The sequence below is a fragment of the Chiloscyllium punctatum genome, chromosome 21 (assembly GCF_047496795.1).
Source record: "Chiloscyllium punctatum isolate Juve2018m chromosome 21, sChiPun1.3, whole genome shotgun sequence".
Classification (NCBI taxonomy): Eukaryota; Metazoa; Chordata; class Chondrichthyes; order Orectolobiformes; family Hemiscylliidae; genus Chiloscyllium; species Chiloscyllium punctatum.
This window is the reverse complement of record NC_092759.1, coordinates 73,831,046-73,903,134: the sequence shown is the minus strand read 5'-3', so window position 1 is coordinate 73,903,134 and position 72,089 is coordinate 73,831,046.

Below are 72,089 nucleotides of genomic sequence, written 5' to 3'. Positions count from 1 at the left end.
ACAATTAACTCACCTGGGTTTTGTTATCATGGGCATTGTTTACATTTATTGGTGAACATTCAATTGTTGTCAAAACAGCAACCAGAAATTGGGTATCCATTTAACAGCCAATTGTTACATCTAACTATTTTAGAACTGCCCCTCTCCCAGTACTCTGTATACTAGCAACTGAAAGTATTCTATTCACGTGACATGGTAACTGCTGTGCCCAGTACAATAAGAAACTACACGCGGTTGTGTGCACAATCCAGACCATCACGGAAGACAACCTTCCGTCCATTTGTACTTGTCATTGTCGCCAAAAGGCTGATAATGAAAAAGAAGACCTCTCCCAAACCGGTATTGATCTCCTACAGCCTCTTCCAACAGGGAGAAGGTAGAGAGGCTTGAAAACATGGACCAGCATACTCAGGAACACCTTCTTCCCTACCGTAATTAGACTGACGAATTGACATCTCTCACTTTTCACATAATACTAGTCTGGCAAATAGCGATCTTGCTTTGCAAATCACCTGTGCAGCTTTAGCCTTATATGCCTCACTCTGTCGAAGTACCCCATGAGTTGCGTTTTCATGTTTACTATCACGTTCCTGCACTACTCACAAAACAAATATTTCCATTGTATATTTGATTAAAATAAATCAAATCAAATTAGATCGAACACGTGGACTACAGTGACTCACTGTCTTCTCAAGATCAGCTAGAAAAGTGAAATAATGCTGGTCCAGCCAGTGATACATATTCAATTCAGGAATATAAGAAAATGACCATACTCACGGTAGAGAGACAGGGAGATCAAATCGATTTAAACATAGTCTTAGACATATACAGGTTTCGCTCGCTACCTGAAAGTACAGTGTTCCTTTTGTAAGCTGATATGGTGTAAAGTGAAGAAGCATTAATTTGTTTGGGAAAATAAGTCAGCTTCCTTCGTGAAAGTGAAAGTCTTCTTTGGATTTCTTTTGATTAGCGAAAACAGGTACTAATGTAGGTCACTTGGAAAGGGAGGTGGCGAAAAGTAAACTTTTGAAAATCCGGGGAGACCTGTATTTATATGGGCAAGATATTTTGGAAGATAAGAAGGGCGAAAAATAAATGAGGTGAATCTCACATCTGATTTCCATGCCAGCTGATCATCATTCCATTTGTTTGTTGTTTTTCTTCTATCTCTCTCTTTCTCTATCGATTCAACTCAGTCCTCTACCCCTGCAAAGCTCACGACCCTGCTACCAACATTATTCACACTATTTCCCAACTAATTTAAGTTCTGAAAAGCACTTTCTATTTTTTGCTTTTTTAAAATATAATTTCAGGTCAGTAACACACCCTCCACTCGCCCAGAAAAGTCATCAGCACTGCTGATTTCGATATGGTAGAAGTTCCCAATGGTGGAAATCATAACAAGAACCAAGGAAAACCTCCTCTCCATTGTTGTAATGTTCAAGTCCATTATTCTAAGAATCAGAACTGTGCTATCCATGTCTACGCAGCTGCTGATCTCTGTTACTGTCGGAGCTGATACACCTGCTTCTACAGTGGGGTAACGCACTGAATGAACTACTGACTAATACGAAAGGGAAACCATCCAGTGACACAATTACAATACATGGAGACTGACATCAATCACACTCACTGAGCAAACAGCTCCAGCTTTCAATACAGCCCATTCAGTTCACAATATAAATGAACTGGACGGAAGGTTGACATTGCCAGCTATTGGTCATATCTCCCATCACCAATTGCTCGAGTGAAGTCAGTTGTGAGGGTTGAAAATAATCTGAATCATAATCTCATTGTAACGCCCTGATTACATTGGGGTGACACTCAACCAGCAAGGTCCGACGTTTCTGAGAATTTGGACCAAACTGTGAAAACGCAACATATGTTGATCTTATTAACAGGACAAATTTATCTATGGTTTTGGAAGACACTTGAAGGGCTGAGTTTATTTGGCATTCTCAAAGGCTCTGAGAAAGGTGACATTGTTCATTGTGGAAATCACCAGGACAGAATATCCTCCGATTCCCATTGAACACAATTTACTCAGGGGCCGTGATGCCACATGAGTCAAATACTATTTTGATGCAAGGGAAGTTACTCTGATCTCACCTCAAATGTCATTGGAAAATCCTGAAAAAGCAAAATGAGAGAACACAGCTTGTTCAAACAAAGTGCTCACTGTACTCACAACCTTTAAAGAAAAACTTATGCATGGACCTCTGATTCTGAGTAGGGGATAATCCGATTTGTGATGAGGCTGTTTGGTTAAGCATAGTGACAGAGAGACAGAAAGACACTCCACTCTGTACCATGGGGAAAAAAACCAGCCTTTTCATGGTGCATCCGGCAGTGACAGAAACACACTATTTACTGTTCCTGTTGGACATTGATCATACCAATCTCATCATACACGGATGATCAAAAGCAGCACAGAAGCCAGCAGCTCCCATCATCCCATTTAGAAAGCAAAAAGTGAATGCGATGGTCAGATGAAGAGGGAGTAACTGGGAATTTGGTGTAACTTACAGTGGGAGTGGCAGAAGGAGTGTGTAAAGGGAGATCATCATGGAAGAGCATGTGGCAGTAGTAGGCGTAGTGCAAGGGAAGTAGGAGTGTCAGGAAAGAGTTGGATGCAGGAGGAAGAATGGCACAAGAAGTTTGAGTGACAGGGAAAATCTTGCTTTTGGGAAGCGGGATTGGGTGCACAAACGTCACTGTTCAGGAAAGTCGAGATCTGGTTTCCATTCAAAATTAAGAAATTATTTCGTGTACTTTTTTTTCTATTACTTCATACTTGTTCAGATTGCACATGTACTCTATATTTCTGTATCCCCATCAAGTGGAGATGACATGTTATTTTTCTGAACTAGTGTGGTGTTTCACCATTTTTGATTTTATTACAGTATGTATTTGTTTCCAGTTCAAGATAGGAATGAGAATATGAGTTGATCTCCTGCGGTTTGTCCATAACTTAGAATTTAATTAAATATTTATCCTCATCACACTCGCTGATTTAAACTAACAATGAATTAGTCCGTGTCCATCCTGCAGATGAAACATTTCTTCAGCTCTGGCTATTGCAGTGAATGTAACAAAGAACAGGTTTTCCAAAATGCTAATGTTTCAGCGCAAGATAGAAAACCCTAGTTCATCCTTAATTATTCACAAACTTTATAAATAAAACATGCAGGGTGGCAAAGTGTAAAAGGTGAATTCAACTCTGTGTCAAAAATGTTATCTCTGGCTTCCTCATAAAAGATGTAAACCACGTCACTCTGTAAATTGACCAAAATAAGAAAAGCCATCGACTGGAATTCTCAAATCTTCCTCTGAATAACATCTGGAAAACAGGAAGGAACACATGGTTTGTTTGTGAGATTCATAAATGGCGATAGTGAGCATATCAAAGATGGGGGTGGAGGCATTGGAATGATGTGGATGACACAAATCTGAGCTGAGTGGCTCACAGTCGGGAGGAAAGGGTTAGGCTACAGGAGGATATGAATAGATTATTCAGATAGACAGATCAATGGCCGATGAAATTTAATACTGATAAATGTGGGATGATGCACGTCAGAAGTAATATGAAAAGTGAGTACTCGAACTATGAATGGGAGGGCTAAATTTGCTAGTTTTTTTCTTTGCAGCAGGGAATGTCGAAGAGGGAACCTGGTACAGGTGCACAAGAGCATAAGGGGTATGGATAGGATGAACAACCAGAAGCCATTTCCCTGAATCAAAGTGCCAAAAACAAAGGGACACATTTTTAAAGTGCAAGGCAGGGGATTGAGAGAGGATTTGAGGAATGTGTTTTGAGTTGGGAGGGTGGTGTGAATCTGGACGGCATTGCCGAGGAGGGTGGTTGAGGTGGTTGAGGGTGGTTTGTGAGGTAACCTCACAGACTTTTATTAAGCCTTTGGATGTGCACTTGCTGACACAGACGTGATTGGCCTTTTCTTCGTTGCATGATTCTATGCGGTGGCAGCTGTGAACAGTCTGATATATTCTGAAGCAATAAGCAATGGCAGTTGCTGGTTTGTTCCTCTGACTGGACTCAGTGAGTGGCGAGATTACAAACCAGCATCATCCCATCGAACATCAGCACATACCCAACCTCCAGCAACCAAGCCATATCTGGGAGCATCCAGGGTAATTCATATGCTCGGGGTAAGCACTGTCCAACAACAGCACGAGCATTTTTCCAGCTGTTTGCACTATTATTATAACTACAAAAATGTCATCGACACAGATTTTCCTTCAATATAATGCAGACTTCTAACTATGAGGATGCTATTTCTCTGAAGCATAATAAATTCCTTCCCAGGTATTCACTTTGATAAAAAGCAAGTTTTCCTGTGTATTGCTGCCAGTTGTTTATCACAGAATTCCCCACTCCACTCCACCCCAACCTCTTTCCACATTAATATTTTCTTGTGCACTGTCTTCCTGATCTCACACACCTTAATCCCTCAGGTCCCCCAGACTCTCCATCGTCATTTGTGAATCCCTGATAAACCTCAGCCTTACCTCTATCATTTATTCCAACTTCCAACTCACAATGTGAACTCATATGTTTCCTTCCCTCACCATGGTCATTAGACTGGCCATGCCTGAGGTGCTATTCATCTCGACCTTCCACTCAGTTTCTGACCCACTACTTTGGTTACCAAACTCCTGGTTTGCTAGTTTATATCCATTCGAATTGCACTAGCAAAGCTCCCCAAAAAGATGTTGTTGTTCCTCCAGTTAAGATGCAACCTGTCTTTTTTGTACAGGTCCCACCTGTCCTGGAAGAAATCCCAAAGATCCAAAAATCTGAAACTATAAACCCTGAACTAGCTTTTTAACAACGTGTTAAGCTATATTGCGAACTTATCTTTACCTCTTTTCCATATGGCACGGGGAGTAATTCAGAGATTGAAGAGGATTGTTCTGTCTCTCTCTCACACACACATTCGCGCACACAATCAGGCTGAAACCATATTATTTTGCAGAAGAATACCAATAACTTTGTAAATAATTAGAATGACAACTGGAATGAAGTATTTAGTTAAAGAAAGTTTGAGAGAAATTGCGTTTCTTCTGGATGTCAGTTTGCTCGCTGAGTTGAAGAGTTCATTTTCAGATAGTTCATCACTATACTAAGGAACATTATCGGTGAGCTTCCAGTGAAATGCTAGTGTTATGTCCCACTTCATATTTAAGTGTTTAGGTTTCCTTGAGTCCGTGATGTAATTTCCAGGATTGGTGATTTCATGCCTGGTCCTTTTCCTCAGAGTGTGTTAGATGGAATCAAAATCGATGTGTTTGTTGATGGATTTCTGGTTGGAATGCCATGCTTCTAGGAATTCTCATGCGTGTCTGTTTGGCTTGTTCTAGATTGATGAGCAGACCCAGTCAAAATAATATACTTCCTCATCCGTATGTAAGGATCGAGTGAGAGTAGGTCATTTTGTTTTTCTGGCTCGTTATTGTTCATGCATCCAGGTGGCTAGTTTTCTGCTTGTTTTCCGATGTAGCGTTTGTTATAGTCCTTGCAAAGCCACACTCACAGGAATCCGATTCACTAGAGAGGAAGAAAAGGGCAACCAACTCCCATTCCTAGACGTGATGGTACAGAGAACACCGAACGGAGAATTCACCACAAAGGTATACAGGAAAGCCACACACACAGAACAAGTCCTAAGCTACGAAAGCAACCATCCCAACGCACAAAAGATGTTGGATCAAGACACTATTTAAAAGGGCCACAACACACTGCAGTACACCAGAACTGCAAAAAGAGGAAGTAGAAAACCTATACAATGTATTCGCCAAAAACGGATACCCGCGCAATTTCATCAACAGATGCCTAAGGGAAAGACAATGGAACGAGAACATGCCGCAACCCAAAGGACTAGCCACACTAGCATACATCAAGAGCACTTCCGAACTGACAGCCAGACTACTGCGACCACTAGGACACATAACAGCACACAAACTATCAGGCACTCTCAGACAACAAATTACCAGAACGAAAGACCCGATACCCAGCATGAGCAAAACCAATGCAGTGTACAAAATCCCATGCAAGGACTGCACAAAACACTACATAGGACAAACAGGAAGATAGCTAACGATGTGCATCCACGAACACCAATTAGCCCGGAAACGACACGACCAGCTATCCTTAGTAGCCACACACGCAGATTACAAGCAACATGAGTTTGAATGGGACAGCACTACTATTATAGGACAAGCCAAACAGAGAACAGCCAGAGAATTCCTAGAGGCTTGGCACTCATCCACAGATTCAATCAATAAGTACATCGACCTGGACCCAATATACCGACCACTGCAATGGACAGCTCGAACTGACAACCGGAAGTGACACTACAAATGCTGGAGGCAAGATCACAGAAGCGCTTCACAGGAGGCTCCCAAGCACTGAGGATGTCACATAGACAGGGGATGAAACGTCTGCAACACAGCTCGGCGAACTGAACCACAACAATGAGCACCCAAGCTACAAATCTTCTCACAAACTTTGGACACCATGTTCTTTATTCGATATAAAATAAAATGTGCATTCTTTATTTTTGTGTTACAAAAACTTGACAGGAGTTTATACTTTACTCCCATAAATATAGAATCGACCTAATTGTTTTCAGAAATTATAGTTCAGTTGAATAGTCATACTTCACATCTCATTTTTGCCCAATTCACGAAACATAGTTAACAGCTGATTATTGTTCAGGTCAGTAAACTCAACACCTTGCAATGAGCTACGCTAAAAATGGCTTCCAAAAGGTTTGGAATCATTTACAGTGTTACTGGAATTCACAGTTGCCTGTGATGCTGAGTGACACACTGACCTTCTCCTAAATCTGTGCAAAAAGTTTCTAACCTGGGTCAGGGCAGTCAGTCAAACATTTCTTTACAACAAATAATTTGGAATCCACAGTGGGAAAAGTGGGAGCTCGCTAACAGACTATCACTGGTCTCAGTGAAGATACAAGTGATGTCCAAATTAGATATCAATGGCTCACTGGCAACCAGGTTTTTAAAAAAGTCATCTTCAGTCAGAGCCTGGCCCAGTGGGCAGATGTGTCGACATGCAGTGTCAGAATCACACCGCACAACTTACTGATGGTGCTGACACCTGGCCGGCCTCCCAGACTCTATATTTCTGCACCCTGGACCGGATACTGGGAAAAAACTTTTAAAAAGCTGACAGTGTGATGCACTATCTTGAGTCTTACAAAGAAACCTCTGAATCCATTTCCAATAAATGTCACCTTCATTATCACCAGTATCAAAATCAAGTTTTACATCTCCGTGGATGGCCAGAGATTAATACATGGTTCACCCAACAGAATGTATCTGAAGAAGACAGCAGCAAACAGCAGGCCAAGAAGCACGTTAATAACTGAACTTGGCGGATTCTGCCTGGTGTATGTCACCACACACATATTGTACTGGCACTCAGGTGACTGTAACAATGCACACCGTAAATGAAAGTTTTGATCTAACGCCTCGTCAAAGCTTCCTGATCTCACACACGTCACTCCTTCACACACTCAAGAATTGATGAGAATTTACAAGCTTTGTGAAACAAGAATCATAGTACAGGCCCTTCAGCCCTTGACGTCCTGCCGACCTTTTATCCTGTTCTAAGATCAGACTAACCTACATACCTTTCATTATACGATAATTCATGTGCCTATCCACACTCCCACACTCTCTGTGTAAAGAACCTACCTCGGACATCTCCCATAAATATTCCTCCAATTACCTCACAATCATGCCCCCTCATGATAGCCATTTCCGTCCTGGGAGAAAGTCTCTGGCTATCCACTCTATCTATGCCTCTTATCATCTTGTCCACATCTCTCAGGTCAGGCTCCATTCTTCATTCCAATGAGAAAAAAAACTAGTTTCTTGAATTTTCTTGGCAAGACTTGCCCTCCAGTCCAAGCAGCGTCCTGATAAATTTCCTCAGTACAGTCACCAACGCTTCCACATGTTTCCTATAATGAGGCGACCAGTACAGAATACAACATTCTAAGTGTGATCTCACCAGGGTTCTACAGAGCTGCAGCATAACCTCACTACTTAAACTCAATCCCCTGAAATGAAAACATCATCCGGCTTCTTAAGAACCTTATCAATCTGGGTGGCAACTTTGTGGAAGCTATGACATGGGTCATCAGATCCCCCTGTTCTTCCACAATATATGAATCCTTCATTTAACAGTTTATTATGCATTCAAATTCGACCTTTCGAACGGAATCGCTTCACACTTTTCCAGGTTGAACTCGAACTGTCTCTTAGCAGCCCAGTTCTGCATCCTGACAATGTCCTGTGCAAATTACAATAGCCCTCCACACTACCCCAATTCCACCAAGCTTTATTAAATTGAAAAATCTTATTAATCCACCTTCCCTCTTCCACATCGAAATCATTTATAAAAATGACAAACAACAGAGATCCCAGAACCGATCCCAATGGAACACCAATGGTCACCGATCTCCAGCCTGAATACTTCCCATTTACCACCCTCCTTTGTCTTCTATGGGCCAGTCAATTCTGCATCCAGACAGACCGGTTTCCCTGTATCTGGTGAGTCCTTACTTTATGAACGAACCTACCATGGGGGATATTATCAAACGCCTGATTAAAAACCATGTACTCCACATCCACTAATCTCGCTTCTTCAATATGTTTGATAGCATTCTCAAAGAATTCAATAATGTTTGTGAAGCTGACCTGCCGCTCGCAAAGCCATTTTGACTATTTCTTATCAAGTTATGATTTGCAAGTAATCATAAATTCTGTCTCTCAGAATCATTTCCATAACGTTGCCCAATAATGATGTAAAAGGACTGGTCTGTAATTCTCAGGGCTATCCCTATTCCATTTCCTGAACAAGGGAGTAACATTTGCCATCCTCCAATCATCTGGCTATACTCTAGTGGAAAGTGAGGACACAAAGATCGTTTCCAACGGTGCAGAAATATCTTCCCTCTCTTCCTGTAGTAAGCCAGGGTGGATCCCGTCTGGCCTAGGGGATTTAGCTATCCCTATGTTTGTATTGCAATCAGTCTGTACTTCACCTCAACTTGTCTACTCGCTGTCCAGCCATCTGATTGACTGCTTTCCATTTCAGGGCTCTATACAGTGCTGCCCTCCTGAACACATATGGTTCCCAATAACTAGTTAATCATGGAATGGAAAACGTGGGAAGGCACCAATGCCTTTCTGATGAAAGGCTGATGCCCAAACTTTTGACTCTCCTGCTCCTCAAATGCCGCCTGACATGCTGTGCTTTTACAGCACCACACTTTTCAACTCTGATCACCAGCATCTGATGGCCTCACTTTCTCTATTACATACGGCTATCCCCTCTGCACACTGAGCAGGCAATTAATCAGCAGAAACCCGTTGTATTTAGAGCTGACTGTTCAGTTCTGAAAAGATGCATTGGATGAATAAATTTATTAAAAACGAAATTATAATTCAACAAATATTCATTCAGTCCAAGAGTTACAGTTTTAGTTTACGAATTGGGCAGCTTCATAACGAACAATGAATGACTGAAGAACTCCGAAGTACAGAGGATTCTAGGTGATATATTCCAGGCTTGTGCTTTCCCTTCATGTTGGGTATGTTATTGGACAGACAGATGTGATAAGGGAACGAGGTGACACGTGGAATTGTGATATTTTTGCTATTACAGAGATGTGTTTGAGGGAGATCAGGGCTGACAACTCAATATTCTGCGGAACAAGAACTATAGGCAGCACAGGAGAGGGGAAAAGGAGGAGGTGGTGATGCATTATTAGTTATGGAGTCAGTTGCTGCAGTAAGAATGGAATTAAATCGGAAAGAGAAGCTTAAAGCAGGTACAAATTGAACAGATCAATGGAGGCAACTAAAGAACACAGAAGGTGTAGGGCAAAACTTAAAAAGTCAGTAGAAGCGTAAATATGAGACGTGAAATTACATTGGCTTGCAGTAAGAGCGGGTTGAGAGAGATAGGGAGTAATATATGACTTGGGAGGGGTTTAGAGATATAGGGAGGGGTGTAGGGTTTGGAGTGGATTAGAGGGATAGGGATGCGTGAGAGATATGGAGTAGAATCTGGTTTGGAGGAGGTTAAAGAGATAGGGAGGCATGCAGGGTTTGAGAGAGATACGGAGTAGTATAGGGTTTGGAGGAGGTGAGAGAAATAGGGAAGGGGGTAGGGATTGGAGGGGATAAGACAAATAGGGAAAGGGTTTGGAGGAGTTGAGATAAGTAGGGAGAGGCATAGGGTTTGGAGGGGTCAGAGAGATAGGGAGGGGTGCAGGTTTTAGAATGAGTTAAGGAGATAGAGAGTGGCGCAGGGTCGCGAGTAGGTTGAAGAGATAAGGAAGGGAATAGTGTTTGAAGGAGTTTAGAGAGATAGGGAAGAGTGCATCATTTGGAGAGGGTTAAGGAGATAGGGAGGGGCGTCGGGTTTGGAGGAAGTTAGAGAGATATATAAGGGGTATGGTGTCTGGAGGGTGCAATAGAGATAGCGAAGGCTATAGGGGCTGGAGAAAGTTACATAGATGGGGAGGGTGGAAGGTCTGGAGGAGGTTAAAGAGAGAGAGAAGTGTAGGGTTTGGGGAGGAGATAGAGATAGGGAAGGGGTATGTTTGGAGGAGGTTAGAAGCTCATTGTGTCAGATCAAACATTGACACAAAAACCTCCTGCTGTCTCCACTCCCTCAGCCTCACAGTGTCAGATCAAACACTGACATGTAAACCTCCTGCTGACTCCCCTCCCGCAGCCTCACTGTGTCAGATCAAACACTGACACAGAAACCTCCTGCTGACTCCCCTCCCTCAGCCTCACTGTGTCAGATCAAACACTGACACAGAAACCTCCTGCTGACTCCCCTCCCTCAGCCTCACGGTGTCAGATCAAACACTGACACGGAAACCTCCTGCTGACTCCCCTCCCTCAGCCTCACGGGGTCGGATCAAACACTGACACTGAAACCTCCTGCTGTCTCCCCTCCCTCAGCCTCACGGGGTCGGATCAAACACTGACACGAAAACCTCCTGCTGTCTCCCCTCCCTCAGCCTCACGGTGTCAGATCAAACACTGACACGAAAACCTCCTGCTGTCTCCCCTCCCTCAGCCTCACGGTGTCAGATCAAACACTGACACGGAAACCTCCTGCTGACTCCACTCCCTCAGCCTCACATTGTCAGATCAAACACTGACACGGAAACCTCCTGCTGACTCCACTCCCTCAGCCTCACCCTGTCAAATCAAACACTGACACGGAAATCTCCTGCTGACTCCCCTCCCTCAGCCTCACGGGGTCAGATCAAACACTGACACGGAAACCTCCTGCTGACTCCCCTCCCTCAGCCCCACGGTGTCAGAGCAAACACTGACACGGAAACCTCCTGCTGACTCCCCTCCCTCAGCCTCACGGTGTCAGAGCAAACACTGACACGGAAACCTCCTGCTGACTCCCCTGCCTGAGCTCATGTATCAGTGTCCCTCTACATTGAAGAACACTTGGAGGACGCACTGACAGAGGGACAGAGCTGGAGAATGTATACTTTGTGGGCCATTTCAAAACCACCACGAAGAGGGGATCAGCAGCAGCGTTGCTGATCGAGATGGTCGGGACCAAAAGGACACAAATTCTTCACTGCGTCTGCACCGGGTCAGGGGTAAGTACTGACAGGGAGAAACATCCTTGATCTCATCCTCACCAACCTACCGACTGTAGACACTCTGTTCGATGACCGTATTGGGAACGGAGACTACTGCACACAGTATTTCTGGAGACAAAGTTCCACTTTTGCATCGTGAAGACCCCCTGTGTATGTGTGACACTGTCACTATGCTAAACAGGGCAGATTTTCAATCGATTTTGGAATTTTGCACTGGCCTGTGTGAGGTGCTTCGGGTCATTACCAACAGCAGCAGAATTGTACTCCATTATAATTTTCACTATCATTGCCTGGCATATGCTCCACTTTATCCTGATCATCAAGCCAGGGATACAGCCTTGTTAAATGGAGAATACAGGAGGGCCTGCCTATAGTAGCGCCAAATGCACATCAGAATGAGATGAAGTTACTATACTGAGCTACTTACTCACCACACGGTATAAATAGCAAATGATACACAGATCTGACCAATGAAGCAGACCTAACCTCTGCAATTCTCTCACAGTCTGGGTGAGTGGTAGTGGACAATCACACAATTCACTGGAAGGAGGATCCACAAATACCATCTTCCTCAAAGATTGAAGAACCCAGCACAATAATAGAAAAGCTAAGGCTGAGACTTTCACAACAACACTCCCAGACAGAAGTATCGATGGGATGGTCAGATTTAGTCTCCTGCAGATGGCAATCTTCAACTAATTCGATTCACTGTGTGTGGGTATTTACAAACAGCTGGAGGGAATGGAGAATGCAAAGGCTGTGGGCCCTGATAACATTCCATTCAGGCTGTTCCTGCTGGGATACAGCACTGGGACCTACCTGACAATGTGGGAACCTATCCAAGTGTGTCCTGTACACACACAGACAAAACATCAGACAATCAATGACAGCCCCATTGCTCTAATCCGTGTCATTAGGAAAGGGATGGAAGATATCACCTACAGTGGGATCAAGCAGCACTTCGCAGTACCAACCTGCTCACTTAGCTCAGGTTGGGCTCTCATCCCTTGGGTTCATTGAAGCCTTGGTTTGACGATGTACAACAAGAAAATACACAGCTGAATTCTGGAGGTGAGGTGACAGTGACTGCACTTTTAACATCATCCTAACTGCATTTGTATCCAGGATTAACGGCAAAACTGGAGCAAATAAGCATCATCTGCCCTGGCTGAAGTAACACCTGGTACAAAGGAAGGTGGCAGGGGTTGGTGGAAAACAGCGATCTCAGCTCGGCCACAGTTCCCCAGAGTAGGGGAATCTAGACAAACGTGTAGATCAGAAATGGAAAGTTTAGGGACCATACCCCAACAGGATGAAAGGGCTTCTCTGTCATTATTCAGAGACGACTGGCAGTAGTTTAACTGGACAGTCATCATGCCTGAAGTGAGGGAGAGCGTGAGTCAGACAGGTCTTTTCAGACACCTCAGTCAGTACAGGAATTGAACCTACACTGTTAGCATTAATCTGCTTTACAAACCAGCCGTCCAAATGACTCAGCCGTCCAAAGTCCTCACTCAGCGCCTTGGGTTATATATTGTAATATTATCCCAGTCAGATATGTTGTTTGACACCTCTGGAGCAGGTGGAACGAGAAGCCAACTTCAGAGCTCAGAAAGAGGGACAGCATCAGTGAGCTGTAAGAGTGCTCTCTGCCCTATGCCCTATGCCCAATAATTTTCAGCTGCTTCATAAATAACCATCCCTACACTGTAAAGTCACAACTGGGCATGTTTGACAATGATTAGACAATGTTCAACACCATTTGTGATTTACTCAGATACTGAAGCAATCCTTATCCAAATGCAACAAGGACCTGGAAATATGAAGATGTGTGCTTAACAGTGACAAGTACAATTTCCAGTGCACACATGCCAGAAAATAATTACCTCTAACAATTGAAAATGGAACCATATCATCCAATGTTCAATGCCACCACCATCACCAAACTCCCAACGACCAATATCCCGGGGCTTACCATTAACCAGAACTGGACTAACCATATAATTTCATTACCCATTCCTGTAAAGGGCTTATGCTAAAACGTCGACTCTCCTGTACCTCAGATGCTGCCTGACCTGTTGAGATTTTCTAGCGCCACACTTTGACGCATATAAATTAATTGGCTACAAGAGTATCTCAAGGGCTAGGAATCCTGCAGAATTAACATACCTCATGATTTACAAAAGCATGTACACCATCTGTAAGACAAACATTGAATGTGTGTGCGATGAAATACCCGCCCCCTCCCCGTTTGCCTGTGAATGCAGCTTCACCCCTCATCCACTGACACTCAGGAGCAGCAATACCTGCCATCTTCTCGGTGCTCTGCAGAAATTTAACAAGGCTTCTTACAACATTCCTCTGAAACCACGACCGTCAAGAACGACAAGGGAAACAGATACATGGGATCATCACCATGTTCGCTTTCTGTTCCAAGCTATCCACCATCCTGATTGGGAAGCATATTGTCATTCCTTCAGTGGTACTGTTTCAAGTTCTCTCCCTAATGGTATTGTAACTGTAATTACACCACATAGATTGCAGTGGTTCAACGTGGCAGCTCACCCCCACCTTCTCAATGGCTGGACAATAAATACTGGCCCAATCATATTCCATGATTAAATGAAAATGAAAATATTGTCCAGGCCTGCCCAATGTTGGACACTGTGCTTTAGGTTTTGTGAGCTCAGCCTGTTATGATCCAGGCAGTAACCTGTTTGTTGTAAACAGCTGAAGGGATGTGCTGTTTTAAATAATCTGTCAGCCCCTCAGAGGCATGGCCGACATACCGAGCATCTCACAAATGCTGCCATTCACAACCCATATTACTGAGCTCTGAGATAGACAAAAGCAATTCAAAATGTACTCAGAACTTACTGTGACATGTTCAAACACACAGTCATATTGTTGCTATGAAAATGATTATGAGTAAATATTAGCAGGGTCAAAGTGAGGACTGCAGATGCTGGAGATCAGAGTCAAAAAGTGTGGTTCTGATAAAAAAAAACACCGCCGTTCAGGCAGCATCCGAGGAGCAGGAGAGTCGAATACGAGTTCACAATATTAATACAAGGGAAAATAATTGTATATTTTCAAAGTCCTTGTACTGAATCATAATTCGGTCTTGGGCGTGAGAATGAGACTCATCATTTCAATGTTCCTTACTGTCGGTTGGGCACTGTTTCCATCATATTGTTGTTATAAAAGTGAACTGAATGAATGGGTGGATTTTGTGCATATTGGACAATTTAAAATTTGGTATTATGAAACGTTATCGGACCTTCAGTAAGATACTTTGCTGTTAATGGTTAGAACAATGCTGCTAACATTTACACAGAGATTTTCAGCTCAAGTTACAAACAAGGGCGTTGGACTGGGATCATACTGGCCATCAATGGAGCTGCACAATTCTGTTTCGAGACTAACATTGTGGGGCTAAAATACACTGGATATGGTTTATGAGGGATTCAAAGTAAGATGCCTTGTGCTGCAGGAGTCGATCACCTTCATAACACCTTCATTCAGGATCGGGTCCAAGGTACAGAATTACAGAGTTAAGGTGGCACACAAGAAGTGATATACTTGCAAGATATGGCTGTTTACAGGTCATTGTTACAAATGTTGAACTGTGCCATGTGCTCGTCCGTTGACCAGTCTGCACACCGCCACACACATCTCCCCGTTGTTCATGTTTGTCTCTCACCAGTTTATTGTGAGGGATTGTGTGAGTAACTGCCCAGCTCCAGTTTGGAAGCTCTCTGGACAGATTTTGGAGATGGCCATTGTTTTGGAGGTTTTGGTGAGGCCCAGTAACACTGCCTGAATTCAAGCTTTTCCTCAAAGTCATTTCCAACAGTTTTGCTGCCTGCACGATGGTGTGTTCACTGATCTGAACATGAATCAACTGTTTACTACAGTCACTGAATTGTGTAATAGTTAAGTGCGCGCTCTGGCATTTCAATTATTGTTCACTTCAATTGTTTTCAACTGAAAAATATTGATGTTTGGTTTATTTTAAAATATGTAAGACACAAAGTGATATGAACACTTCATTATACAAAATGTAAAAGTGACCTGTTGTATATTTCCCATGAACTAATCAAACAACAGTCAGATATTGCCTGTAGAGAAGGATTCTGTGAACAGGACTATGTCCCTGGCAACTTCGCCACCCTCTCTGGTCGGTTCAGACCTACTGACAAGACACAGCCAGGTCGAGGGTGCAGCTCCTTGGTATATAGTCAATACAGTGCTCAGCTTTGATGATGGATCCTGTGGCTGCTAGAAGGCTTTGCGGCAGGTTATGGCGGAATCAGTAAAAGGGAAACACGTAATTGCCACATTATCACAAATCTGTCTATCGCAGATAGACCTCTCCATTTCATATACCGGTAAGGATGGTCACTGCACAGTCCTTATTGGGAGGAAGGGCTATCTTCACAGTTTGGAGGCGAAAGTGAGGACTGCAGATGCTGGAGATCAGAGCTGAAAATGTGTTGCTGGAAAAGCGCAGCAGGTCAGGCAGCATTGAAGGAGCAGGAGAATAGACGTTTCGGGCATGAGCCCTTCTTCAGGAATGAGGAAAGTCGGGAGATATGTCAGGCCGTGATGGTTAATGTACAGTGGGAGGTATGTCGGGCCGTGATGGTTAATGTACAGTGGGAGGTATGTCGGGCCGTGATGGTTACTGTACAGTGGGCTGTATTTCGGGCTTATACCCGCCTGCTGTATTGTCTCGGTATTAGCAAGAGGTTTTAGGGAGATAGAAGTGATTGGTGCAGCTGTTAATGCTTGGACAGCTGGAGTAAAGGTGGCGACATGTCCTCAATGAGTGAGTAGGCAGCACAGACACCAGGCAGAGTTGGGGAGAGGGACCGAGAAGAAGTTAGAGAGAGACCTAGAGAAGGTGCTGCATTCAGTGAGAGTGGGAGAACATGAGTCTTGGTGGGAGATGGTTGCAGTAACAGAGAAAGAGTAAGGGTGAGGTCACGAAGTGCAGATGGTGGCACTTATCCTGGTGGAGGGGAGAAGGTCACTGATCTCCTTCCTACACTGCTGGGCATTCACCCAGAAGGCTGGCACCTCACTGACCCAGGGGCCCCCCTCGGACCAAGCTGGCAGGGTATAGTGTCATGGCCTCCCCTGCCAGTCCTGGAGGAGAATAACGTCGCTCTCCTACACCATGTCATCCACCAGAACCTCAGGAGCTTGGCCACAAAGTGGGGCCCCAATTTTACCCCCTCTGCCATGTCCAGGGTAGTTTCGGATTGACAAACCAAGAATGTAATGACTTTTTAAAGATGGCCTCCGTAACAGGGAGGTCGGTGCATTCTGGGATAACCAGGCAGTGGGCAGTTGTTATGATGAAGGGGAAAAATCATCGCGTTCGTGTCAGGGGAGGAAGAGCACGCGGGTAGGAAGGATAGTTAATGAGGCAGATTGGGGATGGTATCCTGAGAAAATGCACTTCACCTTGTGGAGAGAAACCCTCCATGAAACTCGCCTAAAGTGGGACTTGACGAAATCATAAGATGGTTTAGGCCTGTCTCTGTCTGAATCAAAATAGGGATGCAGTGTAAAATACTGGGAGCAAAAAACTTGGAGTGGAGAATTATACAGGAGATTCAAGTCCTTAAAAAGGGGCAACACAATGTTCCAGACTGTTAAAAGGAGCCGGGAAAGTCCCCTGCCTTATAGTTATGTACATTATCCAATCCTCACTGGATCCAGGGATGGTGCCGGAGGACAGGAGAATGGCTCATACCACAACTTTGTTTAATGTGGAGCAAGGGACTGACTGAAGAGGTCGCAGCTGGAATTCTGAGGCATGGATAAACGGTCACTGAGGAAGTCCCATGGACTCCAGGACAGTCAGTCTGGGTTTGTTCAAGGAGGATCACATGGGCGGCACGGTGGCACAGTGGTTAGCACTGCTGCCTCACAGCGTCAGAGACCCGGGTTCAGTTCCCGCCTCAGGCGACTGACTGTGTGGAGTTTGCACGTTCTCCACATGTCTGCGTGGGTTTCCTCCGGGTGCTCCGGTTTCCTCCCACAGTCCAAAGATGTGCAGGGTTAGGTGAATTGGCCATTCAAAATTGCCTGTAGTGTTAGGTAAGGGGTAAATGTAGGGGAATGGGTAGGCTGCGCTTCGGCGGGTCGGTGTTGGGCCGAAGGGCCTGTTTCCACACTGTAAATCTAATCTAATCTAATTAATCTAAAAATGTCGGTTTGAGGCAGTAACCTGTAACTGACGAGAGATCCCATGGCAGGCTGTTTAAAAAGAGAAAAAATGGTGTCTAAGTAAATGGAGCAAACAATCCAGAGATGTGCAAGGAAAGGCATTTGGTGACATCAACAATAGAGAGGAATGGACAATAAATGAGACTATGGTCAGTGTGGGCAGAAAAAGGAAGGAAGCTGGAAAAACCAATAATCTCGTTAATGCAGAAATTGGCATTATTTCCTCTGTCTGCCAAAGTGCAGAATTTCAGAGCAGGAAGCTTATACAGGAACTGTATAAATGATGAGTTCAGTCACAGCTTGGGGACTATGTGCATTTCTGGTCACCCCATCACATGGAAGGATGGAATTGTACTGGAGATGGTACAGAGGAGATCCGTTACCCTGTGAAAGTGGAAGTGTGGTTATGGGGAAAGATAGGACCGGAGGATGCTGAGAGGAGATTTGATTGGGGTGCACATATTGTCAGGGGTCTGGGTAGAAAGGGAGCGAACATCTTGCTCCTGTTGTAGAATTGCGTTACCAACGGTGAATATTCATTGCAGTTGGTTGAAATACTATCGCAGTGCTGAGGAACGTTGTTATTTCACCTAGAGTATGGTCGGATCTGGGAGTCACACATGGAAGTGGAGTAGAGGCAGAATCACTGAAACCATTTAAAAAAGGTGCTGGGATCTTCACCTGAAGTCCGATCGTCTCTGGGGAGACAGAACTAGGGCTTTAAAAATAACATTACATCTTGTCCACTGTGGAGAGTGTGCAAAGTGATTTCCTCTATACTGTGCTATTTTCTGAAGTTTTCAAGGGTTACCAATATCTGATAGGATCAATACGTAGGAATGAGGGGAGAAAGGTGGGAGGAGCAGTGTGTGAATTGATTAGCATCACAATGATACTGATCCCAATCTTTATACACAGTGTACTTCACTGTGTTAGCCTTTTTTATCCTTGCTGTGTAAATGCTAATCCTCTTTGTTATGTCCAGTACTGAGTCGTTTTCATACTGCAGCCACATCTTCATAATGACAGCTCCATTCGACCTGGTTTATGTTATTTAAAGCTACCATTTCACTGGGCTTGTTGAAACGTTAGGAAGGAATTCAGGGATGGCAGCAAGTGCAAAGTCCAGGATAGCCGTAGGGTCCAGAGGCGGTTACAGAGATAGGAAGGTGTGTGAAGGTTATGGGATATTACAGGGATATGCGTTGTTCTAGGGCGGGAAGGAGATCACAAAAACAAGAATAGTTTTCGGTTTTGGTTGAAGTGAAAATGGAGCTGGACCAGTCAGATCAATATTCCGGCTACAAGAGCCTTGTAGAGAGAAACCCTCCCCGACATCTGATGAAAATGTTACCTGGACAATTTAGCACATGATTTATTTCTCTTTATCTCTTTGCTTCAGAAATCAAAATTCTGTCCACTGTGCCTACAAACTGCCAGTCTCTGAAACATCCTTCATGTTCCATCGCCCTTCCCACTTCTGTAAACCCACTAGTTTCTAATAAACATTCCTATTTGTGTAAAGGTCTCCATGCCCAATGAAGCTCTCTGCTTCGAATACCCCTTCCTCCTTATGCATAAGGTCATACACAAACGCGGATCGAGTTTTCGGAACCAGTTAGTGATTAGTAAGAGACGTTCTGGGTGGAGATCATCGAGACTGAGAGTGTGTAGAAAACAGGAAAAAAAAGAGTGTGTTGGTCCTGCAGGAGATTGATAACAGGAGGGTAGACTGAAAGGTACAGGACTGCCGTTGGGGAAATTTACAGAGACACTATTGGCGGCATTGGAGGAGGTTTCAGAGACTCGGGGATTTGTCGGTGTTAATGAACGTTAGAGATACGTGGACCGTTTTTATAGTGATTGCAACGAGGATGTCAAGTAACCCTCATTAATAAAAGTTCCCTGATTGGGAATGTTAACCTGCTCTAATCAGGGAATCCTGGCTCATAAATAAACAGAAGCATCAGGGGCTCTGTTCACTATCGGAGCCGGCTCTGAGCTAGCATGGGTCAGTGCCATGGATCATGCATGGAAAAATAAAAGGGGATTTGGTAACAGGATACCAGCCTCCGTGGAGTTATTGCAGTTTTAACATGTGGTAGATATTTCAGAGAGAGGGAGGGCTGAAGGAGTTTCCACAGATCGGGATGGATTTGGAATCTGGAGGTTGAAGAGACAGTGAGCTCTGTCGGGGCAGAAGGTTGATACAGATCAGGAGCATGGTTGGGACGAGATGATGTTACACAGCTGGTTAGGCATGGGAGTAGGTTACACAACAGGGACAATTGTAGGGACTGGACCAAAGAAATGAGATGGACAGGGTTGTCAGTGCTGGAGAAAGTTTCAGATATAATGAACACTGTAGTGGCTGGGGTTTATGGAGATACTGCGATCTGTCAGGGCATGAGGGGGTTAGTAACACTGATTATTGTATGGACTGGAGGAGATTGCAAAGATTAGATTTCTATGGATCAGAGTAGATGCAGAGAAGGGGAGAGCCGTAAAGTCTTGAGAAATATTTTACACAGGGGAAAGGTTATCCAGATAAAGAAGGATTATATGGCCTGTATGTGTTACAGAGATAAGGAGGGCTACATTGGCTGATTGAGGTTGCAGAGATTAGAATGTATCAAACAGGATAAATGAGGTTACAAAGACGGGATATTTATTGATTTGGAGAACTTTCAAGACATCACACTGAATGACACAGACGCCTTATGGCGCAGAAAGGTATTATTTGGTCAATAATGGTTACACCAGCTCTTCAACTGAACTCTGCTGCGTAATGATCTCCTCCTTCACTTACATCCTCACATTTCTTTGTATCAAAAGTCATCTAATCACCTCCTGAGTGTTTTAGTCAAACATGCAGCGACAACGCATCTAAGTGCATCTTAACTACTTGTGAAGATCTTTTTCCAGGTAGAAATCCTCTTCCTAATTTTGATGCAGCCTTACTCCATCTTTTAACATGCTCATTACGAGGGGCACACAGGAAGATTCTGAGACAGCTCTATGATGGCTCTCAGTTTTCCTATAATTCCGCTCTGCTCTATCATCTCCCCTCTGAACCTCCAGCATTCCTCCTGGTTCCCAATTCGATTCTCCATCTGACACAAATTCTATTGTTCTTCACTGTCACCGAGGAAGCATTGTGTTTGTTATCTTGCTGATTCCTATTTGAGGGACCATTCCTCGACTGGACCCAAGCCCCATCTCCTCTTTGCAGGAAGCCCATGGTTCACTTTATCTTTTTCTGACCAAATTGTTGTTCCAGTCAAACCTTCCCAGCTTCATTCTTGCCCCATTGAAAGCTGCTCTCATTCAACTAATGGTTCATAATCTCAATTATTGTATATCAGTCTTTACCATCATCCTGAACTTTACAATAAAATGATCTCTGTGACCCAAAATCTTCCCCTACTGACACTAGATCCACTTGCCCCACCTTTTCCCTAGCACCATGTCCAACAGTACATGCTCTCTTGGGCTGGACACATACTCCTGCAGTGAGCTCTCCTCCATGTAATCCAGGAATACTCGAAACTTGTGACCCTGCACCACCAATAACACAGTCAATATCTGGACAAATTAAGTTTCTCAATATAACTAATCTGTAGTATTATCATCGCTCTCAAATGACCCTGAATATATATTTTCTTCATCGTTTCTTTGGTTGCTGGCCGACAGACTGTACCTCACAGTGTCATTGTATACTTTTTTGTTCTGTCGCTCCAACCAAATTCCTTCTGTCCTTGGATGAATCCTCTTTCTCTTGGACTTCTTAACTAACGCTACTCTAAACTAACACTTCTACCTTCATCCTTTCCCTTCCCTTCTATCATTTTGGAATCCTTTAACCCCAGCAATATTTAACACCCAGTTGTGCCATTCCTTGAGCCAGCCCTTGGTGATCAGTACATCAGATTTCCACACTCAAATCTGCATCTGGAACTCCCCAAACTCCGAGTTTTCATGTCCATGCAGAGGACCTCAGATTAAGGCTTCCTTTTTAAACTCCAGCTTCCACTAATTCACTTGTTGTTGGAAATTAGTACCAGCTGTATCTCCCATCATATTGAGAATCCCGGTAGTCTCCTCTACTATTCCTTTTTGGACTCATACTCACGCCAAGTTATTTTCAATCCCTCCCACACGCCCCACAAGGAATTCAGACCCAGCTCTGTCACATTAGCCCATCCAGCTTGTAGAGTTGCTGCCTTCCCCAGAACCAGTCCCAATGTCCCAGAAATCTGAAGCCCTTCCTGCTGCACCATCGTTCCAGTCACACTCACATTTACTTAAAACTCTGAGTCCTGTTCTCACTTGGACACGGCACTGGGAGTATTCCAAGGATTGCTACATTTATGGTCCCGTTTGCTGACCATCCACCGAGTTCCCTAACTTCTGATGCCCAGACCACTTCACTCTCCCTAACAAGGTCATTCCTACAAACATGGACATGACCTTTGACTGCTCACTGTCCCTCAGACGAATTTCCTGTAGACACAGTGACATTCTTAACCCCACTTTCCTGGAATTGCAGACACGCTGAAACCTTCTTCACTTTTCTGTCTCCCCTGTGACTATTGCTCCTCCTACCTTCTCCCTCCCCTACTGTACAGTCAGGCTGCTTGTGGTACCACAGACATAGCTACGACTGCCCACCCCTGAGCAGCCAATACCTTCATCAGCTTCCAAACTGGGAAACTGAATTGGGAGGGAGGCATCAGGATATTCCTGGATTCCCTGGTTGTTTCTTTTCGATTGTTTGGGGGTCCATTCCCTTCCTTATTCCAGGCTGTCTTGTCTGCAGGGTGATTTGCTCAGTGAGCGTGCTACCCCCATACCTCTCAGCAACACAGAGTCTCTCGTCACTGTCTGAGCTCCAAGACCCAGTGCCCATCTAGAACACGAGCAGGGGCTATGACTTCCCAATGTAACAGAAAACATTTTCCATCTGACAAACATGTCTTGCCATGTCTTAAAATGCAACATGTCTAGAGTAACTTACTTAATGACTTAGAATGAAGTTAACATCCGAGACATAACAATATGGTTAAGTCCCTTATTCAACTGTGGCTTACTGAGGATAATTTATTATACTGGATCGGAATTTCACATCTCCCTCATATTTCTGAGTTCAATCCTTACTTCAGAAGTTGAAAACATAAATTTGCTAACTTACAGCAATTAACTGACAGTAACTAATAACGGTTTATAATTAGCCAATGAATTTACAGCCTTTTCTGTGAAGGCTCTTGCACTTCTTCCAAACTCAGTGCAGGCAGGTCCCAGCAGCATAAGGTTATCTCTGTGACTCCCAGGTACGTGTAATCCTCCAGCTCCCACTCCACTCTGCTCCCTCACAGGGTCACCGTCTCTGTGACTGCCAGGTACGTGTAATCCTCCAACTCCTACTCCATTCTGCTCCCTCACACAGTCACCGTCTCTGTGATTCCCAGGTACGTGTAATCCTCCAGCTCCCTCTCCACTCTGATGCCTCACTGGGTCACCGTCTCTGTGACTCCCAGGTACGTGTACTCCTCCAGCTCCCACTCCACTCTGCTCCCGCACAGGGTCACCATCTCTGTGACTCCCAGGTACGTGTAACCCTCCAGCTCCTACTCCACTCTGCTCCCTCACAGGGTCACCGTCTCTGTGACTGCCAGGTACGTGTAATCCTCCAACTCCCACTCCATTCTGCTCCCTCACACAGTCACCATCTCTGTGACTCCCAGGTACGTGTGATACTCCAGCTCCCACTCCACTCTGCTCCCTCACAGGGTCACCGTCTCTGTGACTCCCAGGTACGTGTAATCCTCCAGTTCCCACTCCACTCCGCTCCCTCACAGGGTCGCCGTCTCTGTGACTCCTAGGTATGACCACACCTCGATCCTCTGTGCTGATTTATATCCACCCACTTTGGTGTTTCTCTAACACTCAGGTGTGAGTGAGCCTCATGTTCCTGCTTCAAGTTGCTCCTTCACATGGTCACTCCCTCTGTGACTCAGTGCTGATTTCGAGCCTCCTGCTTTGCTGTTTCTCCAACTCCAAGTCCCAGTCGGCCTCGATCCTTGCTCCTCATTAATATTATCCCGATCTGTGCTGCTCTCTCTCATGTTCTCTCCCTTTGTGACTCCCAGGTAATGGTCGGCCTCAAGCCTCAGCTGAGATTTATAACATCCCATTCCGCAGTGCTGTCTTACAGTATCGCTGTTGTGCCTGAAAAACAGTGGAAAAGAGGAGGATTAGACAGAGCAGAGGCTGCTACGGCGATTGCGCGAGCTGCATAGGATGGAGCAGGATATCTGGGGAGCTAGGCAGACCTGCACCAACGAAAAAAGTTTACTGGAAGATACAGTGAGAGTTGCAGACACTGAAGAAGGTAAAAGAAATAGAGAGATGGTGGCTGGTTCATGACAGAGCTTTGTAGAGTTTAAAGGGCTTTTTCTGAGCTGCTTACAGAGATGTGCAGACTTCAACAAATGCAAATTGACAGCCAGCAAGTGCTGTCTGGTACTGGAGACTGTTGGATGTTACAGAGTGAGAAGACTTGCAGTAGCTGGGGGGAATATAAACTTTTGAGCACTGGTGCTGTTCAAGGATCCTCAGCATCCGAGGAGGTGCAGAGAATGGGAGCATTCCAAATAGTGGGATTGTAGGGGCTGGAAGTCCTGAGATTGATAAGAAGGAAGAAAAGAGCTAATTTAGCACACACAACCATTGTAATTATAGAGATTTAGGAAGGGAACCTGTGCTGTCATTGATTACAGTTATATGGAGAGTTACAGAGCTGAATGGGTGACAAATTTACAAAGGGAGGGATTTTAGGTGATCAGAAGTTTAAACAAGAATAAAGAAATGTTAGAGATCTCAGGCACAGATGTGAGTAGAGGAGGTGAGATATTGTGAGGAACTATTATACTTATATATCGGGAAGGATGACAGATATAAAAGGAAGAGCTGTAATCTCTTGATACGGTTACAGACATGAGGAGTGTTGTAGCGCCTGCTGGAGGGGACAGAGATAACAACAGTTCCAACGGCTGGTGCAGGGGCTCAGGAAGTCAGCTCACCATCACCTTCTCAGGGACAGCTCCAAATCAACGCTAAATGCTGGCTTAGCCAACAAAGCTCATCTTCATGAATAAATGAAGGAATAAAAGATCTACAAGCAGCACTTAGGTCACTCAGGCAGGAACTTTCAACAGCACTTCACAAACCCAGAACCGCTATACCCTGGAAGGACAGGAGTTCCAGGTGCATGGGAACACCAGCATTTCCAAGGTGCCTTCCAGCCACGCTCCATCCTCCCAGCACTGTGTCTGTCCCAACACCCAAAGGACTGCAGTGGGTCAGGAAGGCAGCTCCCCACCACCTTCTCCAGGGAATTACAGATGGGAAGGTAATGGTGAAACTGCTGTTTACAGCCAGACAGAAAAATAAATCCAGCAGTGGGTGTGAAATGAAATTTCCCTGTCAGAACAACATGCTGAGCATGGATAGAGTATTTGTCTGATTGGCACAAGAGAGAGAGTGTGAAGAAAGGGTCTTTTTCACAATGGGAACTGGTGATGAGCGGAGCTCCGCAGAGGGCAGTGTGGGGACTACACACTACACGTTATTCATTCAGAATCTGGACAAAGCATGTGAAGGGGTACGAGAAATGGGTTTCCGAGAAAGATCTCAGGGATGAAATTCGTGCCATATGAGGAGAAGGTGAAGTCTCTGGGTCTGCACTTGATGAAGTTTCAGAGGCTGCGGTGGCAGAATCTCATTCAAATTTACAGAATACTGAGGGGCCTGGATGGAGTGGACGGGGTTGGGGGGTGTGTTTTCACTAGGTGGAGAGACTAGGGGCCAAGGGCACAGCTTCAGAGTGAAGGTACGACCCTTTAGAATGGAGATGTGGAGGAATTTATTCAGCCAGAGGGTGACGCACCTGTGGAACTCACTGCCTCATGGGGCTGTAAATGCTAAGTGATTCAGTGTATCTAACTCCGAGATAGCTTGGTTCTTGATGAGTAAAGAGTTAATTTTGGGTAGTAAGTGTGAGAATGGGGTTGAGAAACAATTCAGCCATAACCGAATAGTGGAATAGACCTAATGGAACCAATGGTCTAATTCTACCACTATACATGATGGTCTTATGGACTGCGCTTATTCTATAGGTTTCTAAGTGTGCAGATAGCATTTCTGGCATATTGTTTACGATACATTCCAGCACTTTCGTGATTATTGCTGTCACCTCTTGGTTTCAGATCAACTGCAGAAAGCGACACCATGGAGTAACGTGGGAATCCTTGTGTATAAATCTCAGAAAGGTGGCATACAGGGCCAGCAAGCGCCATTCCAAAGGGAATGGAGAATAAAGAGAGCGAAGGCATGTGACAAATAGAGAGGACTCCTGTCAGCCCACACTGAGAATACAGTGAACAGATGTGGTCCCCTATCGAGAGGGAAATGTCCTTTCATTGAAGGCAGTCCAGAGAAGTTTCACCAGGCTGATCTTCAAAATGGAAGGATATTGATGTGAAGAGGTGGAGAAGTTTAAACTTGCAGTCGTTAAATTTTAGAAAATGATGTAAATTTATTGATACACAAAAGATTCTTGTGTTCTTACAGATTCGGTACTAATACGTTGTTTCCCTGAGCAAAGATCTGTAACCGGAGATAAAGGTGAATACAGACACCAGAGAAGCGAACAGAGAAAAGCTGGGTTGTAGATACTGGAGGATGTTACAGAGTTCGGGTGGTTTGAGATCACTGTTGGTGGTTAGAGATCAGATGGTTGTCGGGCTGAATGAAGTCAAGGAGAGTTACAGGGTTATCAGTCCTGAAGGAGTTACAGAGATCGGGAGGAATATAGGGAATAGAGATTACACAGATAGAGATAGTAGTTGGAGCTACAGAAGTTTTTAGAGAAAGGGAGGGTTATAGGCACTGGAGATTAGACAGAAGGGGTGGTTTTCGGAGCTACAGGAGTTTATAGAGAATGGGAGGATTGGACGGACTGGAGATTACACAAATTTGGGTAGTAGTTGGAGTTGCAGGAGTTTATAGGGACCAGGAGGATTGACGGTGCTGGGAATTACACTAACATGGACAACAGTTGGAACTGCAGGAGTGAGTGAGATAGGCAGGATTGAAGGGACTGGATCAGGTCACACAGCCAGGGAGAAGTGTAGGGATTGGAGGAGCCAGAGATACTGAAGGTTGTAGGACTGCAGGAGTTCAGAGAGTTAGTGAGGACAGTGAAGGCAGGTTTGCAGCATTCCCATCAATTACACAGAGATGTGGAGTGCTGTTCTTGAGGTGCTTTCAGAAATCAACAGAGTTGCAGATACTGGAAGATATTACAAAGACAGTGAGCTGGAGTATTTGCAGAGGTTACAGCGACACGATACATTGAGGAGTTGGAGGCTGCTACAGGTATTAAATATGCTGCAAGGGATCATTAACCTTACATTGAATCAGGGGGGTTGGAAACCCTGGAGATAAAGAATTAGAATTGCATTAACTGAAGAATATCACAGAGATGGGGAGTAATATATGAGTCAGAGGAGTTATAACATGAGATGAGCTGTATTCAAGGGAGTCAGGAAAGATACAGGGAGATCTGAAGGGACTACAGGTGGTCAAGAGGACAGTGAGGCTTCTCAGTGTAGGATTGGGGTAGTTTACACAGACAGGGAGTATTTTATGGAATGGTGCTATTTACAGAGAATATGATGTTGTGTAGAATTGAGGAACGAACAGAGATATGGAAGGCTGTATTTAATGAAGACATTTGCTGATGTCGAATGCTGATGTTCTGGAAATTAAATGGACCGGAAAACTGGACAATCTGTCAGAGCTTACAGAGGCAGGAACAGCAATAGAGCCTGGAGACACTAACACAGATGGGGAACATTGCACACAATGCTTTAGGGATGATTGTAGGGGAGGGTAACGTTTACACAGATAGGGGTGTATGAGCTGGAGAAGTTTATGGAGATAATTAGATTAGTGGGGAGAATGGACGAGCTTACATTGACAGGGCGGGTGAGAGCGACGGGAGGATGTTACATAGATAGTAAGACTTGTAGAAACTGAACGGGAGAGTAACAAGTATTGGAGTTGGTTCCACAGCTCGGGTGTGTTGCAAGGACCTGAGAGGATTACGCAGATAGGGAGGTTTATATGATGTTCAAATTTTCAGAGTGTTTTAGGACTGGAAAAGTTTACACAGTTCAGGAGGAATGTTGGAGCTGAGGGAGTTCACAGAGACTCGGAAGTGTAAAGGGTTTGGGGCTATTTATGGGTGGAGGGATATATTTAGAGACAGTAATATGGAACGCAGAGGGAGAGTTTAGATTAGATTCCCTAAAGCATGGGAACAGGTACTTTGGCCCAACAAGTCCACGCCAACCCTCCAAAGAGTATCCGACCCAGACCCACTTCTCTCTGACAATGCACCTGACACTACGGGCAATTTAGAATGGCGAATTCACCTGACCTGAACATCTTTGGACTGTCGGAGGAAACCCATGCAGACATGGGTAAAATGTGCAAACTCCACACAGACAGTCACCCAACACTGGAATCGAACCTGGGTCCCTGGTGCTGTGAGGCACCATTGCTCACCACTGAGCCACCGTGCTGTCACAAATTGCAGGATTACGCAAAGAGACAATGTTTGAGGTGCTGGGAGGGCTGTAGGGAGTGGAGGAGCAAACAGAGATGTGGCGTACTGTTGTGGCTTGAAAAGGGTCTGGAGGTGTTTATACAGATAGGGAGCTCGGCAGGGATGGGAGAAGGTTACTGAGGTCGCGTGGTGTGATTGGCCAGGAGGCAGGAGTGTTATAGGGCCTGCAGAAGGTTACAGTGATATCATGTACTCCTGGGGCTTGGGGAAGGTACACAGGTGGGTATTTTGTTCCAGGTTGGAGGATTTTACAGAGACGGGGGTACTGTAAGTATTGTGCAAGATTAAAGAAATAGGAATTATTGTACTGAGTGCAGGATGTGATTAATGAGATTGGGCATGTTATCGACACTGGAGCAATTTTCACATAGGGAGAGTCGTCAGCATTGGAGTAGGATTCAAATATACAGCGGGAATATGAGAGGGGTGGACGTTATAGAAACAGGAAATTTTCTGGGAATTACAAGCATTCAAGACACTGGCACAAATGAGTTGGACTGAAAGGCATGTCAACTTGCTGTATGACTCTATCACACGACAAGAGACAATGTGAGGTGGGGGGCGGGGGAATATAGAACAGAAAGATCCCAAGTTTCAATGTCATCTCCTTGGGGGAGGCCTACTTTCCCCTCTGTTATACTAATCCTAACTCAGACAGCACAAGCCTGGATTAATAACTGTCAACTTCCTATATTGACATAGGAAGGCTCAGTACAGCAGAGATGAAAGTAATCAAGAGGGTGGGGATTGAGCCTGGGACCATCATGCTCTGTGTTCGTGCTTCAACACTGTATCTATGTCATGTCTTCTGGACCAAAGTTTGATGCCTTAAATACAGTCTGCTCTGTTCACTGTGAGTGATCTTACCGATCTGCAGGATTTACTGAAGGCTCCAAATCTCACTCTCCATCTCGCGGGCTGACCAACCGACTTCAGTGTGGTGCTGGACGAAACAGGAATTGGGAATTCTGCTGAGTCACGTGCATCCTGAGTACCTACAGGAGACAGAGAAATTAACAGAATGGGAAATTAGACTGATGCAGTGTGGTTACACATGGAGAATGGCACCGAGTCCTACAGATATCTAGAATATCCCTGTCTCCATCCCTGGTCTGTGCTGCTGCGTCTCCCTGGATTGGAGAGTTCTGTTAGCTCAGGATCTGGATTAGCTGCAAAAGGTGCAGTCACTGGCAGCAATTAGACCCTCACAGTGACAGATACCACATGGAGTGAGACTGTGTGATAGCATCAGAGTGCTGGAAGGTATCAGGATCAAACCACGGTCAGGAAGCAGGTGCACTGGTATCGGTATGCACGGATGAGGGAGCTATCAGTGGGCCAGGCAATGTTCTCGTGTTACTCTCACTCGACTGATCATCCAGAATTTAATACCGGTAGCAGGGATACCCATCTGACCGCTTAATACCCTTTAAATAAGGAAATCTGTTATGGGCTGCCGGTCTGGCCTACATATGAATCCAGACCCAAGGCAAGGAGGTTGACTCTCAGCTGCCCCCTGAAATGATCTGGCAAGCTCAAGGGCAGCTCAGGGGTGGGCATGAAATGCTGGCCAGCCAGAGACAGCAATATCCCACGACTGAATTAAAAACAACCCTGCTGGGAGCAGTGTCCTGGGCAAACATGTCGGTAGGTTTATGGGCAGGGCTTTAAACTGACAGAGATGATGCAGGGAGAGGTTTCAGATGAAACGAGCTTTCTAAATCCAAAGAGAAGAGGTGACGCATCAGAACAGCATAGGAATGCGACTGAACACAAGCAGAAAGGAACAGGAAGGCACAGAGATTAACTAAAACTGTATATCAGTGAATTAGGCTACGACAGGAAATTCTGGGAAAAAATCAATTACAGTTTTTTTGGACTTGTCAAAGTAATGGCAATAACTTGTGACACAGGGATAAATAAGATTTGGTCACCAGAAAGATGTGGTTACAGGAAAAACTGTGATGTACGGTTCTGTGTTCCAAACAGGGAGGGTTACAATGGCAGGAAGAGGTTTCAAGAGGCTGGAGAGGATGGGACCTGAATGAATAGACACAATTAGGAAGGTTTGCTTAGAGTGCCAGAGCTAACTGAAACACCAATGGCCTGATCTGGAACAGATGACCCAGACTGGGATGGGTGTGGGAATTGGAGGTGGTTTCACAGGGAGGGAGGACCATAGAGGCCAGAGGAGGTTACAGAAATGCGGAGAGTTGCATGGCCTGCAGGAGTTCATGCAGATGGGGAGGTTGGGGGGGATGGTTCAGTTTACAGGGATAAGGATGTTGGTCGGATGGAGTAGTTTCCACAGTCAGGAATGTTTTAGGCGAATCGAGCAGATTACAGCAATAAAGTGGGTAGTATAGACTGGAGGAACAAACAGAGATATGGAGGGTAGTTGTGGCTGAAGATGTTTATAGATACAGGAAGGTTTAGGCTCTGCAGATTATTTAGATATGTAGGGTGTGGAGTCTGACAGATTTTCCAGAAGGGCAGTAATTTTGGTTGGAGACAGTTTCACAGATAAGGGAGCATTAGCAACCATCTCCAGAATAGTCAAAGTGGGAAGGGTTGTGGGGATTTTCCCTTCACACTAACAGGGAAATACTGGATTCTTGAGATCACACTTTTAAACACGTACCATTTGCCAGTAATTCCTTTTCATTCAAACAGACTGACCAATGATTTGGACGTGCTGGTGTTGGACTGGGATGGGCAAAGTTAATAATCACTCAACACCAGCTTACAAGTGCAATAGGTCTATTTAGAGGCTCTAGCTTTCGAAATGCTGCTTCTTCATCAGGTGGTTGTGGAGCACAGTCAAAACGCACAGAATTTACAGCAACAGGATGGCAGTGTCATGGAATGAAATATTAAACAAGTTTTGATTAAGTCTTTCATCTTTTAGAAAAATCACCAGCGCTTGTAAATCTAGCGCTTCCAAACACAGAAGGTCCTCGATTATCCAAATATCAATTATCTGAATATCGGATTATCCAAAGGAGATCTCGAGGTCCCGATAGAAACATTACATCAAAGAGCTGATTCAAACCTAATTGTGTTTTTTTTTTGTTCACACTGATTAGAACAGATCTTGGCTCACAGAAATCCTGCCGAGATCAGTCCTGGATAGCGAGCCCAGGTACCATCTCCAAATGACTGACCTCCCACCCTCTCTGGCTCTCCCCACACTTAGTCTGGAGTTCTACAAAGGGGTAAATCCTAAAATCCCCTTTCCCAGATATTATCTCGAACATTGCCCTGTACAGTGCAGAGGTGGAACTTTTCGAAATGTTGCAGTAAAAAGTTGTGTGTGTGGCTATGTGTGCGTGCGCTATTTGGAGACTTAACCACCAAAGGCAGCAGCGGTCTTACTGTTGGTGTCCACTCCGGCTGCCCAGGAGGGGGAGGAGACGACGGGGGCAGGGGCGCACAAGGGGCGAGGCAGCCGGGGGTATGGGTGCAAGCAGTGGGTGGGGCGGGCGGGGGGGGCAGTGTTGGACAGGTTTGGGGCGGGCTGAGGTTGACGTTGGATGCGTTTGGGGGCAGGCGGTGTGCAATGTTGGAGGCGGGCAGAGGGTGGTGTTGGATGGGTTTGGGGGCGGGGCGGGTGGCGAGTGGAGGGTGGCGTTGGACGGTTTTGGTGGCGGGGGCAAGCGTGGGTCGCTGTTGGATGAGTTTGTGTATGGCGGGGGGCGACGTTAAGGGTTGGGTGGTGACGGTGTTGAAGTGTTTGGGGGTGAGCAGCGGGGCGTTTTTGGGGGTTGGCGGGGCGTGAGGGCTCACGCATGGTTTGGTGCTGCCTAATCACCTCAACGGGGACTAGACATTACCGAAAACTCCGAGCCCTAGAGGAAAGGCATTGAATTAATTAATTGAATCATCAATTATCTGAATGAACTATTGCCCATCTCGTTCAGATAATCGAGGTTCCTGTGTAAACCAGCTGGATGATAACCTGGTGTTGTGTGATTGTTACCTTTACCCTGCTCGATCCTTCTGAATGGCCCCAATATTGACCCTGTTCCAGTTTAAGACCTTAATCTGTGGACCTGTCTGACCTTTCTCCATAACTATTTTAAAACAAAGACAGTTGTGGTCACTGGACCCAAAGTGCTCTCCGACTGACACTTCAGTTACTTGCCCGACCTCGGTTTCTGAGGGGAGGTCCAGTGTTTCATCCGTCTGAGTAGGTAGAGCCCACTATACCTTGGTTCAGTAAATTTTCTTCGACATATTTGACAAATTCCACACCATATGGTCCTTTTACACACTGGGTGACCCAGTCAATCCAGGGGAAGTTCAAATCTCCAATCACCATTACTCTATTATTTTTATAGGTACCTGCAATCTCACTACACATTTTCTCCTCTCATACGCACTGGCTATTTGGGGGTCTAATGCACGATCCCAGCAGATTGACTGTCCCCGTTTTGTTTCTAACTTTGAAAAAAATGTCCTCATTTGAGGACCGCTTAACAAGATTGTCTCTAAGCACTGTTGTAATGTCCTCCATAATCAAAGGGACAACTCCCCCTCCTCACTTACTTGTCCTTCTGTCCCGCCTGTAGCTTCTGTATCCTGGAACACTGAGCTGCCAGTCCTTCCCTTCTCTCAGCCATGTTTCTATTATGGCTATAATATCCCAGTCCCCAGAGCTAATCCATGCTCTGAAAGTGTCTGCCTTATCAGTCAGGCCTCGTGTGTTGAAATTAATGCCCTTTAAACTAGATTTCTTTTCCCTCCCTATACTGTGCCCCGGATATCCTGGATAGGAAACTTGCTCTCGATGGCTGATGTATTTTCCCTGACTAGTTGATGGCCCCTGTCTTATTCAGAGTCTCAACTCCCTGCCAAACTAATTTAAATTCTGTCCGGGTAACACGAGCAAATCTCCTTCCAGGGATACTGGTACCCCTCTGCATCCAGTGCCATCCAGCCCCCTGGTAGAGGTCTCCTCTACCCCAGAAGAGATCCTAATGACCCAAGAACTGAAAACCCTGCCCTCTACACCAGCTCCTCAGCCACACATCCATCCGGGCTATCTTTCTATTTCTTTCCCCACCTGCACGTGGCACTGGGAGTAATCTGGAGATCAATAACGTCAATATCCTGCTTTTTAAACTTTTCACCCAACTCCCTGTACTCATTTTACAGGACGCCATCCCTTTGTCTACCTCTGTCATATGGGCCGATGTGCACAATGACCTCTGGCTGTTCCCCCTCCACCTTCAGAATGTTCAGTAACCGCTCAGAGACACCCATTACCTGGTACTGGTGAGGCAGCACACCATCCTGGGGTCTCTTCTGCAGCCACACAGTCTCCAGTCTGTCCCCCTCACAACTGAGTCTCTTATCAGTATCACAATCATTAGACAGGATCTGGAAAACAGAGACAGGGAGGAACTCCCTGCAGTCGGGTCCATATTAGGAAAGTGGGAGTATTTTAAAGTGATGCAGTGAGAACACAGGGTCAGTGTGCTCCTTGAAAAGTGAATCGTAAAGGCAGCAAGTCCAGCGAATACTGATTAAGTAATAACGCGAGTCTGATAAAGAAAATACAGTGCAATAAAATCAGATGAAGCCCTTCACAAGTATAGAGATTGCAAGGGAATTGTGGAAAATGAGGGACAAACAATAGTCATGAAATATATTTGGCAGATACGATTGTGGAAAAGCCACAGGTATTGTATCAGCATCGTGAGAGTAAGAGGATTCCCAGCGAAAGAGGGAGGCCTGTGAGTAACCAAAGGGACAATCTGTGCATGGAGCCAGAGGATGTAGGTGAGGTCTTCACTGAATACTTCCCAACTGTATTCACACAGGAGAAAGGCATTGTAGCCAGGGATTTCATTTGGGATGCTGAGGTTCCAGAATATATTAAGATCAATAAGGAGGAGGTATTAAATGTTTTCACAGGCATAAAGGTGGAGAAATCCCCAGTGCCCAATGAAATGTATCCCTGCCTGTTCTGGGAGAAGAGGGAGAATTTTGCTCGGGCCCTGGTGGATATATTTAATACTTTGCTGGCCACAGGTGAAGTGCCGAATGACTGGAGGATCGCTAATGTGGTTCCTTTTTTCAAGAAGGGCAGCCAGGAAATTACAGAGCAGATAGTCTGACAGTAGGGGGAGGGAAATTATTGGAAACAATTCTGAGGGACAGGTTGAATGAATAACTTGAAAGGCAGGGATCGATTAGTGATAGTCAGCATGGAATTGGAAGAAGAACATAATGTCTGATGAAATCAGCTGAGGTTTCCTTGAAATTACAATTGAAGATATTGATGAGGGCCATGCCGATGTTTTGTTTTACGGGATTTCATTTAGGCCTTTGACAAGGTCCCACATGGGATCCAAGGCAAGTTGGCAAATTGGATCCAAAATTGTTGGAGCGTTGTTTTTGTGATTGAAAGCCTTTGTCCAGCGGGTGTATCACAGGGATCTGTGCAGGAACCATTGCTGTTCCTTATGGGCATTAATCACTCGAATGTGAAAGCAGAAGGTATCACCAGTAGGTTTGCAGATGACATGAAAGGTAAGGGTGTTGTCCACAGTGAGGGGGTGGTCTCAGGCTACAGTCTGAAGGTTGAGGCTAGGACAGAATTTCAATACAGTCATTTCAATTGACAAGGCAGGCAAGAGCACATCAGGCAATGAGGGAAACCAGATCAATTAAACTGTATTTAATGTAAAAGGCCTAACAGGTTATATAGATGAACGCATGGCATGGAAGGAAGCATAGGACAGGGTTATCACAGGAATTACAGAAACACAGCTGAAGGAGGGGCAGGACAGGCAGCTCAATGTTCCAGGGACAGATGCTACAGGAAGGACAGAAGGGTGCTGAGAGAGGAGGGGGATTGCTTTGTTTGCTCAGTGAAAACATCACTGCAGCGCTTAGAGAGGATATTCCTGGGGATCGCCCAGTGAAGCTGTATTAGTAGAACTGAGAAATACGGCTGGATGATCAGTTTGATATGACGGTACTACAGGCCCGCAGTAGTCAGTGGGAAATTGAGCAGCAAATATGTCGGAGAGATCTCAGATATCTGTAAGAATGATAGGGTTGTAATGGTCGGGGATTTTAACTTTCTAAACCTAGACTTGGACTGCCATAATGTTCACAGCTTGGATGGGAGGAATTTGTTCAGTGTGTTCAAGAAAGGTGTCTCAGTCAGTACATAATTGTTCCGACTGGAGAAAGGGATGAAACCTGACCTCCCTTCGGGAAACAAGGGAGAGAAAGGGGTTGAAGTGTTTGTGGTGGGGGCAGGGGGGCACTTTGGCAAAGTCACCACAATTCTATTAGTTTGGAAATAGCAATGGAAAAGGACAGGCCTGGTCCACAAGTTCAAGATCAAAACTGACCTTACCCCAGTCCAGAAGTTATTAGGCAGGACTGTCCAAACGTTGATTCACGGAGGCGATTTGAAAGTAAAAGGAAGTCGGGCAAGTGGGATCCTTTCAAAAGAGAGATAAATTAAGGTTTCAGGGGCAGCCAATTCCTGTTAGTGTGAAGGACAATACTGGCACAAGTGGGAAACACTGGATGACTGGGGTATTGAGGTTCTGGTCAAGACAAAAGGGGGTACATGTCCTATACAGCCAGCTGGATTAAGTCCATCCCTTGAAGAACATTGTGGGTGTACTAATACTCTAAAGAGGGAAACCATGAGGGCCTGAAGGGGAACTGACAGAGCTTTGGAAGAGAAGGTTCAGGAAAATCCAGAGAGATTCTACAAGTAAATTAACAACAGAAGATTAACTCGAGAGAAAATGTGACCCCGAAAGATCAATGAAGCCATCCATGTGTGAACCCACAGGAAATGGGTGAGATCCGAAACAAAAATTTCAAGTCAGAACTTACTGTGGAAAACACACTGGGGAAGCAGTGAAATAAACAGTAATGTATTTAAAAGAGTCCACATTGGAGAACAGGAGGTGCTGAAGGTTTTAAAGCGCATTAAAATTAGACAACTCCCTGGGAACTAATCAAGTACATCCCAGGACATTGGGGTAAGTTAGGGAAGAAACTTACAAAGATATTTCTATCACTGACAGCCACAGGTGGTGAGCTGGGAGCCTGGAGGGTGGCTAATGTTGTGCCAGTATTTAGGAAAGGCTGTGAGGGAAAGCCACGGACCTAAAGACCAATTAGCTTGATGGCAGTGGTGCGAAAGTTGTTGGAAGCGATCCCGCGGGACAGGAGTGACATGCATTTTGAAAGGCAACAATTGAATAGTGATAATCAGCACAGCTTTGTGCGTGCAAAGGAGTGTCTCTCAAACTTGATAGAGTTTGTTGAAGAGGTGACCAAGGAGATGGATGAAGACATAGTAGTAGACGTTGTCTTTTCTGACTTCAGCAAGGCCGTTGACAGGGTTTAGCCTGATTCACTGGTTAGTAAGGTTAGATCACATGGGACCAGGGAGAGAAGGAAAACGGACACAAAATGGGCTTAACAGTAGGAGACAGAGGATGGTGGGAGAGGGTTGTTGTGCAGACTGGGGCCTCTGACCAGCGGTGTGACATAAGGATCGGTGCAGGGTCCCCACATGTGCACTATTGACATAAACGAGAATATATGAATTATTGTTAGTAAGTTTGTGGATAGTAAAATACGTGTTCTAGTGGGCCGTGAATACAGTTATCAAAGGTGATCTTAACCAACTGAGCCAATGGGTCAAGAAATGAATGATGGAGCTGATTTCAGGTATTGGATTTTGTTAAGATAACCAGGGAGGACTAACACAGTTAATGGTAGGGCCCTGGACAGTGTTGTCGAACAGAGAGAGTCCAAGGGGTGCAGTTGCATTGTTCCTTGGAAGTGACATCACAGGTGGACAGGGCGGGGAAAGCGGATTAGGCACACTTGCCCTGATGGGTCAGAGCATTGAGGACATGGGTTGGTACATCATGATACGGCTATACAAGGAATTGCTGGGACTCCAGTTGGAGCACTGTGTAGAATTCTGATCCTCCTACTTCAGGAAAAAGTTTCCAAAAGTGCAAATGGCGCAAAGATTGACGAAGATGTTACTGATACTGGAGGGATTGACAGAAACAGAGAGGCTGGATAAGCTGGAAAGCAACATGGGGGGAATGAGTTGGAGTTGGCAGAAAAGGTTAAGGAGAATCCAAAGAGATTCGACATCATACATGTACAAAAATGCAACTAGAGAGACAATGGGGCCCGTCAAAGATCAAGAAGGCCATCCATGCCTGGAACCACAGGAGATGGGCGAGACCCTAAATGAATATTTCATGTCATAACATACTGTGGACAAAGACTAGGAAACAAAGGGAGAGAAACAATGATGTCTTGAAAAGAATCCTCTTTACAGAAGAGGTGGTGCTGGAGATCTTAGAACACAAAGGTAGAAAACGCCTGAGGTCCTGAACAAATGTATCCCACAACATTGTGGCAATGTCGCAGCGCGGACCATGGCAGAGATATTTGTATCATTATCCTTCATATTTCCCTTGGGCGGAGGTGGCTGAGGGGTGACCTTATAAAGGTTTATAAAACCATGAGCGGTATACGTAATGTGAATAGTAAAGGTCTCTACTTCAGGGTAGGGGAATCCATAACTCGTGGTCAGAAATATGAGGTTAGAGAGGAAATACTTAAAAGCGACCAGAGGAGAACATATCCATACAGAGAATGGTGCATGTCTGGAATGAGCATCTGGGGGAGGGGTCGAGAAAAGTAAAATTACAACATGGAAAAGACATTTGGGCAGATACATGGAGAAGAGAAGGTTCGAAGAAATATGGGCCAAACACATGCAAATGCGACTCGTTCATGAACAGTGGTCAGCATGGACTAGTTGGATGGAGGAACCGTTTCCATTCTGCATGCCTCTGTCTCGAGTTACTGGAGGAGGAGACTATAGAGATAAGACATGGCGTAGACACTGAAGAAAGTTACAGAGATAGGGAAAATAGATTGAAATGCAGTACATTTCAAATATGGAGAGGGACTATAGGGAAGGTGGAGGTTACAGGGACAGGAAATGTTATAGGAGTTGCAAATTATTGAAGACACTGGTCCACGAGAGATGGTATATGTACAGTGTTGGAGGGGAACACAGAACAAAAAGATCCCAGGCAGCATTCCCACTCACTCATGGAAAGCCTGCTTTCCCATCTGTTGTCCTAGTGCTCACTAAGACATCACAGGCCTGGATTGATAACTGTGACACTCCCGATACTGTCTCAGAACAACAAAACTTTCAGTAGACGTGGTGATTGAGCCTGGGGTGTGTCTGCACTGCTCCCCCTCCAGCACTGTTAGCTGATGTTTGGAGCCCTCTCGCTGCTCTCTGCACTGTTCACGGTGAGTGATCTTACCTCAATGAAGGATTTATTGAAGGCTCCAGATGTCCCTGACATCTTTGTCTCTCTACATGACCAACTATCTTCAATGTGGTGATGGACGAGACACCCAGCAGCTGGGAAGTCGATTAAGTCAGGAAATTCGTGAGTACCTACAGGAGATAGAGAAACAGACAGAATGGGAACTTAGACTGATGCAGTGAGGGTTACGCATGGATAATAGTACTGCGTCGCACAGAGATCTGGAAAATCCCAGTCTCCATCCCTGGCCGGTGCTGCTGCATCTCTCTGGAGTGCAGAATTCTGCTGGCTCAGGATCTGGAGAAGCTGCAAGAGTGAGAGATGGTGAAAGAGGCAGCAATTAGACCCACACAGTAAGGGTTACCACATGGAGAGAGACTGAGTGATATCGCCAGAGTGCAGGAAGGTATCAGGATCAAACAATCATGAAGAAAAAAACAGGTTTAGCTTCGTGATACACTGGTATCAGTGTTCAAGGATAAATAGACTATGGGCAGACAAAGGTAATGGCCCACTGATATTGTTGCTAGAGCATGTATCCAAAACCTCAGCTGATGTTCAGGAGAGGCAGGTTCGAACCACATCATCTGCAATGGTGGAATTTGAAATAAGTTATTTTTAAAATAGTAATTGACAATCTTTCAATACCATTACTAATGTACAATAAATCCAAGCACTTGTCATTCAGAGAAGGACATCTGCCCATCCTCACGTGGTCTGCACGACATACAGCAAAGTGTTTGACTCTCAATTACCCTCTGAAATGGTCGAGCAAGATACTCAGCGTAAGGGCAGATAGGGCTGGACAAGAAAGGCTGGTCAGCTAGAGACACCCACATCCCATACCTGATCTTAAAAAAAATCCTTTAAGGTGGGGTTCCACTGAAACTGAGCTGGGACCAGTCTCCTGGCCAATCATGTCGGTAGGTTTATGGACAGGGCTTTAAACGGACAGAGGTGAAAGGAGCCGTCCAAATCCAAATAGAAAAGATGACGCATGTGAACAGCATGGGAATGTGGCTGAAGACAAGCAGAAAGGAACAGGAAGGGACAAATTTTCACTAAAACTACACATCAGTGAATCGATTTGTGACAGGAAATTGTGGGAAAGAGTAAATTATGTTTTTTTTTGCAATGGACAAAGTCTCTGCAGCAAGGTAGACTGATATGTGACACAGAGATAAAAGAGATTTAGACACCAGTGAGACATGGTTACAGGACAAACAACAGTTGGAACACAAATATTCAATGGTTCACAACCTTGCTGAAACTCAGGCAAAATGGGTAACGCTAACAATAATGGAGAACAAAGAGGTTACAGAGAAAGCATTTTGCCTCAGATCATTAAGTGGAGTCAATCTGAATGTACGGTCTGGCTACTACTTGCTAAGTTCACAAGCAGCAGAACAGTTTTCGGCCACTAAACAACATTTCGTTGCTCATCATTGCATCAAAGAGGAACTCACTGGAATATTTTGTAAAGGCATCGTAATAATTTAGTGAAACTTCAATATTCGTATAACCTTGGCAATCACAGTGACAAGAGTGATATTGGAAGAGGAGATTGTAGAATTTTGTTCATTCTTTCTTTGAATATCACATTGTGCAACTGGCTAGGGATGTAACTATCTGAGAACGACCGTTGTGTCATGAAAATAAGTGAATGAGTAATGTTACCTGGAGAGATCCTCTGGGAAATTGTGATAAAGTGCAGTTTAAAGTAATATAAATTTTTAAAGTGAAGCACAGAAAGGACAAGCTACACCTAGAAACAAAAATAGCCAATTACATGAGTTTTAGAGGAGAACTGACCGAGGTAAACAGGCCAAACAGACTGAAACATGTGTCTGTAAATGAACAGTGGAAAACATTTGAAGGGACAGTGTAAAACACTCAACAAAAAGATATTCCATTGAAACAGACATAACCTCAGCAAGAAATTCCCACCGGTCCGTCACTCAGGACAAAATGGATCATATCAGATTATGAGGCTTAGACGATTACCACAAAGTAAATAAAATCCTGAAATGAGAGAGAGTTTAAGCAGTAAGTGATAAAGGGATTGAAAAGGGTCTGCTACTAGGGTGGAGGGCAATAGGAAGAGGAATCTTTTGTCAGGGTTTAATGACACGATAGGAACAGGGAGAGGTGAAGGTGCCGGAGGTGGTGAGAGTGTTACAGAGAGTGGTCCCGGCCTGAACGGTGTTGAAAAGCCAGTACGGATTGCTGCAGCTGGAGAGGTTTGCTGAGGTAGGGAGAGACACATGTATTTTTATTTATTCATTCATGGAATGAGGGTGTCACTGATTGGACCAACATTCTTTGCCCCACTGCCAATTACCCAGAGTGCAGATTAGAGTCAGCCATATTGCTGAGGGTCTGGATTCACATGTAGGCCACATTAGGTTGGAATGTCAGATGTCCTTCCCTAAAGGAGCTAAGGGAACCTGATGAGTTCTTCCGACTGATCAACAATGCTTTTATAGAGGCTGCACCAATGTCTTGTACAGCCACAACATGAGATCCCAACTCCTACTCTCAATGCTTTGCCCAATGAGGGTAACCTTCCCAAACTCCTGCTTCACCAGCCTGTCTACCAGTGTCGTCACTCTCAAGGAGCTGTGTACCTGCATCCCTGGGTCACTGACTGACAACACTACCCAGGGCCCGAACATTAACTGTACAGTCCCACCCTGGCTTGTTTCACCAAAATGGAACACTTCACCTTTATCTAATGGAACCCTATTCTTCATACCACTATCCCAGCAGTTCTGCCCATTCTGTTGTTTCATAAATAAACTTCTTCACTGTCCAATTTACCATCAATTTCAGTTTCACCCAAAAAAACTTACTTACCAGGAAACCAATATTCCCAACCAAACCATTTATCCAAATGACAAACAACAGTGGACCCACTGCACCGCTGGTCACAGGCCTCCAGTTAGAAAAACAACATGTCTCCCACCACCCTCTGTCTCCAACCATCAAGACAACTTTGTATCCAGATTCCTCGCTCCTCCAGAATGCCATATCCATTTACAATGTTCTGGGCTTATGACTCAGTTTACCACACGGAACGGAGAACACAGAACAGTACAGTACAATGCCTTTCGGCCATGATGCCATGCCAACCTTTTATCCGTCTGTAAGATCAAAGTAACCTACATATCCTTCATTTTACTGCGATCCATGTGCCTATCCAAGAGTCTATGAAATGTCCCTCATGTATATAACTCTCCTACCACTGCTGGCAGTGAATTCCAACCACGCAGCACACTTTGTAAAGAACCTATCTCTGAAATTTCTCCTTACCCATCCACCAATCGCCTTAAAATTATTTATGCCCACTGCCAATAGCCATTTATGCCATGGTAAAACGAAGTCTCTCACTATTCACTCTATCTATGTCTCACATCATCTTGTTCACCTTTATCAAGTCGCCCCGCACACTTCTTCACTTCAATGACAAAAGGCTTACTTCCCTGAACCTTTCTTCCAAAGACATGCTCTCCAGCCTGTGCTGGAGAGCATGTCTTTGGAAGAAAGGTTCTGGTAAATCTTCTATTTTCCCTCCCTAAAGCTTCCTCTGCCTTCCTGTAATGAGGGGACCAGAACTGAACACAATATTCTAAGTGGGGACTAACCAGGGCTCTATAGAGCTGCAGCATAACCTCACAGCTTGAAAACCCAGTCCCCCAGTAATTGAAAGGCAACACAACATATTCCTTCTTTACAGCCCTATAAGTTTGGGTGGCAAATTTGAGGGATCAATGGACGTGCAACCCAAGATCTCTCTGTTCCACAACGCTACCAAGTATTCTGCCTTTAACCCTGTATTTTGCATTCAAGCTTGACCTTCCAAAATGAATCATTTCACACTTTTCCAGATTGAACTCCATCTGCCACTTCTCAGACCAGCTCCGCATCCTGACAATATCCTTCTGCATCCAACAACAGCCCTCAACACTATCTACTATTCCACCAACCTCCATGTCATTGGCAAAATTGCTAACCCATTCTTCCACAACCACATCCAAGATTCACCTAATCTGCACATCTTTGGACGATGGATGGAAACTGGAGCTCCCGGAGGAACCCCACGCAGACATGGGGAGAATGTGTAAACTCTACACAGTCGCCCGGGACTGGAATCGAAATCGGGTCCCGGGTGCTAGAAGGCAGCCGTGCTAACAACTGAGCCATCATGCTGCCCCCATATAACCCTATAGTGGTCTAACGATCCTAGCGTCCTCAACCTTATGTCAGCGTCGTTCTTCCTCTTGACTAGATGAACTACATCCCTTGGAATCTTGTCAAATGCTTTGCTGAAGTCTATGCAGACAACATTGACTGCTCTGCCCTCATCTATCTCTTTGCCACCTCCTCGAAGAGTCAATCAGGTTGGTGAAGCACAGTTTACCACTCACAAAGCCATGCTTATTATCTCTAATCAGCCCTTGCCTTTCCAAATATATGTCGCTCCTTTCTCTCAGAATCTCCTCCCCCATCACTGGGCTCACGGGGCTGTAATTTCCTGGCTCTTCCCTGCAACACTTAAGTGATGGAACAGCATTAGCCGCCCTCCAGTCTTCCGACATCTCACTGTGTCTGTTGATAATATAAATATCTCTGTTAGGAACACTGCAATCTCTTCCCGAGCTTCCCACAATATTCTTGGATCGACCTAATGCGCTACTTAGGATTGATCTACCTTTACTTCTTTTAATATTCCTGCATTTTCTCTTCTCAGTTGAAGATCCTTTCCAAGACATCGCAATTTATTTCCCAAAGTTCCCGAGCTTCCATGCCTTTCTCCACATGGGTAGCACGGTGGTTAGCACTGCTGCCTAACATTGCCTGAGACCCGGGTTCAATTCCCACCTCAGGCGACTGACTGTGTGGAGTTTGCACATTCTCCCCGTGTCTGCGTGGGTTTCCTCCGGGTGCTCCGGTTTCCTCCCACAGTCCAAAGATGTGCAGGTCAGGTGAATTGGCCATGCTAAATTGCCCGTAGCGTTAGGTAAGTGTGGTTTGCGCTTCGGCGGGGCGGTGTGGACTTGTTGGGCCAAAGGGCCTGTTTCCACACTGTAAGTAATCTAACCAATAAATACTGACAAGAATTTTTATTTTTGTTTAAGATCTCAGCTATCTCTTCTGGTTCCACACATAGGCAACCTTATTGATCTTTAAGGGGCCCTATTCTCTACCAAGTTATCCTTTAGCCCTAATGGAAACTTGCACAAAGGCATCTGAAAATTCAAATAAACCATATCCTCCGTACCATCACCACCCCCCCACCCCCCAACTCCCACAACACCGTTATCTATTCTGGCAACAAATAAAATCCAACAGGCTCAAAAACAAATTCTCTTTTAAAAAATATGTTTCTCAGGGTCCAGTTATTTTTTGTTGATATGTCGTTTCTCACTCATTTCAGCATGCTCCTGACTTACTGTCAGACTAACAGTATTTGTTTTTAGACTGGAAACATAAAGGGTTGTGGGAGTTCTTGTTTATCAATCAGAAAGAAAAGTAGCTTACAGGGTCATGAAGTAATAGAGAAGGCAAATCAAATGCTGCCATTTATGACAAAATGAATGGAGGCTAAATATAGGGAGATCTTACTAAAACGATGCAAGGTACATGTTAGACTACACCTAGAATATTATGAACAGTGTGAATGCCCGAAGGAAAGGCATTCTTGTATCAGAGGCAGGCCAGAGAAGTTTCACTCGGCTAATATTGGGAATGGAGGGATTTTATAATAAGAAGAGGTGGTGTAGATTGAGAATGAACCCATTGAAGTCGAGAAAAATGAGAGGGAAACTGAATGAAACATGCAAGATTCTGAAGTGCTTTGATCGGTTAAATACTGGGAATATAGGAAATAGAACAGTGCAGCACAGCAATAGGCCCTTCGGCCCACCATGATGCTACTCTCAACTCATACCATCCATATGTACATGGTCCATGTCCCTCTATTCTCTGCCCGTTCATGCTACTCTCTAAATGCCACTTCAAAACTTTACTCACATTTCTGTTTCTATGACCTCGCTTGGCACCTTCTTCAGGGTTTATGCCCGAAACGTCGATTCTCCTTCTCCTTGGATGCTGCCTGTCCTGCTGCGCTTTTCCACCAACACATTTTTCAGCATCATCTCACACTTGTCCAGATTAAACTCAATTTGCCATTTCTCTGCACGTCTTTCCAACTGATCTTTAACCTCCTGCAAACTTGGATCTCCTTGCTCATTAACCCCAACTCCATCAATTTTCATGTCATCCGCAATTATATTTGTCACTACCTTGCATTTCAATTGTGTGAGAATCTGTGCAGGGGGCAGAAAATCCCAGCAACGGCTCACCCATTTAAGATGGAGATGAGGAGGAATGTATTCACTCAGAGGGTAGGGACCCTGTGGGAATTCCTGACTGCAGGGTGCTGCCGAGGCTAGCTCATTAAGAATATTTATTCCAGAGATGGTTAGACTTTAATGAATCAGGGAAACAAGGGTTTTGTGGAAACGGCAGGAAAGTAGAGTTGAAGATCATCAGGTAAGCCATGATTTGATTGACGGGCAGAGAATACTCAATGGCCAAATGGCCTAATTCCGATCCTACATCTCAACTCAGTATCTCCATGATAACATTACGGATCTCTGCTCACAAAACTCCTTTACAATGTGAATATTAGATATTTATTATTCCACAGCATTCGATCTACAATAGACAATTTGATGGCTCCTTGATATGATGTTATGGAAAACCATCTCGTATACAATCCAGGATTGCATCCACTCCAGCCCTGATACTCATTCGTTATCCAGTCGTTATGGAGACCACTGTCACACATAGTTCCTGTCCTGCCCTTGCTCCAATTACATTCAGTGTCCTGACCATAACCATATTGACATTCCCATCACTACCTGGTGCCTACAAATGAATTCCAGCTAACTGTTGCTGCTGCTTGTTTATTCTCAGTTCCACCCAAATAGACTCCAAATTTTGATCTTCAGATCCACATGACTGTCTTATTAATGCATTAAACTCATCCTTTCTTTACGACTTGGTGGCTTTTTGCATGTCCTGCCTTGATTCCAACAATCTTTCAATATTCCCTTCCCAGTGATGGCCATCCGTAGCTTTATCTCCGGAATGACGGTTCCAGTTTCATCATATCTGTTCACTGTCATTCCAGCTGCCTTATGGCGAATGCAGGGAGTCATTCCTCAGTCGTGCGGGATTGAACAGATGGGTAGAGGTTAGAGAGATAGGGAGGCTTAAAGGGGCTTGAGAATGTTAGAGTTAAACAGAGTTACATCTGGTCAAGAATGTCAGTGGGACAAACGGGTTTGGAGATTGGAGGAATTTGCAGAGATAGAGAGAGGTGGATTAGATTCTGGAGATAGGGATAGGGATGGATGTAGGGAGAGGCAGGCAGTCTGAGAGGCACAGACAGAGGGTGTTTCAGGGAGAAGTGTATCGTATATACTAACAGAGATATGGAAGGTTGTAGTCACGGAAAACATTTACAGTTATAAGGCGGCTTCCAGATTCTGAAGGCTGCATAGATATGAAGGCAATGAAGACTGCCAGGTTGCTGGGTTGTAGAGAGTTTCACAAATGGGAAGGATTGCACAAACTGAAAGAGGTTCCTATGGTCAGGAGGGTTGGGGGGGAGGGGGAGGTTTACATAGATTAAGATCGAAGAATTGGTGAAGGATAAGGAGGTTACAGATGGATGTACGGATTGGATGAGCTGACATTGAAAGTGAGTCTTATGGGAACGGGAGAGTCACAAAGATTGGGGTTGGTGCTAAGATCGGGAAATCTGCAGGGACTTCAAGGGATTACCCAACAAGCGAAGATTAAAGGGGCGCCATAGATTGGGGTGTTGTCAGGAGTGGAAGAAGTTACACGGATAGGGAGGGCTTTAATGGCTGGAGATGTTTATGGAGATAGTGGCGGGGCTGAAGCAGTTAGCAGAGACATGAAAACGTTTAGGACAGTACTAAGATACACTGGCTTTAGTTAGTGCAAAAATGGGAAGGTTAATGGGACGGGAGGAGCGAAGACAGTTACAGACAGCAGTGATGGCAGCAGATGTTAACGGATTATAGAGAGACTTGCAGATTAGAGAGTGTGGGCTTCAGATTCTGACAGCCATTGTACGAAGTGGAGTAGCCTTAGATAATGGTGAATTTGCAACTATAGAAGATGCTGAAGGGACTGGAAGTGGTAAAATATGTCGGGAGGGTTGTGGAAGCAATTGGTGGTTAGAGATAGAGAGCACTGCAGAGACTGCAGGGAATCATACAGACAGGGGGGATTTCTAAGAGCAGGGGAAAGTAACAGAAATAGAGAAAGAGGGTTCAGCAACCAGGAGGTTTCAAGGTGCAGGACAAAGTTACAAAGACTGGGACAGCTCTAGGGATTGGAGGAGCATAGAAAGATAGGGAGGTCTTTCAACCCTGTAGGGAAGGGGTAAGTTTTACAACTAAAGGGAGTTAGAAAGATCAGGAGGATTTGAGGTTATTGGAGCAGCTTTATCTGTATAGTTTCTGCAGAGATAGGGAGAGTTGTGGGCTGGAACAGGTGACATAGAGAGGAGGGGTTTTAAGAATAAGGATGACTTTTCAGAGAAACGGAAGGATGTAGTGAGGGAACATGATGAGAGTCACAGTGACAATTACGGCAGCTCATGCAGGCAACAGAAATAAATAGTGTAGTGATAAGGGGTGCACATTAAAAAAAGATTTGTAGTGACTGAAGAGATTACATGCACAGCGAGGGGAGGAAGGACTAGTAGAGTTTACAGAGATTGAGTCTAGTTGAGAGAGGAAGAGTTTATTGGCATCATTAGGATGGTAGTGACGAAGTTCCATGATAGGGACAGTAGAACTTGATGGTATCCACAGCCATGGAGGACTCCTTGTGAGATTTCACAGATAGTGAGATTCTCAGGTCGGAGCCTGACATAGTTACAAAGATAGGGAGGTATTTCAGGTCTGTAAGGGATTACATAGATCTGGACAACTCAATGGACTGAATAATTTTTCACGGATAAGGAAGGGTTGGAGGAGCTGGAGAAGTTTAGATGAGATTAGATTAGATTACTTACAGTGTGGACACAGGCCCTTCGGCCCAACTAGTCCACACCGACCCGCCGAAGCGCAACCCACCCATACCCCTACATTTACCGCCCAGATAGAGACGGATGGAGAGGTTAAAGGCAAATATATTGACATGGAGTCTGGTATTGGTAGGAGGAGCTTACAGGGAGAGGGAGGACTGTCGGGGTTTACAGGGATGAAGGAATTTAGTATCCACTGGAGAAGTTGAGGGATTAGGGTGTTAGGGGTGAGAGAACCTGACAGAGACAGAGAGCATGGTGTGGTTTATAGAGGAGATTCCAAACAGAGGAAGGATTATCGGGACTGGAGGATATTACAGAGATCACTAATGCAGCATGGACCAGGATTGATGCCTGGGACCTCCTGTGCTGTCTCAGTGAGGACCAGTACAGCATAGGGGAAAGCAAGACCCCCACAAGATGGTGGGATTAAAGCCTTGAATGTAGCTGTTCCTTGCCAAACATTGTAACTATTCCCTATATCTGTCAGCCACGTTTCAGTTTTGGCTGGAATATCCTAGTCCCTCGAGCTAATCCATGCTCTGAGCACATCTGCCTTCCATTCAGGCCTCGTGCGTTTTCAGTCAGCCAACCTCCCCCCCACCCCTAACCAAGGTATATTGATGTCCCTCTGGTTCAAGTCCAACCCGCCCCCCGCCTTTGACAGGTCACCTTTACCCCAGAAGTGATCCCAAAGATCCATTAACTGAAAGCCCTGCCCCCGACTCCTGCTCCTCAGCCACACATTCATCTGGCCTATATTTCTATTTCTATGCTCACTGGCACTTGGCACTGGGAGTAATCTGGAGATCACTACCCTCTAGATCATCCTTTTTAACTTCTTCCCTAACGCCCGATACGCATTTCACAGGACCCCATCCCTTTGCTGACCTCGATCATGTGGGCCGATGTGCACAATGACCTCTGGCTGTTCACCCTCCCCCTTCAGAATGTTCAGTAACTGCGCAGAGACATCCTTGACCCTGTTACCCCGGGAGGCAGAACACCATCCTGGGGTCACTTCTGCAGCCACACAGTCTCCAGTCTGTCCCCGTCACAACTCAGTCTCCTATAATTAGACACGACGTGGCAAACAGAGACTGGGCTGAACGACCTGCAGTTAGGGCTATATTTGGAAAGTGGAGTATGTTAAAGTGATACAGTGAGAATCCATGGCCAGTGCGTTCATAAAGTGGGAATGACAAAGGCAGCAAGTCCAGGGAATACTGAACAAGTGGTATCGTGAGTTTGATAAAGGAAATACAGCGCAATAAAAACAGGTGAAGCTATTGACAAGTATAAAGAGGGCAAAGGGTACTTAGAAATGAGGGGGACTCAATGGCCATGAAACCTCCTTGGAAGACACTATTAAGGAAAAGCTAAAAGATATTTTATGACTACAGTCAGAGTCAGAGGATTCCCAGCTAAAGAGTGTGGCATGTTGGAAACCAAAGGGATAATCTGTATATGGAGCCAGAGGAAGTAGGTGACGCCTTCAATTAATACTTCTCTTCTATATTCAGATAGGAGAAAGACACTGTAGCCACAGGTTTCCATTGAAATGGTGAATTTCGGGAATATGTTAAGATCAATAAGGAGGAGGTATTAAATCTTTTCACAGGCATAAAGGTGGATAAACCCCAGTACCCAATGAAATGTATCCCAGGCTGCTATGGAACGTAAGGAAGGAGATTGCTGGGGGCCTGGTGGATATATTTAATACTTTGCTGGGCACAGGTGAAGTGCCACATGACTGGAGGATCGCTAATGTGGTTCCTTTGTTAAGAAGTGCAGCAGGGATATGCCAGGTAATTTCAGAGCCAATAGTCTGACAGCAGGAGAGGAACACTATTGGAAACAATTATGAGGGACAATTAGGGATAGTCAGCACGGATTTAGTAAAGGAAGATCCTGTCTGATGAAGTCAGCTGATTTTTCTTTGAAATCACGATTAAAAATATTGCTGAGGGCAGTACAGATGACGTGGGTTACTTAGAGTTCACTATGGTCTTTGACAAGGTCCTACATGGAAGGCTGGTCCAACACACCCATGGGACCCAAGGCAAGTTGGCAAATTCGATCCACAATTGGTGGAGGGTTGGTTTTGTGTTTGAAGTTCTTCCACCAGTGGGTGTACCACAGGGATCTGTGCAAGAACCATTGCTGTTTGTATGTTCATTAATACCTTGGATGTGGAAGTAGAAGGTATATTTAGCAAGTTTGCAGATGACATGAAAGGTGAGGGTTTTGTCCACAGTGAGGGGGATGGTCTCAGGCTACAGTCTGAAGGTTGAGGCTGGGACAGAATTTCAAGAGAGTGATTTAAATAGATAAGGCAGGCAAGAGTACAGCAGGCTTTAAGGGAAAACTGACCTATTAAACTACTTTATTTCAACATAACAGGCCTAACCGGTAAGGCAGATGAACTTGGTGCATGGACATGGGACTAGGACACCATAGGTCTGACAGAAACACAGCTGAGGGAGGGACAGGACTGACAGCTCAATGTTCCAGGGTACAGATTCTACAGGATGGAGAGAACAGGAGGTGATAGAGGAGGGGGATTGGAGTTTTTAATCAGTGAAACATCACTGCAGTACTTAGAGAGGATATTCCTGGGGATCGCCCAGTGATGCTGTAATGGTGGAAATGAGAAATGAGAATGGGTCATCACTTTGATATGACTGTACTACAGGCCCTCAATAGTCAGCGGGAAAAGGAGCAGCAAATAGGTCGGGAGATCTCAGATATCTGTAAGAATGATAGGGTTGCAATTGTTGGGGATTTTAACTTTCTAAACCACGACTGTGGCTGCCAGAGTGTTCAGAGCTTGGATGGGAGGGATTTGTTAGGCATGTTGAAGAAAACCATCCCAGTCAGAATCTCAATGGTCGGACTGCAGGAATGGGTAAAACCTGACCTCCCCTTGGGAAACAAGGTAGGAAAAAAGACTGAAATGTTCGTGGGAAAACTCTTTGGCAAAATCACCACAATTCTATTATTTGAAAATAGCGATGGAAAAGGACATGGCTGGTCCACAAGTTAATGATCAAAACTGGCCTTGCCTGAATCCAGAAGGGATGACTCAAGAGCTTTTAACAATTGCTTGTGGGGGCTATTTACAGGGAAATGGATGTCAGGCAGGTGGGAAGCTTTCAAAAGAGAGATAAAATGGGAGTTCAGTGCCAGCATATTCCTGTTAGTCTGAAGGTCAATGCTGACACAAGTAGGAAACACTGGATGACTGGGGGTATTGAGGTTCTGGTCAACAAAAAGGAGGTACATGTCACATATAGCCAGCTGGATTCAAGGAATCTCTTGAGGAACATTGTGGCTGGAGTAATACACTTAAGTGGGAAATCAGGAGGGTACAAAGCGGACGACAGAAAGCTCTCGCAGATCAGGTGGAGGAAAATACAAGTATATTGACAACAGAAGATTAAATACGGACGGAATGTGGTTCCTTAAAGATCAATGGGGCCATCCAAGTGTGGAACCAGAGGAGATGGCTGAAATCTTAAATGAAAATTTCACGTATCAACTTTCTGTGGAAGTCAGGGAAATATACAGTGATGTCTTCAAAAGAGTCCACATACCAGAATAGGAGGTGCTGGAGTTTCTAAAATGCAGAAAAGGTAGACAAATCCCTGGGAACTAATCAAGTATATCCCTGAATATTGTGGGAAGCAAAGGAAGAAATTGTGTGGTCTCACAAAGAGATGTTTCTATCACTGACAACCATGGGTGATGAGCTGGAAGCCTGGAGGGTGGCTAATGTTGTGCCAGTATTTAGGAAAGGCAGCGAGGGAAAGCCAGTGACATCAACACCAATTAGCTTGATGTCAGTGATGCATGCGTTGTTGGAAGCGATTCCGCAGGACAGGAGTTACATGCATTTGCAAAGGCAAGGATTGATTATGTATCTTCAGCACAGCTTTGGAGTGCTGTGTACAATTCTGATCATATTGATTTAGGAAGCATTTCCTGAAACTGTGAATGGAGCAAAGATTGACGAAGATTGGGGGCAGTACGGTGGCTCAGGGGGGCGCACGGTGTCTCTGTGGTTAGCACTGTTGCCTCACAACACCAGGGTCCCACGTTCGATTCCAGCCTTGGGCGACTGTCTATGTGGGGTTTGCACATTCTCCCAGTTTCTGCGGGGGTTTCCTCCGGGTGCTCTGGTTTCCTCCCACATTCCAAAGATGTGCAGGTCAGGTAAATTGACCATGCTAAATTTTCCACACTTGCTACGTGCATCAGTCAGAGGGAAATAGGTCTGGGTGGATTACTCTTCTGAGGGTCGTTATTAACTTGTTTGGCCGTAGGGCCTGTTTCAACACTGTAGAGAATCTTATCAATGTTACTGATACTGGAGGGTCTGACAGAATCAGAGAGGCTGGAAAGCAACATGGGGAGATGAGGTAGCTTTGCCAGAGAAGATTAAGGAGAATGTAAATAATTTTCTACAGCACACAAGTACAGAAAACCAACAGGAGAGACAAAACAGGGCCCCTCAAAGATCAGTGAGGCTACCCAAGTGTGGATCCATAGGAGATGGGGAAGATCCTAAATGAGCATTTCATGTCAGAACGTACTGTGGACAGATATTGGATGCAAAGGGAAAGAAAGTGATGGCATGTAAAGAGACCCCATTACAGAAGAGGTGGTGATGGAGGTCTTAGAACACAATGGTAGAGAAAGTCCCAGGTCCTGGACAAGTGTATGCCAAAACATTGTTGCAAAGTAGTGGCAGGATCCCAAGCAGGGATGTTTGTATCATTATCCTTCGTATTTCCACTGGGCGCAGGTGGCTGAGGGGTGACCTTATAAAGGCTTATAAAACCATGAAGGGTACAGGTAAGTTGATTAATCTATGTCTTTAACCCAGGGCAGTGGAGTCCATAAATGGATGGGATTGAAGTGCAGGAGGAGGAGGTGTTAGCCATTCTGGAAAGTGTGAAAATAGGTATGTCCCCTGGGCGGATGGGATTTATCCTCGGATTCTCTGGGAAGCCAGGAAGGAGACTGCTGAGCCTTTGGCTTAGATCCTTATGCCGTCATTGTCTACAGAGATAGTGCCAGAAGGCTGAAGGATAACAAATGTTGTCCACTTGTCCAAGAAGAAAGCAGAGAAAACTCTGGTAATTATATAGCTGTGAGCTCTTCTTCAATTCTGGGTAAAGTGTTGGAAAGTCTTGCAAGGGATAGGATTTATAATCATCTGGAGATGAATAAGTTTCGTAAACACGGTTTAGCGAAGAGTAGGCTGTGCCTCACAAACCTTATTGAGTTCTTTAAGAAGGTCGATGAGAGTAAAGCATTTGATGTGGTGTATATGGATAACAGTAAGGCATGTGTTAAGGTTCCCCACGGTAGGCTATTGCATACAATACGGAGAAATGGGATTGAGGGTGATTGTGCAGTTTGGATCAGAAATTAGCTCGCTGAAAGAAGACAGAGAGTAGTGTTTAATGGGGAACACTGATCCTGGAGTTTAGTTACTAGTTGTTTACGCCAGAATCTGTTTTGGGTTTAATTTTGCTTGACATTGAATTAAATGACCTGGATGAGGGCATTGAAGGATGGGTTAGTAAATCTGCGGATGACACTAAAGTCAGTAAAGTTATGGATCGTGCTGAAGGATGCTGTGGGTTACAGAGAGGCATAGATATGCTGCAGAGCTGGACTGACAGTTCACAAATGGAGTTTAATGTGGAAAAATGTGATGTCATTCATTTTGAAAGGAGTAACAGGAATGCAGAGTACTGGGCTAGTAGTAAGATTCTTGGTAGTGTAGATGAACAGAGAGAAATCTGTGTACATGTACATCGATCATTGAAAGTTGCCCCCCAGGCTGACAGAGTTGTTTCGAAGGAATTCAGTGTGTGAGCTTTTATTGGTACAGGGAATAAGTTTCGGGACCGCGAGATCCTGCTGCAGCTGGACAAAACTCTGGTGTGGCCGCATTTGGAGCGTTGTGTACAGTTTAGGTAACCACAATACAGGAAGGATGTGGAAGCTTTGCAAAGGGTTGAGAGAAGATTTTATAGGATGTCATCTGGTATGGAGGGAGTGTCTTAGAAGAAGGGTTGAGGAACTTGAAGCTGTTTTCGTTCAAGAGAAGACGTTTTCATGTCTATTAACTGAGACAAATAAGATAATCAGATGGTTGGATGGGTAGGGCAATGCGAACTTTTCCCTCGGATGGCGATGCCGAGCATGAGGGGAGATAGCTTTAAATTGATGGGTGATAGGACAGATGCCAGAGGTAGTTTCTTCTCTCAGAGTGGTAGGGGCATGGAACGCACTGCCTGCAACAGCAGTGGACTCGCCAACTTTAAGGGCATTTAAATTGTCATTGGATAGAATTGGAATAGTGTTGGTTAGATGGGCTTCAGGTTGGTTCTGTGCGAGATACGTGGCTGTCCAGCCCCATCTACGGCACTTTTTATTTCCCTTCCCAGGAACAAAGACACGGAGGAGTCTGTCCAAAACTTTTCATTCAACTTTGCAAAGTCGGGTGATGTTCCCAAAGGTACACACACACATGCATAGTAATCTCCACACATTATATACATGCATATGTGGGCTGGGTTTACTACTGCTGCCTTGACCAACGAGTGCTCGGATTCCCCACTGTTTTCCTTTTTTGGGTTCTGGTGCCTGCGATTCTTTTATCATTCACTTGGCCAATCAGTGTTTGAGCTTCCCATTCTTCCCTTATATGGATGATGTTGTACAACTGTGGTTAAGGACGGCCTCTCAACTATCGAGGAAAGCTGTTACAACTGTTTCATTCATATAAACGTGGGGGAGGTCCGGCAACAGTTTCGAGTGTCTGCTTGTGTTTACTATGAGGTAGAAAAGACTAAAAGGCAGCTAACCGTCTACCCTCTACATGCTTGTGTTTACTATGAGGTAGAAAAGACTAAAAGGCAGCCCACCGTTTAAAAATTACACTACCCCCTACAAATCCCCCGTGTCTTTTCTTACGGCCTGTAATTTTTCAACCGTAAGTTTCTTCTCCAGGGCATTTAATAACTCCCGAGCTTGTTCATCAAACTGCCCTTCTCTAATACTACCCCCGCCCAAGAGGGATTCACGTTGTTCCATCTCGAGATTTATTCGTTCAACCTGCCCATAGGGAACATCCTTCTTAGTAAGGGCGGTTTCGATCAGTCGTTGAGTTAATCCCCGGACACAGGGAATAACGCAACACCCAAGGGCAGTGAGTACCCCTGCCACCACTATACATGAGACGAGAAAGGGAACGACCACCCCCGTCCATTTACCGAACCAAGCTTCCAACCAGTCCGTGAGGCCAGAGTCGATGCCCGAGTTTTCGGCCAGTTCGTCCGCCAATGTGGTGAGTCCATCCAGGGCGCGGGTGATGGACCCATCAGGGGCTGTGTTGTTGGGGATGAAAGTGCAGCACTGAGTGCCTATCATGACACAAACACCCCCCTTCTCTGCCAACATCATGTCTAATGCCAACCTATTTTCCCACGCCATCCTACTAGTGGCGTCCAGTTGTTCTGCTATTCCTTTCACTGCATCCCGGGTATAATTAATGAACCTCTGCTGATTGTAGTAAATTTAATTAATCCAATCCACGTTCTTATTGATGGTCACCCACCAGAACAGTGACGACTCAAAACCCGCCGCTATCTGGTTCCTAGCCTTGTATTCGTCAGGAACACCCCTGGGGACCCCTATGGCATCTAAATATATGTTATCATCGAAAGAGGTCTCCAAAGCTCTCTCAGTTCTTCCACTAGAACGGGGTTGCTCTTGTTTTTCGAATGCCAGGGTGAATGGGATGGCCAATTGAACGATCGCACAAGTGCCCGTCCATTTTTGGGGCAGGGTTGGTCGCAGAACCCTCCCACCACAGTACCACCAGAGGTCTGCCCTAGGTACATGAATGTGGGAGTAATTCCCGCCCCCGGTAGTTTCATTGACCAGCCGGATTGATCCGCTGCACTTGTCAAATGTCCCCACATCGTCGTCCCACTGTAGTCCCGTCCGAGAGACGCAGGCCTGGTGCGTACCCGTTACCCCTGAAAATGATGGCGGGCGGGGCGCCCCCTCAGACCTGACGGGGGGAAACTTCAAACTCAAGGGTCGACAAGTGGGGTCGTTCCAGGCCTCTCGGTCCTGGTACAGCCTTATCATTCAGTCCATGGCTCGTGGGTGTTTCTCCCATCCCAGCGGGAATGGGACCACCTGAGGGTTAGGGCGGGCACTCGTGCATGCGTAGCAATCACTCTTTTTCATGCTCCTCACAGTATATTTGACCCATTCCATCCAGGCATTCGCCTCCCCGTATCCCGTTTCTATTTCAAAGGTCTTTTCCAAATCCGTCGTCTCAATTATTCTAATCTTTTCCTGCTTATCAGTGGTGGATGAGCCCCCAGACTCAGCTTCAATGACCGTGATATACGTGCAGCACAGCTGCATCCCCCTCCATCCTGCCTGGCCCCCAACTCTAATACCCAGTATTGTTCTATTAAGTCTCGCCTCGTTCTTTTCCAAGTTCTTTATGGTCAGATAAAGCGGATTGCACTGATTCTGCCCACAATCTCGTCCAGGGGTGATGGGATCACGGACAACTGACACCATAGCCTGGACCCCGGGGGCTGGAAGCCTACTTAGGCCTTCCCTACCATACAATTGTAATACGAACGTCTGACCCTGGAATCCCCTTTCTCTCTCTAGATTCTGCTTAGTTTGATTCAGTTGACTTTTAGTCCTACAGGGCACCAACTCACATAGGTCTAAGCTAAGTGTCTGTGTTGATTGGTTGGCAAGCACGGAGATGGTGAACCACTGACGGTCCTCTGCTTGTTTTAACCAGAGGCCAAATTGGGTAACACGCACACTATGACCCAGCCCAAGGACAATGGCATAGCAAGTTAACAATACGATTGACCGCATTTTGTCGCGACACCCGTAGCCCGAGGGCACAGTTCCTTTAGACTCGCCAAAGTCCGATTAGTTCGTTCTCAGAGTCTCTGTTCCTTAGATGCCTTTGTCAGAGAGGTTCGTTCGTCCTCCGTCGGTTGTGGCACTGGTCCCTTGACTCGAGTGTAATGTGTCCAGCCCTTTTCGGCCGTACGGACAGCCGTTTCGGTCGTCAAAAGTACCAGGAAGGGACCGTCCCAAGTTGGTTCGAGGGTACGCTGCTTCCAGCTTTTAATCAGGACCCACTGACCCGGCTTGACGGTGTGCACCGCAAACTCGAGGGGCGGCGTCTGTGCCAAAAGTCCCTGTTGGCGTAAACGAGATAGAGCAGACCCCAGAGCCACCACATATTTTGGCACAAACATATCCCGAGACTCAAATACAGGAGGTTCCCCCTTCGGCCCATGGAACGGGAGGCCAAATAACATTTCGAAAGGGGAGACGCCCAAATCCCGCCTTGGCTGGGTGCGAATTTGCAACAGGGCAAGGGGTAGGCATTTGGTCCAAGGCAGGCCGATTTCAATAGTGAGCTTGGTTAGCTGCTTTTTGATGGTCTGGTTCATTCTTTCGACCTTGCCCGAGGAGGAGGGATGCCAGGGGGTGTGCAAATCCCAGTCGATCCCCATTGCTTGCACTACATTCTGGAGGACGGTCGAGGTGAAGTGGCTCCCCTGGTCAGAGTCAATAGCGCGGGGTAGCCCAAATCGTGGGATGATTTGCTCGAGTAGAATCTTGCTAACCTGAGTTGCCGTTGCCGTGGTAGTGGGGAAAGCTTCCACCCATCCTGTCAGGTGATCTACTACTACTAATAGATACTTCAGGCGACCTATGGGGGGGAGCTCAGTGTAATCTACCTGGATATACTCAAACGGCCTATAGGCCGGACTCCTACCCCCTTGTGTTGCATGCTGCCGCAGCCCCCTTTTGTTAATCTTTCGACATGTTATGCAATCTCCTGTGACCTGCTTGGCTACCGTGTACAGACCAGGGTGAGCATATCGGCGCAGGAAGGCATCACACAGTGCCTGGGCGCCCCAGTGACCCCCTTGGTGTAAACGGGCAATAATGTCCCGCGTCAACGGTCGATTTAGTAGCTGGCGGCCATCGGGTAAAGTCCACTTGCCTTCCCTATCCTTTGTACCCCCCAGAGACGCAAGAAGAGTTTCTTCTTTGTCAGTAAACGTGGGCACTTCGGTAATTTCGGATATCTGTGGAATCCTTACCAGGCAGTTTATTACTTCCTTCCCCATCCCAGCCAATTTTGCCTGTTCATCTGCCAATTGATTCCCCAGGGTCTCTATTTTATCGTCTTTCTGGTGTCCTTTCACATGTACTACAGCAATCTCTTGTGGCAGCAACAAATCCTCCAAGATCATGGCTACTAGTTCCTCGTGGACCAACTCCTTTCCTCTACTATTTATCATTCCCCTTTCTTTCCAGATCTTCCCAAAGGTGTGTACTACCCCAAAGGCATACTTAGAGTCAGTGTAGATTGTCCCCGCTATTCCCTTTAAATTCCTCAGAGCCCGGTGCAAGGCGTACAATTCGCACGTTTGTGCGGACCAGGCATTCGGTAGCCGTCCACTTTCCACTAATTCCCAACCAGTCTCACTAATGACTGCATAACCGTTGTGTCTCTTCCCATCTATCACTCGAGAGGACCCATCAATGTACCACCGCCTTCCTGCATGTAAGGGGGTATCCCTCAGATCTTCCCTCACTTTACTCTGGTACTCTATTATGTCTGAACAGCAGTGTTCCAGTTCCTCCTCCCCTTCCCCTTTCCAAAGAAAGTCCGCCGGGTTCTGGCAGCCCCCGACTTCTATTCGGAGGTCTTCTCGGTCTAACAATATGGCTTCATATTTCAGAATTCTCGAGTCAGTCAGCCACCTCCCGGCCTTCTGATTCAGAATAGTTCTAACCTGGTGGGGAGTAGTGACTGTCAAGGGGGCCCCAAAAGTCAACTTCCTGCTTTCCTCTATCAGCTTTGCCGTGGCTGCCACCGCTTGGACACACTCCGGCCACCCTCGGGAGACTGGATCCAGAATTTTTGACAGGAAAGCCACGGGCTTCCTTTTAACCCCCCAGTCCTGGGTCAATACTCCAAGAGCGGTTCCCTTTCTGGAGTTCACAAAGAGGCGAAATGTCTTACTAAAATCCGGCAAGCTTAAAACAGGTGCGGCCATCAATTTTCCTTTTAGGATTTCAATTAACTTTTTCTCCTCCTCCTCCCATTTTATTCTGTTGGGTGCCTCCTCAATGAGTTTTAGGTACAAGTCTTTAGTAAGGGGGGCATAGTCGTCTATCCATAACTGACAATAGCCTAAGAGTCCCAAGAACTTCCGCAACTCCCTCTTGGTCGTTGGGAGGCCGAGTTCGATTATTGCCCGCACTCTTTCCGGACTTATTCGTTTCTGTCCCTGGCTTATCAAGTGTCCTAGGTACTTAACCTCTTTCTCGACATATTGGAGCTTCTTCTGACTCACTCTTAACCCCTTCTCAGCTAGGTAATTTAACAGGGCATTAGTCCCAAGTAGGACGTCCTCTTCCGCCGGTCCGGATAAAAGGAGATCGTCCACGTATTGTATAAGTTTAAGGGCCGGGGACAAGGTTAGTCCCTCCAATAATTGTTCCAGAATCTGCCCGAACAGAGTCGGGGACTCAGTGAATCCTTGGGGGAGTACGGTCCACCTGTACTGTTGTTTTCTGCCAGTATCAGGATCCTCCCATTCAAAAGCAAAAAGATCCCTACTGTCCTTGTCCAGGGGACACGCCCAGAAGGCATCCTTTAAGTCTATAACACTAAACCAGCCGTGGTCCGGGGGGATTCGCCCCAGAATAGTGTATGGGTTCGGTACCACAGGGTGCCGTACTTGGACAATTTTATTTACTTCCCTTAGGTCTTGGACCATTCGGTAGCTCCCGTCCGACTTCCGGACCGGCAGGATGGGGGAATTGTATCGTGACATACAGGGCTCTACCAATCCATCTTTTATTAGGTCTTCCATAACTGTCTTCAGGCCCTGCCTCCCTTCCCAAGAGATGGGGTATTGGCGCACTCTGACGTCGGGGCTCTGGGGCTTTAATTTTACCTCCACAGGTCGAATTGCGAGTCCCCCCCGGTTCCCTTTGGCGACCCAAACCCGAGGGTCTATCTCTGTCAATCGGGACTCACTAAGGTATGACATGGTAACGGCTAATTCTTCCTCTTCTCCCACTTCTATTCGCAATCCGAAACGGACTGTCAAATCCCGTCCCAACAACCCATAGGGAAGATGGGGGAGGTAAAGGAGTTCCACCTGGAGTTCCTCCTCCTCCAGCCGCAAGGGTTGTGGTTCGAATATTTTCGCATTTAAAACCCCACCCTTAACTCCAGAAATGTTTAATGTTTTAGCTTGGAAGCCAACCCCCCTCGGATGGAGGGGAATTGAGGACCTGCCAGCGCCTGTGTCAACTAAGAAGGTAACATCTTGTCTAAATGGGCCCACCCGTAAATTTACCAGGGGTTCTTGGTAGGCCCGTGTTCCGATCCTCCCCTGACTTCCCTAATCCATTTGTTCACACTCCATTTCATACATCCCTTCTCTTTCCCTTTTAAACTCGGGACAATCCCTTTTGAAGTGTCCCAGTTTCCCGCAATGGTAACATCCGGCCTTCTGAGGGCGCTCAATTCCATAAGATCCTCCTCTCTCACTTCTGCCCCGTCTCGCTTCTCTCCCTCTCCAACTTTTCTTCGACGTTCCTCTTTCCACCCCATAATCTCCCTCCCCCATTCCGGTGGACTTACAAGCTTCCCGTACGGCTGCCACCATCATTTTTGTCTTATGTTTCTCCCTTATTACATCCCTCTGAACGTACACCTTCTGTGCTTCCCGTAATAATTCTGCAACATCCTTTTCAGCCCAATCATCCACTTTCTGTAATTTCTTCTGAATGTCAGGCCATGACTTCGTCACAAAGTGCACCTTAAGTATGCTCTTGCCTATTTCCCCATTGGGGTCTAAACCTGAATACTTTCGCATGGACTCCCTCAAACGGTCTAAAAACTCACTCGGGGATTCATCCTTTTTCTGTCCAACTTCAAATGCTTTTGCTAAATTCCGCTGTTTGGGCACGCAGGTTTGGATCCCCCTGATTATAAGGCTTCTGAGGTCTGTCATATTGGCCCTTCCCCCCGCGTCGTTATGATCCCACCGGGGGTCCTCTAAGGGGTACTTCTGCTCTCCACGCTGAGGGCCGTCCTGATGCTCCCTATCCCAAATGGCCATTGCACTATTCCGGATCATAACAATTTCATCGTAATTAAATAGTATTCTCATCATGGCCTGCAGTTCAGCCCATGTGTATATACTGGGCCCCAGAAATTGGTCCAGTTGTATTCCCACACTGACGGGGTCGTCCAGTAGACGGGGTAGTTCATTACGGAGTTGCCGGATATCCCCAGAATTTAAAGGTTGTACTACGAACCCGGTCCGTTCATTCCCAAACGGCACCTCTCGTAAGGGGTTCAGCTGTTCAATATTGTCACTCCTCCCAGCTCTCAATCCCTCTTCTCGACCTCTCCGCATCTCGAGTCGGACTGATTTTCTAGTGCCTGGGGTGAGTTCTGTGCCCGCTCCTGTGCCCCCCCCAGCAGTCCCTTCCTCACTGGTCGTAGCCTGCTGGGACTCGGAATTATCCATCGCAGGAGGGAGGTCCGCGCTGGACGCCTGGTCGTGCGCGGGTGGTATATACGGGGGCGGGGAAGACGGTGGCAAACCGTCGGTGAGGATATCCCAAGACTTCTGGGGCTTCCTCGGGTCTGTTTGGGGAATCAGAGGATAGAGACGCGTGGGACTCTCGCCGTCTCCCGCCAACCAGGCGGCGGCATATTTGCTCTCCTCTGGGTCAAACGGTTGTTTTCTGTTAACATATACATTTACGATTTGACACACCCAGTCTTCATCAGACCCATGCTCGGGCCAAACTACCGAGGGGGCGCGGATAGGTTCTTTGGTCCATATAAAACAACAATATTTTATCATGGTCTCTTTCTTTAAGTCCTTCGTTCTACTACTGTCCGCCCATAGACTTAAATTCCGACCTAATGGACTATCGGGGGGTATTTCTTTCCCATTTGCAGTCTTCCCTGACTTTTCCTTAGTAAATCTAGAAGTCTGATTTCCCATGGTTTATCTTCGGTCCTGGTCTTAAACGCCCAAAGCGTTTTCACAGATGACCGTCAAAACCACAATTTCCCGTGGTTTATCTTCAGTCCTGGTCTTAAACGCCCAAAGCGTTTTCACAGATGACCGTCAAAACCACGCGGCCAACAAGGAAGAACAAAAGAATTTCTTACCTTGATCCGTGCACGGAGTTGTCTGGCCTTTCTAAATGTGTGTACCCCCGTGTATAGTCACTAACCGGTCGTCCCAGCACTCGTCCGTGTGTTCCTTTTCCAGGATTCAAAATTATTTTTAAATGAGCCGGGTCACATCGTCTCTTGGCCGACGGCCAACGGACCAAGCCGATCAGTGAGAAGTATAAATATATACTAGACGCGTCTTTGTTTTAATCAGGCTTGATCCGTGAGCCGAAGAGACTGCCCCCCCCGGCAATAATTATTTCATCCCGGAGGAGCCCCCAATTGTGCGAGATACGTGGCTGTACAGCCCCATCTACGGCACTTTTTATTTCCCTTCCCAGGAACAAAGACACGGAGGAGTCTGTCCAAAACTTTTCATTCAACTTTGCAAAGTCGGGTGCTGTTCCCAAAGGTACACACACACATGCATAGTAATCTCCACACATTATATACATGTATATGTGGGCTGGGTTTACTTCTGCTGCCTTGACCAACGAGTGCTCGGATTCCCCACTGTTTTCCTTTTTTGGGTTCTGGTGCCTGCGATTCTTTTATCATTCACTTGGCCAATCAGTGTTTGAGCTTCCCATTCTTCCCTTATATGGATGATGTTGTACAACTGTGGTTAAGGACGGCCTCTCAACTATCGAGGAAAGCTGTTACAACTGTTTCATTCATATAAACGTGGGGGAGGTCCGGCAACAGTTTCGAGTGTCTGCTTGTGTTTACTATGAGGTAGAAAAGACTAAAAGGCAGCTAACCGTCTACCCTCTACATGCTTGTGTTTATTATGAGGTAGAAAAGACTAAAAGGCAGCCAACCGTTTAAAAATTACACTACCCCCTACAGTTCCACAGGTTGGCGCATCATCGAGGGCCAAAGGACCAGTACTGCACTGTCATGTTCTATGTTTTGGAGGGCATGAATATGAGGTGAGAGAGGAAAGACTTAAAAGGGATTGGAGGCGAATATTGTTTATACAGGGGATGGTGCAGGTATGGAAGGAGCTTCCAGGAGAATTGATAGAGAAAAATACAATGACAACATGTAAAAGACATTTGGGCAGGTACATGGAGAGGAGACAGTTTGAAGGGATATGGGGCAAATGCAGCAAAACGCGACACATTCAAGAACTCTGATCAGCATGGACTGGTTAGATCGAAGGAACCATTTCTGTGCTTCATGAGTCTGTCTCCAGTTATTGGAGGAGGAGACTACTGAGATAAGACATGTTGTCGAGACTGAAGCAAGTTACAGACATAGGGATGACAGACTGGAAAGCGGTAAATTTCAAACATGTCGAGGAACTATAAGAAGGGGAGGAGTTTAAGTGATAATATTTGTTGTTGGAATTAAAAATTATTGAAGAAACTGGTCCACGAGACATGCCGTAGATACAGTGTTGCAGAGCAGTAAGTCTTAGTACTTGGTAGTAAGTCTGTACTCTGCTCCCCCGCCAGCACTGTATCTCTGTCATATCTTGTTAGACGATGTATGGAGCCCTCTCATTGCTCTCTGCTGTGCACTGTGAGTGATATCACCAGACTGCTGGAAAATGCCAGTGACACACAATTGTATCGGAAGAACTGGTTTAACTTCATGATGCACTGGTATAACTGGTCAGGGATGCATGTATCCAAAACCTCAGCTAATGTTCAGTGGAGCCGGGTTTGTATCCCACCATCAGAAATGGTGGAATTTGAAATCAATAACTCTAAAAATAGTAATTATCATTTCATAAATATGTATGAAACTCTTGCTGATGTCAAAAAACCTAAACATTTGTCCTTGAGAGAAGGACATCTGCCCATCCTCAAGTGGTCTGCACGACATACCCACAGCAAAGTGTTTACCTCTCAATGACCTTCTGAAATGGCTGAGTAAGTTACTCAGCTCAAGGGCAGCTAGGGCTGGGCAAGAAAGGCTGGTCAGCCAGAGACACCCACATCCCATACCTGATTTAGAAAATAATCCATGAGGATGGTCCCACTAGAAATGTGCTGGGACCAGGGTCCTGGCCGATCATGTCAGTAGGTTTATGGACAGGGCTTTAAACTGACAGAGAGGATGCAGGGACAGGGTACAGGTGAAAGGAGATTTCCAAATGCAAAGAGAAAAGGTGAAGCATCAGAACAGCATGAGGATGTGGCTGAAGACAAGCAGAAAGGAACAGGAAGGGACAGATATTAACTAAAACTGTACATCGGTGAATTGGTTTGTGACAGGAAATTGTGGGAAGAGTAAATTATGTTTTGTTTTAGAATGGACAAAGGTTCTACCCTTTCATCATTTATCTATGTATAAAATCCCTTTAGATTCTCCTTAACCCTATTTGCCAAAACTATCCCTTGTCTGCTTTTCGCTCTTAAGTACACTCCTGCTACCTTTATACTCTGCTAAGGATTCATTGGATTTCTCCTAAATGTACTTGATATATGCTTCCTTCTGTTTCTTATCCAAAACATCCATTTCTCTAGTAATCTAACGTTTCCTACACCTATAAGCCTTCCCTTCACCCTAACAGGAAAACTGTATACTATCTCTGGACTCTCGTTATCTCATTTTTGAAGGCTTCCCATTTTGCAAAGATAAAGGTTTCATTCTCTCAACATCAAAACTCTCCAATTCCTGCATCTCGTGAAACTGCCGCTGAAATATAATGATAAAAAAAGGATTATTCCAATCAAAGACTTTGTTGAGGTGAGCTCTGGTCAGTCATGCAGATCTGGCGGTCACATGAGCAGCACCAGGTCAGCGTCAGACACACAGACAGAATGGGTAAATAGATTCACATCTGAACTCCACATCTCCCAGCCTGGGAACCTGAAGTTGTGTTCAGCCATTCTGATAAACATCTCCAAAATTAGCTCATAAAGGTTGAACAGTTGTCCAATCAAAAATAAAATCCGTCATTCAAACTGGAACATCCTTCAGTTTCCACAACCCACTCTAACTTGGTCCCATCCTGCAGGTTCTATAAATCCTGCTAACTTTAACCTCCTGCGGGATCCATGTTCCTTCCTACATTTGTACCACCCTCCAGGTTCGGCACTCCTTCCTAACTCCGTAACACGGCCGGGACTCTATAACTCTTCCTTCCTCTGTAATGTTCCCCCGAAGGGCACTGCAGGATGGTGGAGGTTACGGAGACAGGGAGGGATCTGAGGACGGGAGGGTAATGCAGATATTAGGAATATTGCAGTGTCAAAAGGAGGTGTCAGGAATTTAGAGTGCTCAAGGAAGTTACAGAGCTAAGGGGGATTGTAGGGACGTGAAGATATTTCACAGTTTTGGAGTGTTGTCGTGACTGGAGGAAGTTACCAAGATTGGGAGGGTTTAAGATTGGAAGGATTTCACAGAAAACCTTGACAACGTTATAAGCAGGATTCTTGGTAAGTGAGGAGTAACAACGGGATCTTGGGGTTCAACACATAGATCCCTCAAAGTTGTCAAACAAGTTGATAGGGGTTTTGAGAATGGGTATGGTGTGTTGGCTTTCAATAGCAGGGGGATTGAGTTTAAGAGTCACAAAGTTATGCTGCAGCTGTATAGACCCCTGGTTAGACCACACTTGGAATATCATGTTCGGTTCTGATTGCATTAATATCGGAGAGAGGTGGAAGCTTGAGAGACGGTGCAGAGGAGATTTATCAGGATGCTGCCTGGACTGCAGGACAGGTTTGATGAAGAAAGGTTGAAGGAGCTCGGGTTTTCTCATTGAGGATAAGAAGTCACTTGATAGAGGTGTACGAGATGATGAGACTCTGAGATAGAGTGGATAGCCAGAGTGGTGGGTGCGTGGAATGCATTGCCAGTGGTGCGAGTAGAGTCATTTACATTTGGGATATTTAATTAACTCTTCGATAGATACATGGATGATAGTAAAACGTAGGGTCTGTACATTATAGTTTCATCACAGAGTAGGATAAAAGGTCGGCACATCATTGAGGGCTGAAGGGCCTGTCGTGTGCTCTACTGTTCTATATAGGCCGGGTTGCAATGGCACGCAGATGTTTCAGAAAGCTGGAGAGGATAAGATCTGGAGGAAGAGACACAATTAGGGACCGTTGCTGGAAAGTCAGAGGTAACAGAGACAGCAATGGTCTGATCAGCAGCAGTCGACGCAGGCTCCGAGGCTTCTGGTGTTAGACGTGGTTTCACCAGGAAGGAGGATCATAGAGCCACAGGAGGTTACAGAAATGTGGAGAACTTTAGGGCCTACAGGTGCACATGGCGATGGGGAGATTGGGAGGATTGGAACAGTTTACAGGCATAAGGATGTCGGCAGGATGGAGTGGCTTACACATACAAAGAGTTTAGGGTGTAGGTTTGCTCGCTGAGCTGTAGGTGTGATATCCAGACGTTTCATTAGCTGGCGAGGTAACATCATCAGTGGTGACCTCCAAGTGAAGCGAAGGTGTTGTCTCCTGCTTTCTATTTATATCTTTCTCCGGGATGGGGTTCCTGGGATTTGTGGTGATGTCATTTCCTGTTCGTTTTCTGAGGAGTTGATAGATGGCATCTCGATCTATGTGTTTGTTAATGGCGTTGTGCTTGGAGTGCCAGTCCTCCAGGAATTCTCTGGCATGTCTTTGCTTAGCCTATCCCAAGATAGATGTGTTGTACCACTCGAAATGGTGTTTCTTTTTCATCCGTGCTTAGGGCTAAGAGGGAGAGAGGGTCGTGTCCTTTTGTGGCTAGCTGATGTTCGTGTAGCCTGGTAGCTAACGTTCTTCCTGTTTGCCCTACGTTGTGTTTGTGGCAGTACTTGCATGGAATTTTGTAGATGACGTTGGTTTTGTCCATGGGCTGTACTGGGTCTTTTAATTTTGTTTGAGAGTGTTGGTGGGTTTGTGTGCTACTAGGATTCCGAAGGGTCCTAGTAGCCTGGCTGTCATTTCTGAAACCTCTTTGATATATGGTAAGGTGGTTTGTGTTTCTGGCTGTGTTTGGTCTGCTTGTTGGGATGGTTGCTGGTGTAGTTAAGTATATGGTCAGTGTTTGTCGGTTCCCAACACACACAAACGAAGCTGTATCAGAACTCTATTCCAACGAGCCACCATACACTGCAGCACAGACGAACTTTGGAAAACAGAGGAGAATCACCTATATAATGTATTCAAGAAGAACGGATACTGAAAAAATACAGTCAGCAGATTCCTCAAGAACAAACCGCGACAAGCATACGCCTACAGCTCAGCGAGCAAACCGACACCCTAAACCTCAACCTGAGCTACAAACCTTCACAAACCTTGCAAAGAAAAGGAGTGCTTTAGGAGCAGATCACAGTGACAAAGTGGGTTGTACAAATTGAAAGAAGAAACAGAAATATGCAGATTAGTCAGACTGATAATGTTTATAGATATAGGAGGGCTGAAGTATTGGAGTTTGTTTGGATATGGAGGGTGTGAGTCTGACCGATTTTCTGAGGGTTAAGGACAGCAATTTTGGTTGGGGACAGTTTCACAGAAAAAAAGGGAGCATGAGTAAGCTCCTACAGTTTGGTCAAAGGAAGGGTTGTAGGGGAGGGTGACATTTACACTGATTGGGATGTCAGAGCTGGAGAAGATTGTGGAGATGGGTAGATGGATGGATAGACTGGTGGAGCTTACATTCACTGGGTGTGCGATAGCGACAGGAAGATGTTACACTGACGGTGGGTCTTGTAGGAACTGCATCAGGAGAGCCACAGACATTGGAGTGAGTTCTGCAGATCGGGAATGCGGCACGACCTGACAGGATTGTGGGGTCTCCAAAGATTGATCGTGTCTTTCGGACTGGAAGAGGTTATGTAGATACAGAAACCATAAAGCCAATGTATGGCATCTTCTTTTTCCGGAGTCGAACCTCCATGCCTCCCATCAGTCAGGGATCCCTGAACCTGTCAGCTTTTCCCTTCACCCTAACAGGGACATACTGACCCTGGATCCTTGAGATCACAGTTTTCAAAGCCTCCCATTTGCCAGTCGTTCCTTTTTATTCAAACAGATTCACCCAGTCGATGGTAGTCATGATTTGGAGATGCCGGTGTTGGGCTGGGATGAGCAAAGTTAAAAGTCACACAACACCACATCCAGCAGGTTTGTTTGGAAGCGCGAGTTTTCAGAGCGTTGCTTCTCCATCGGTGGTTGTGGAGCACAGTCATAAGGCACAGAATATAAAGCAACAGGATTGCAGTGTCATGGAATGTAATATCAAACACATTTAGATTATGTCTTTCATCTTTTGGAATGATCAATAGCGCTTCCAAATCTAGTTGGACAATAAACAGATGCGTGATTTTTAGCTTCACCCAATCGACCTCTGCTCGATCCTGCCGAATAACCCCAAAACTATCCCTGCTCCAGTTTAGCATCTTAAACTGTGGACCTGTTTAATGTTTTTCCATAACTATGGGAATTCTCAGACAGTTGTGGTCATTGGACGCAAATTACTCTCCGACTGAGATTCAGTCACTTGCCAGACCTCTGTTTCTTGGGCATATTTGGCAAATTTCACTCCGTACGGGCTTTTTACTCCCTGGGTGGCCCAGTCAATCCAGGGGAAATTAAAATCTCCAAACAATACTTATTGTCTACATTGTTTGTACGTACCTCATTCCTACTATTATCGCCAATCTCTCAATACATCTGCTCCTCTAGTATCCGCTGGCTTTTTGAGGGTCATAACATAGTCCCAACAGTTTGACCATCCCCTTTTTGTTTATAGCTTCCAAACATGTGGCCTCATTTGATGACCGTTAAGAGTATCCTCTCTAAAAACTGTTATTATGTCCTCCATTATCAAAAGGGCAGCTTCCCCTCATCACTTACGTGTCCTGTCATGCCTGTAGCTTCTGTACCCTGCAACACTGAGCTGCCAGTCCTGCCCTTCTCTCTGCCATGTTTCTGTTATGACTATAATATCCCTGTCCCCAGAGCCATTCCATGCTCTGAGCTTGTCTGCCTTGCCAGTCAGGTCTCGTGTGTTGAAATAAATGCTCGTTAAACCAGAAATCTTTTCCCTCCCTTGACTGTACCCCTGGATATCCTGAATAGGAAACTTGGTCTTGGTGGCTGATGTATCTTCCCCTGAATGGTCAAAGGTCCCTCTCATATTCAGAGTCCCAAACTCCTGCCAAACTAGTTTAGACCCTTCCAGGGTAACACTAATAAATCTCCCTCCAGGGATATTTGTGCCCATCTGGTTCAAGTCCAACCCATCCCTCTTTTACAGGTCACCTCTACCCCAGAAGAGATCCCAATGATCCAAGAACTGAAAACCCTGTCCCATCCACCAGCTCCTCAGCCACATATCCATCCGGCCTAACATTCTATGTGTATCCTCACTCGCAAGGGGCATTGGGAGTAATCCAGAGATCACTACCCTTGAGGAACTTTTTTTTTTAATTCTTACTGAAATCCCTGTACTAATTTCACAGGACACCATCCCTTTGTCTATCTTGGTGAATCGTACAAATGTGCACAATGGCCTCTGGCTTTTTACCCACTCCGTTCCGAATGTTCTGCAACTGTTCAGAGACATCCTTGAACCTGGCGCACAGGAGGCAACACACTATCCTGGGGTCTCTTCTGCAGCCACACAGCCTCCTGTCAGTCTCCCTCAGAGAGGTAAAAAAAATGACTGCAGATGCTGTAAACCAGATTCTGAGTTAGTGGTGCTGGAAGAGCACAGCAGTTCAGGCAGCATCCAAGTAGCTAAAGCCATTCATCAGGAATAAAGGCAATGAGCCTGAAGCGTGGAGAGATAAGCTAGAGGAGGGTGCGGGTGGGGAGAAAGTAGCATAGAGTACAATGGTTGAGTGGGGGAGGGGATGAAGGTGATAGGTCAAGGAGGAGATGGTGGAGTGGATAGGTGGAAAAAAGATAGGCAGGTAGGACAAGTCCGGACAAGTTATGGGGACAGTTACTGAGCTGCAAGTTTAAAACTAGGGTGAGGTGGGGGAAGGGGAATAGAGGAAACTGTTTAAGTCAACATTGATGCCCTGGGGTTGAAGTGTTCCGAGGCGGAAGATTTCGAAGCTAGTAGGATTCTGCCTGAACTGCTGTACTCTTCCAGCACCACTAATCCAGAATCTGGTTTCCAGCATCTGCAGTCATTGTTTTTACCTCGTTGATTTTAACCCTACTCCGAATCCTTTTGCAAGGATGCCTGCCTTGTAGAAGTTTTCCTCCTCTCTCTACAAGAATCTCAGGGAGTCCCTCTCCCACTGAAAGTCCCAGGTCATTTCCTCTGCCCTGAAGCTCTTCAACCATGTCGTGAAACAAACTCGCTACCACAGCCACATTTGCTTCCTCAGTGCCTGCCTCCATAACCAACTCATCCCACACGGACTCTGGACCACCTTTAAACCAGCAGAGTTCGGACCCGAACAGGACAAACAGTACAGACTACAGATTCAAAAACACCAGCAACAGTTCTCCTTCAAGATCCTCCGGTCCACGCTTGCAGCAATGTGCCGGCACCTAACCTCTCTACAGTCAGCCCTGCCTCAGCTGAGGGCCACACTCTCTCAGAATTGCAAAGGACCCACTCTGCACTACATCCTCAGGAGAATTCACACTCGCAACAAACAGTATTCCAATTCCATCTCAAAAATCAAAAACTGTAAGTACAACAAACTTTTATCCACACACCTCCATAACCAGCGCTCCTCAAGCATTCCAGAAGATTCCCCTGGCCTTGGAACCGATTCCACCATTAGTCATGCGGCTGATGCAGCTGCCACACCCACGCTGATGGATGATTCATTTCCTTCCCATCATGGCGGCTCCCACAACCACTTCCACACCTCACAATTCCTCCTGCATCACACCTGACATCACTTCTGCCCTTCACATCATCGCTGATGCCACATGCTCAATGATGTCCGCCATCTCTACTGTCGTGGTCACCACCACGTCCGCCCCCACCAGTGCCACTCACCTGCATTCTGCTGACATGCCCCCCACAGACCCCACTGTCACTATTCCCACCCCTGAGAACACCAAGTGGATCACTACCCCGCTCATGACTCCACCCTCATTCCCCCCACCATCACACCCACTCCAGTTATAGGTTCCGCCCCCACTCCCATCTCTACAGCCCCACCAGATCCCAGCTCCCAGCCCTGCCGAGTTTTCACCATCCCCCCAGACCTCCTCCTCACTGAAGACGAACGATCAGTCCTCAGCAAATGACTCACCTTCATCCCCCTCTGTCCACGCATCAATGAATTTAATACACACCGTGATGTCAAACAATTCTTCCGTCTCCTCCGCCTCCGAGCTTACTTTCACAATCAGGACTCCCGCCCACCTTCCGAGGACCCCTTCGCCCACCTCCAACACACTGCATCCACCTGGACACCTCACGCTGGCCTATTACCTGCCCTTGACCTCTTCATTTCCAACTGCCGCCGGGACATCAAACACCTCAACCTGTCTACCTCCCTCCCACACTCCAACCTCTCACCCTCACAACACGCAGCCCTCCAATCCCTCTGCTCCAATCCCAACCTCACCAACAAGCCAGCGGATAAAGGGGGAGCAGTGGTAGTCTGGCGCACTGACCTCTACACCGCTGAAGCCAAACATCAATTCGAGGACACCTCTTCCTACTGCCCCGTCGACCATGACCCCACCCCACATCACCAAACCATCATCTCCCAGACCAT